The following is a 72,089-nucleotide window of genomic DNA, read 5'->3' as shown; positions in this document are numbered from 1 at the left end:
TCTTGCCTATTTATGGAAAAATCACATTGATTAACTCTTTGGTCCTATCACAGTTTACTTAACTACTAAAGTGACTGCCTACTCCAGATTACTCGTTTTTTAAATCATATGAGCAAAAAATATGTAATTTTATTTGGAAAGTTAAGCCAGACAAAATTAAATGTGCCTATTTATATAATGAATATGAGTTTGGGGGCTAAAACTATTAAGTATTAAAGCTTTGAACCTCTCACCAAACGCTTCACTCATACATAAGTTATACTTAAACCCAAAATGGTTCTCCAATAGATTATTTATAAAGGGTCATCCTTTGTTCAAATATTGCCAGTTTGCACTGTTCTGTGAAGGGAGCAGTATGAGATCTTCAGTTTCTTGGCAATTTCTTGCATGGAATAGCCTTCATTTCTCAGAACAAGAATAGACTAACGAGTTTCAGAAGAAAGGTCTTTGTTTCTGGCCATTTTGAGCCTGTAATCAAACCCACAAATGCTGATGCTCCAGAAACTCAACTAGTCTAAAGAAGGCCCACAACCAGTTTTATTGCTTCTTTAATCAGGATGACAGTTTTCAGCTGTGCTAACATAATTGCAAAAGGGTTTTCTCATGATCAATTAGCCATTTAAAATGATAAACTTGGATTAGCTAACACAACGTGCCATTGGAACACAGAAGTGATGGTTGCCTATGTAGATATTTCATAGAAGAATTAGCCGTTTCCAGCTACAATAGTCATTTACTACAACAATAATGTCAACACTGTATTTCTGATGAATTTGATGTTATTTTCATGCACAGTAAAATTCCTTTTTTTCAAAAACAAGGACATTTCTAAGTGACCCCAAACTTTTGAACGGTGCAGGTGGAGCAGGTACTTACTCCTATGTAAACTGTACTGAACAAAAATATAAAGGAAACCATTTTGAAGATTTTACAGAGTTGCAGTTCATTTAAGGAAATCAGTCAATTGAAATAAATTCATTAGGCCTTAATCTATGGATTTCACATGACTGGGGATACAGATATTTATCTGTTGGTCACAGATACCTTATATAAAAAAAGTAGGGGCATGGATGAATGGCATGACAATGGGCCTCAGTCTGCGGTTGTGATGCCAGTTGGACGTACTGCCAAATTCTCTAAAACAACGCTGGTAGAGAAATTAACATTCAATTCTTTGGCAACAGCCCTGGTGGACATTCCTGCAGTTAGCATGCCAATTGCACACTCCCTCAAAGCTTGAGTCATCTGTGGCATTGTGTTGTGTGACAAAAATGCACATTCGAGTAACCTTTTATTGTCACCAGCACAAAGTGCACCTGCGTAATGATCATCTTGTTTAATCAGCTTCTTCATATGCCACACTTGTCAGGTGGATGGATTATCTTGGCAAAGGAGAAATGCTCACTAATATAAATGTACACAAATTTGTGCACAACATTTTAGAGAAATATGTTTTTTTGTGCCTATTATTTCAGCTCATGAGACATGTGACCAAAACCTTACATGTTGCGTTTATATTTTATTCAGTGTAGTTCAAACCAGTTCAAATGTAAATGTCAAGTACACTTGTTTAGAGATGAGATATGTTCATGTATGTTCATATCTGAAGGACATGTTGTATTATGCTGGCAGTGAAATAATCATTTTACTATAAAACACACACAGACACACACACAGAGACCTTCTCCTCCTCTCTCTCCCAGAGTGGGCCAGCTATGGCCTGGGTCTTCAGTGAGAGCTGAGGGAGACACACTGCACCTCCTCAATCTCACCTCTGAACTGAATGGTCTCTCTGGTGAGAAGCACACAAATACACACACACACACACACACACACACACACACACACACACACACACACACACACACACACACACACACACACACACACACACACACAATGTTCATGCTGCTTGCAACCTGTTAAGACGTTGGTTTTGGGAGCGAGACAACAGTGGTACGAATCTCACCAGTTACCCCGCAGATATTAGATTAGATTAGTTTATTAGTCACATGCACAGGGTCGCAGATGTAATTGCAGGGTATAGTGAAATTCTTCTGCTCTGAGCGCCGGCCTGGACAATTCCAATCCTCGGGGGCCTGATTGGTGTCAGACGTTTCCCCCATCCCTAGCAAACACACCTGATTTAAACTAATTGCAGTTTTAACTGAAGATCATGATTAGTTGATTATTGGAGTCAGGTGTGCTAGCTGGGGCAAAAGTGTCACACCAATCAGGCCCCCGAGGACTAGAGTTGCCCAGGCCTGCACTAAGCAGTGTCTGCTCCCCTCCAATGGACACCACCCCCCAATGGACATTTATCATTGATACAGTTGTAAATAATAGATTTGGACGTTTTGGATGTGAAATTCATCTTGAATTACAACTCTGAGCACAGAATAAATCACTCAGTAATAAAATGCTCAGTGGGTATGTGTGATGTCTCTGTCACGGTTGTCGTCTGGAATGGAGGACCAAAACGCAGCAGGAATGTGGATGCTCATCTTGTATATTTATTTAACCTGTTTGGGGGCAGTATTGAGAATTTTGGAAAAAATATGTGCCCATTTTTAACTGCCTCCTACACCAACTCAGAAGCTAGAATATGCATATTATTGTTCAGGTTTGGATAGAAAACACTCTAAAGTTTCTAAAACTGTTTGAATGGTGTCTGTGAGTATAACAGAACTCCTATGGCAGGCAAAAACCTGACAAGGTTTCATGCAGGAAGTGGCCTGTTTGACAAGGAGTCGTGCGTCTTGCATCTGTTTATTGAAGAGTAAGGATCTTAGCTGTAACGTGACAATTCCCAGGGCTCCAATAGGCTCTCAGGACCCGGGAAAATCATGAAGGTTGACAAGGCAGCCTCAGGCTGAAACAGATTATCACCTTATCCAAGTGTCCCATTAGGTGACAATGGAATGAGGCGCGTGCGCGATTAGCCCCCGTGGAGTATTTTAATTCGGCTGTTTAGTTTATTGCAGATTCCCGGTCGGAATATTATCGCTTTCTACGAGATAAATGGCATAAAAATTGGTTTTAAACAGCGGTTGACATGCTTCGAAGTACGGTAATGGAATATTTAGACATTTTTTGTCACGCCATGCGCCATGCGCACGACCGTGGATTACCATTCGTATAGTGTCTAGAACGCACGAACAAAACGACGCTATTTGGATATAACTATGGATTATTTGGGACCAAACCTACATTTGTTATTGAAGTAGAAGTCCTGGGCGTGCATTCTGACGAAGAACAGGAAAGGTAAGAACATTTTTCTTATAGGAAATGTTATTATGGTGAAGGCTAATCTTGCCGGGTGTCTAAATAGCTAGCCGTGATGGCTGGGCTATGTACTTAGAATATTGCAAAATGTGCTTCATCCGAAAAGCTATTTTAAAATCGGACATATCGAGTGCATAGAGGAGTAATGTATCTATAATTCTTAAAATAATTGTTATGCTTTTTGTGAACGTTTATCGTGAGTAATTTAGCAAACTGTTAGTAAATTCCCCGGAAGTTTGCGGGGGTATGCTTTTTCTGAACGTCACATGCTAATGTAAAAAGCTGTTTTTTGATATAAATATGAACTTGATTGAACAGACATGCATGTATTGTATAACATAATGTCCTAGGTGTGTCATCTGATGAAGATCATAAAAGGTTAGTGCTGCATTTAGCTGTGGTTTGGGTTTTGGTGACATTATATGCTAGCTTGAAAAATGGGTGTCTGATTATTTCTGGCTGGGCACTCTCCTGACATCATCTAATGTTTTGCTTTCGTTGTAAAGCCTTTGTGAAATCGTGTGGTTAGATAAACGAGAGTCTTGTCTTTAAATAGCTGTAAAATAGTCATATGTTTGAGAAATTGAAGTAATAGTATTTCAAACGATTCAAAAATCGCGCCACTGGATTAGACTGGCTGTTACGTAGGTGGGACGAATTCGTCCCGCCTAGCCCATAGAGGTTAAATAACAAGAACACCAAAAAAAATACAAAACGAACTCACGAACAACGAAACAGTCTTCTCAGGCACACTCAGCAAAACAAGAAACAATCTCCCACAAACACTAAACCAAACACATACCCATATATAGGACTCTCAATCAGAGGCAACGAGAAAGCACCTGCCTCCAATTGAGAGTCCAACCCCCCATTAACCTAAACATAGAAATACAACCAACTAGACTAAACATAATAATATATAAACAAGGAACAGTGCCCAAAACCCCCGGAATACATAAATCAAATACCCTTCTACAAAAACACCAACCCGAATCACATAAAACAAATACCCTCTGTCACGTCCTGACCAAACTACAATAACAAATAACCCTTATACTGGTCAGGACGTGACAGTACCCCCCCTAAATGTGCAGACCCCGGATGCACCTCATAAACAAACAAAACCCAAAACAATAACAAAAAAATCCCTCTAAACTAAAGGGAGGGAAGGGAGGGTGGCTGCCGTCACCGACGGCACTTGTGCTACACCCCCCCTCCCCAACCCACCTATACAGGTGGTGGTTCAGGCTCCGGCCTACTGCCCTCCAGAATGCAGACAGACTTAATCCGTTTCAGGCCGTAGGCAGACTCCCCTCGTTCCAGATCGTAGGCAGACCTCTTCCATTCCACACTGTCGGCAGACTCATTTGAAACACAGTTACTTATATTTAGTTCTGGATCATTAATAGACTTACTCAGTTCCGGGTTGCTGCTAGACTCCTTTGGTTCCGGGTCATAGGCAGACTCACCCGGTTCTAGGTCACAGGCAGACCCCTTCGGTTCCGGGTCACAGGCAGACCCCTTCGGTTCCAGGTCACAGGCAGACCCCTTCGGTTCCGGGTCACAGGCAGACCCCCTCGGTTCCGGGTCACAGGCAGACCCCCTCGGTTCCGGGTCACAGGCAGGGCCACTGTGGCAGATCCGGGCAGACGGGCCGCTCTGGCTGATCCGGGCAGACGGGCCGCTCTGGCTGATCCGGGCAGACGGGCCGCTCTGGCTGATCCGGGCAGACGGGCGGCTCTGGCTGATCCGGGCAGACGGGCGGCTCTGGCTGATCCGGGCAGACGGGCGGCTCTGGCGACTCCTGACTGGCGGGCGGCTCTGGCGACTCCTGACTGGCGGGCGGCTCTGGCGACTCCTGACTGGCGGGCGGCTCTGGCGACTCCAGACTGGGGGGCGGCTCTGGCGACTCCTGACTGGCGGGCGGCTGCATAGCGCAGTTCGCCCTGTACTAGCACCCCGCTCGGCTCTGGCGACTCCTGACTGGCGGGCGGCTCTGGCGACTCCTGACTGGCGGGCGGCTCTGGCGACTCCTGACTGGCGGGCGGCTCTGGCGACTCCTGACTGGGGGCGGCTCTGGCGACTCCTGACTGCAGGCGCCCCCAAGTCAGGAGTCGCCAGAGCCGAGCGGGGTGCTAGTACAGGGCGAACTGCGCTATGCAGCCGCCCGCCAGTCAGGAGTCGCCAGAGCCGCCCGCCAGTCAGGAGTCGCCAGAGCACGAGCGGGGTGCTAGTACAGGTCGAACTGCGCTATGCAGGGGCCTGATGGTTGCCGTGCGTAGAGCGGGCGTAGGGTAGCCTGGTCCTAGGAGGCGCACCGGTGAACAGACACGCTGCGCAGGCATCCTCATACCAGGCTGGATGCCCACTCTAGCACGGCATATGCGAGGGGCTGGAATAACTCGCACTGGACTGTGCGTGTGTATGGGCGAGATTGTGCGCACTTCAGCAAAACACGGCGCCCTCCACTCCATACGGTCCTCCATATAAACACGGGGAGCTGGCTTAGGGCTCACCCTTGGCCCAGCCAAACTACCCGTGTGCCCCCCCAAATTTTTTTATTGGGGGTGCCTCTCGTGCTTCAACGCCAGTCGTGTTCCTCGGTAGCGTTCCCGGTCTTCGCTCCATTTTCTCCATGGGCCCTCCCCGGCCATAATCTGTTCCCATGTCCATTTCTCCCGTTGGTCCAACTTAAATTCCCCTTGCTCCTCAAAGTCCACCTGTTGCTCCTTCCTCCGCTGCTTGGTCCGTTTGTGGTTGGAGATTCTGTCACGGTTGTCGTCTGGAATGGAGGACCAAAACGCAGCAGGAATGTGGATGCTCATCTTGTATATTTATTTAAATAACAAGAACACCAAAAAAACAACAAAACAAAACGAAACGAACTCACGAACAACGAAACAGTCTTGTCAGGCACACTCAGCAAAACAAGAAACAATCTCCCACAAACACTAAACCAAACACATACCCATATATAGGACTCTCAATCAGAGGCAACGAGAAAGCACCTGCCTCCAATTGAGAGTCCAACCCCCCATTAACCTAAACATAGAAATACAACCAACTAGACTAAACATAGAAATACATAAACAAGGAACAGTGCCCAAAAACCCCGGAATACATAAATCAAATACCCTTCTACAAAAACACCACCCCGAACCACATAAAACAAATACCCTCTGTCACGTCCTGACCAAACTACAATAACAAATAAACCTTATACTGGGCAGGACGTGACAGTCTCTGAGTAAATGGCTGTGATGTTTCAGAGAAACTCACTTCTGTGCTTCTCTCTCATACGACCACTTCCTCTGTTCTCCCTCCTCCTCAGACTAACGACATGTGAAACTGATCTCTGACTCTAAAGTTCCACTCCACTCTATCCATTTCTTTCTCTATCAGTCAGTCATGTCCAAGGTCATCATGGAAATTCTCCTGTCCTGGGACCTAGTGTCATCATGCTGTTCCTTGTCTGTCTGTCTGTCTGTCTGTCTGTCTGTCTGTCTGTCTGTCTGTCTGTCTGTCTGTCTGTCTGTCTGTCTGTCTGTCTGTCTGTCTGTCTGTCTTAAAAGGATCTAAACATTGAGCATTGTCTTTGTTGTTTTCTCTCCCATAGAGTCAGCAGGTGACTCAACAAAATATCAGAAAAATACATCAGCTTCTTTCGACGAAATTGTTACTTTGGTTTGCAATAACTCAGAGACGGATGCATCATACATCTGGAAGAAGGACACAGTTCTCATTTTCTCTCATAGTGACACACTGAATAAAACTGAAAGAAGATTCACCTTTGACAGGATCAGTGTTGATCCACCTACAAAGCTGACTATCTTTAATGTAGAGTTACATGACACAGGGAGCTACAGCTGTCAAATAACAGATGATCAAAGTGGTGTACGGACAATGGAGTGGAATTTGACCATCACTAATAACCTCACAGGTAATGGAAGTAATGTTCTGTTTATATTGTAACATGTGGAGAAGAAACTGTATTCTGTAATGCTAGATATAACATGCACATTTCTGAAGTTGAATTTTGACATGAACAAAAATGTCAATTATTGTGAAAATTATTGCAAACAATCAATACTGAATGTTATAATATTATTAATTGGTTATCTCCCCTTTTTTTTACTATATTGTTGTAAAGCAAAGGAATACAACACTTGTTTTAGACTTTTGAGACTTTCCTGAAAATCCCAATTGTTTCTGTCTTAACACAGATCATGCTGAACATGGCCTACGGAGGTTATTGCTCTTTACAATTCCATCTGCTATTGGAGGAGTGGTTCTCTGCATTAACATCTGCTGTATGGTCTGGCTGTGTAGGTGAGTAGCTCAGAGTAGTGTACCTAAGAGCTCAGTTCAATCACATCTGCATTGCCTAAAGCACTGTGGTCTCGTGTTTGTAGTTGATTAGGAGGTTTAGTTTCAATCATATGCCTAATTTGTGTTACCTTATTTCTGCAGGAAACGAATACCGGAACAGTCAAGTCATTGTGATAAGCACAGAGAGGTAAGTAGCTTAATTCAGACGGGTTGGGTTAAATGAGGAAGACACATTTCAGTTGAATGCATTCAGTTGTGGAACTAACTGACTAGGTATCCCCTTTCCCTTTCCATTCAGCACTTGATCATTACTAAACGGAGCAGCTGTTTGACTTGTATTTGTCCCACCAGGAGGATGCCTTTTCCCGTTTTCTAAAACTCATTATGTTCTGTACATTTGTTTCTTTCACACACTAAAAAGTTTACGCTGCATCCTGCTTAGGTTTATGTTGTCTTGAAAATGTGCAGAATGTAAAGGGTTTCAGAAAACGTTATCCTGGGGTTGGGGCGAACAGAGGTTGCGCAGCCTCTGCGTTTTGTAAAAGGCCAGAATACAAATACGGAGTTTTATGCCCCCGTCACGCCCCTCTGGAAGTTCTTTCTCAAAACTATAGGGTTGTCACTAGTTAAAACAGCAACAAAGTCATAATGTAATTTTAAACCGAACCTCAACCCTAACCTTAACCATATTGCTGACCTTATGCTTAACGCTACGCTTAAATTAAGACCAAAAAGCACATTTTGTGGCTGTGTAACTAGTGGAAACAAAACTTAGGATACAAATCACGTTCTGCCCATGCGCTATTTTACACAAACATTCAAGTTGCTCTCCTTACTCTACGCTTTAGTCTACTCACCCTCTTCTAAACCATCGACCAATTTTGATCATGATGATTTAGCCTGTTTCTGAACAGCTGAAATAAAAAAACTTGGTTGCAATTCCAAAAACATATACATTGACTGTACAAAACATTAGAAATATGACAGACTGACCAGTTGAATCCAGGTGAAAGCTATGATCCATTGTTGGTGTCACTTGTTAACCTGTTGGGGCTAGGGGGCAGTATTTGCACGGCCGGATAAAAAACGTACCCGATTTAAACTGGTTACTACTCTTGCCCATAAATGATAATATGCATATAATTAGTAGATTTGGATAGAAAACACTCTAAAGTTTCTAAAACTGTTTGAATGATGTCTGTGAGTATAAGAGAACTCATATGGCAGGCCAAAACCTGAGAAGATTCCATACAGGAAGTGCCCTGTCTGACAATTTGTTCTCCTTCTAGGGCATCTCTTTCAAAAATACAGCATCTCTGCTGTAACGTGACATTTTCTAAGGTTTCCATTGGCTCTCAGAAGGCGCCAGAAAGTGGAATGACGTCTCTCCAGTCTCTGGGCGAAAAACAACAGGAGATTATGTTACTGCTCAGGCTGAGAACAGTGACACTGGAGATGCGCATTCATGTGAATTCTCCATGTTTTTCTTTCTCTCTTTGCACGAATACAACGTCGCCGGGTTGGAATATTATTGCTATTTTACGAGAAAAATCGCATAAAAATTGATTTTAAACAGCGTTTGACATGCTTCGAAGTATGGTAATGGAATATTTTGAAATGTTTTGTCACGAAATGCGCTCGCACGTCACCCTTCGGATAGTTACCTGAACGCATGAACAAAACGGAGCTATTTCAATATAACTATTACATTTACATTTAATGGATTATTTCGAACCAAAACAACATTTGTTGTTGAAGTAGAAGTCCTGGGAGTGCATTCTGACGAAGAACAGCAAAGGTAATGCAATTTTTCTTATAGTAAATCTGAGTTTGGTGAGGGCCAAACTTGGTGGGTGTCAAATTAGCTAGCCGTGATGGCCGGGCTATCTACTCAGAATATTGCAAAATGTGCTTTCGCCGAAAAGCTACTTTAAAATCTGACACCGCGATTGCATAAAGGAGTTCTGTATCTATAATTCTTAAAATAATTGTTATGTATTTTGTGAACGTTAATCATGAGTAATTAAGTAAATTCACCGGAAGTTTGTGGTGGGTATGCTAGGTCTGAGCATCACATGCTAATGTAAAAAGCTGGTTTTTAGATATAAATATGAACTTGATTGAACAAAACATGCATGTATTGTATAACATAATGTCCTAGGAGTGTCATCTGATGAAGATCATCAAAGGTTAGTGCTGCATTTAGCTGTGGTTTTGGTTTTTGTGACATATAGGCTTGCTTTGAAAATGGCTGTGTGATTATTTTTGGCAGGGTACTCTCCTGACATAATCTAATGTTTTGCTTTCGCTGTAAAGCCTTTTTGAAATCGGACAATGTGGTTAGATTAACGAGAGTCTTGTGTTTAAAATGGTGTAAAATAGTCATATGTTTGGGAAATTGAAGTTATAGCATTTATGAGGTATTTGTATTTCGTGCCACGCGAAAGCGTCCCACCTTGCCCAGGGAGGTTAAATCAACTTCAGTCAGTATATATGAAGGGGAGGAGACAGGTTAAAGAAGGATTTTTAATAAGCCTTGAGAAAAATGTTACATTGATTGTTCACAGTTGAAGCCAGAAGTTTACATACACCTTAGTCAAATACATTTAAACTCAGTTTCACAATTCCTGACATTTAATCCTCGTAAAATTTCCCTGTCTTTGGTCAGTTAGGATCACCACTTTATTTTAAGAATGTGAAATGTCAGAATAATAGTAGAGAGAATTATTTCTTTCTTTCATCACATTCCCAGTGGGTCAGAAGTTTACATACACTCAATTCGTATTTGGTAGTATTGCCTTTAAATTGTTTAACTTGGGTCAAACGTTTCAGGTAGCCTTCCACAAGCTTTCCACAATAAGTTGGGTGAATTTTGGCCCATTCCTCCTGACAGAGCTGGCGTAACTAAGTCAGGTTTGAAGGCCTCCTTGCTCGCACACACTTTTTCAGTGCTGCCCAGAAATGTTCTATAGGATTGAGGTCAGGGCTTTGTGATGGCCATTCCAATTCCTTGACTTTGTTGTCCTTAAGCCATTTTGCCACAACTTTGAAAGTATGCTTGGGGTCATTGTTCATTAGGAAGACCCATTGCGACCAAGCTTTAACTTCCTGACTGATGTTGCTTCAATATATCCACATAATGTTCCCATCCTCATGATGCCATCTATTTTGTGAAGTACAGCAGTCTCTCCTGCAGAAAAGCACCCCCACAACATTATGCTGCCACCCCTGTGCTTCACAGTTGGGATGGTAGTCTTTGGCTTGCAAGCCTCCCCCTTTTTCCTCCAAACACAATGATGGACATTATGGCTAAACAGTTCTATTTTTGTTTCATCACACCAGAGGACATTTCTCCAAAAAGTACGATTTTTTTCCCCATATGCAGTTGCAAACAGTAGTGTGGTGGGTATGATGGTTTTGGAGCAGTGGCTTCTTCCTTGCTGAGCGGCCTTTCAGGTTATGTCGATATATGACATCAATTCTTCTAGGTACACTTTCACACAGGTTTTGAAGGAACTCGGCAGATAGGTTGGCCCAAACATTTTTATTTTATTTATTTATTTATTTCACCTTTATTTAACCAGGTAGGCAAGTTGAGAACAAGTTCTCATTTACAATTGCGACCTGGCCAAGATAAAGCAAAGCAGTTCGACAACATACAAAAACACAGAGTTACACATGGAGTAAAACAACATACAATCAATGATGCAGTAGAAAAAAAAATTAAATAAGACTATATACAATGTGAGGAAATGATGTGAGATAAGGGAGGTAAAGGCAAAAAATGCCATGGTGGCAAAGTAAATAAAGTATAGCAAGAAAAAAACACTGGAATGGTAGATTTGTAGTTTGAGGAAAGTTCAAAGTTAAAATATAAATAATATGGTGCAAAGGAGCAAAATAAATAAAATAAATAAATACAGTTGGTTGAAGAGGTAGTAGTTTGGGCTAAATTATAGATGGGCTATGTACAGGTGCAGTGATCTGTGATCTGCTCTGACAGCTGGTGCTTAAAGCTAGTGAGGGAGATAAGTGTTTCCAGTTTCAGAGATTTTTGTAGTTCGTTCCAGTCATTGGCAGCAGAGAACTGGAAGGAGAGACGACCAAAGGAGGAGTTGGCTTTAGGGGTGACCAGAGAGATATACCTGCTGGAGCGCGTGCTACAGGTGGGTGCTGCTATGGTGACCAGTGAGCGGAGATAAGGGGGGACTTTACCTAGCAGGGTCTTGTAGATGACCTGGAGCCAATGTGTTTGGCGACGATTATGAAGCGAAGGCCAGCCAACGAGAGCGTACAGGTCGCAGTGGTGGGTAGTATATGGGGCTTTGGTGACAAAACGGATGGCACTGTGATAGACTGCATCCAGCTTGTTGAGTAGGGTATTGGAGGCTATTTTGTAAATGACATCGCCGAAGTCGAGGATTGGTAGGATGGTCAGTTTTACGAGGGTATGTTTGGCAGCATGAGTGAAGGATGCTTTGTTGCGAAATAGGAAGCCAATTTGAGATTTCACTTTGGATTGGAGATGATTGATGTGAGTCTGGAAGGAGAGTTTACAGTCTAACCAGACACCTAGGTATTTGTAGTTGTCCACAAATTCTAAGTTAGAACCGTCCAGAGAAGTGATGCTGGACAGGCGGGCAGGTGCAGGCAGCGATCGGTTGAAGAGCATGCATTTAGTTTTACTTGTGTTTAGGAGCAGTTGGAGACCACGGAAGGAGAGTTGAATGGCATTGAAGATCGTCTGGAGGGTTGTTAACACAGTGTCATCTTGGAGATGTGACCACAGTTTTTCTGTTGATTTAGGCAGACTCTGTTGCTTCTCTCTCTTCATATAATCCCAGACAGACTCGATGATGTTGAGATCAGGGCTCTTTGGGGGCTAAAGCATCACTTCCAGGACTTAATGACTTTCGTTGTATATTTTGGGTTGTTGTCATGCTGCAGAAAACATTTGGGGCCAGTCAGATGCCTCCCTGATGGTACTGCATGACTGATAAGTATCTGTCTGTACTTCTCTGCATTGAGGAGACAATCAATTCTGACCAAATCCCCAACCATATTTGCATAATGCAGCCCCAAACTTGCAAGGAAACTCCACCATGCTTCACTGTTGCCTGCAGACACTAATTTGTGTACCGCTCTCCAGCCCTTCGGCAAACAAACTGCCTTCTGCTACAGCCAAATATTTCAAATTTTAACTCATCAGTCCAGAGCACCTGTTGCCATTTTTCTGCACCCCAGTTCCTGTGTTTTCGTGCATAGTTGAGTCACATGGCCTTGTTACACTGTCAGAGTTATGTCTTTTTTGCCGCAAGTCTTCCATGAAGGCCACTTCTGACCAGACTTCTCCGGACAGTAGGTGGGTGTACCAGGGTCCCACTGTTTTCTGCCAATTCTGAGCTGATGCCACTGCTGGACATCTTCCAGTTGTGAAGGGAAGTAAGCATGATGTCTTTTTCATCGGCTGCAGTAAGTTTCTTTGGCCGACCACTGCGTCTACAGTCCTCAACGTTGCCCATTTCTTTGTGCTTCTTCAACAGAGCTTGGACAGCACATCTGGAAACCCCTGTCTGCCTTGACATTTCTGCCTTGGATAGAACTTTCTGATGCAGTATAACTACCTTGTATCTTATTTCTGTGCTCAGTCTTGCCATGGTGTACGACTTTTGACAGTAAACTGTCTTCAGCAACCTCACCTTGTTCCTCACCCAGTTTTATTCCTCCTACACAGCTTTTTCTGGTTCACTTAATGATTGTGTTTCAACCTACATATTTAATTGATGATCATTAGCACCTGTTTGGTATAATTTTTTAATCATACACCTGACTATATGCCTACAAATCCCTGACTTTGTGCAAGTGTACCTAGAATAATTGATGCTGTTTTAAAGGCAAAGGGTGGTCAAACCAAATATGGATTTGATTTAGATTTTTCTTCTGTTCACACACTTTGCATTTAGTTTATTGATAAATATAATCTATTAACATGTCTATTTTTGAAAGCATTCTTACTTTAAAGCATTTTTTCACACCTGACTAAAATTTTTGCACAGTACTGTATGTCATTTAAAATGAGTTTATTCTGTTTTTGCTAGCAATATTCATAAACATTTTGAAATAAATATTTACACTGACCCTCTGCATACCCAGTGGTCCCCCTGCTGTGGCACCCCTATGTAGTTTCTATGGAGCCCACTAGAGGTCCCTATCTCACAGGTTAGGATCCTCTATTCTAGGACCTAGGGTCCATTTCAGCAGTTTTAAGTAGCTTCCGCTCCCATCCTTCTGCTTTGGTCTATGAACATAAGACTGATGAATGCAATATGCCTAATGGGAATGTTATTTCACCTGTCCTACAGTATTGTCTCATATCAGTGCAGATTAATGGAAGGAAGTTCAGATTAATTCTCATAAGTACCCCTGTACTTATGAGCAGACACATCATTATTCCCTACCTCCTTATGGGGATGCAGTTGCAGTGGCTATTAAAACCTGTTGAGGACAGACGTTCCGCTAGCGGAACGCCTCACCAATATCCAATGGTAGAGCGTGGCGCAAAATACAAAAAACCTTGTACACCATTTGAAAGATAAGACTCTCGTTAATCCAACTACATTGTCCGAATTCAAAAAGGCTTTACAGCGAAAGCAAAACATTACATTATGTTAGGAGAGTACCCAGTCAAAAATAATCAAAAAGCCATTTTAAAAGCAAGCATATATGTCACATAAACCCGAACCACAGCTAAATGCAGCACTAACCTTTAATGATCTTCATCAGATGACACTCCTAGGACATTATGTTATACAATACATGCATGTTTTGTTCAATCAAGTTCATATTTATCCTGTTTAGGATAGGGGGCAGTATTTTCACGGCCGGATAAAAAACGTACCCGATTTAATCTGGTTATTACTCCTGCCCAGAAACTATAATATGCATATAATTATTTGCTTTGGATAGAAAACACCCTAAACTAGAATATGCATATAATTATTGGCTTTGGATAGAAAACACCCTAAAGTTTCTAAAACTGTTTGAATGGTGTCTGTTAGTATAACAGAACTCATATGGCAGGCAAAAACCTGAGAAGATTCCTTACAGGAAGTGCCCTCTCTGACAAGATCTTGTTCTTCTTGTCTCTGTTTATTGAAGACTGAGGATCTTTGCTGTAACGTGACACTTCCTACGGCTCCCATAGGCTCTCAGAGCCCGGGAAAAAGCTGAATGATATCGAGGCAGCCCCAGGCTGAAACACATTATCGCGTTTGGATAGTGGCCGGTCAGAGTACTCTGAGACTCAGGCTCGTGCACGAGGGCACGAGATGTTTTTATTTTCTCTCTCTTTGTACGTATACACACAGATTCCCCGTCGGAATATTATCGCTTTTTTACGAGAAAAATGGCATAAAAATTGATTTTAAACAGCGGTTGACATGCTGCGAAGTACGGTAATGGAATATTTAGACATTTTTTGTCACGAAATGCGCCATGCTCGTCACCCTTATTTACCCTTTCGGATAGTGTCTTGAATGCACGAACAAAACGCCACTATTTGGATATAACAATGGATTATTTAGGACCAAACCAACATTTGTTATTGAAGTAGAAGTCCTGGGAGTGCATTCTGACGAAGAACAGCAAAGGTAATAACATTTTTCTTATAGTAAATCTGACTTTGGTGAGTGCTAAACTTGCTGGGTGTCTAAATAGCTAGCCCTGTGATACCGGGCTATCTACTGAGAATATTGCAAAATGTGCTTTCACCGAAAAGCTATTTTAAAATTGGACATATCGAGTGCATAGAGGAGTTCTGTATCTATAATTCTTAAAATAATTGTTATGTTTTTTGTGAACGTTTATCGTGAGTAATTTAGTAAATTCACCGGCAGTGTTCGGTGGGAATGCTAGTCACATGCTAGTCACATGCTAATGTAAAAAGCTGGTTTTTGATATAAATATGAACTTGATTGAACAAAACATGCATGTATTGTATAACATAATGTCCTAGGGTTGTCATCTGATGAAGATCATCAAAGGTTAGTGCTGCATTTAGCTGTGGTTTGGGTTTATGTGACATTATATGCTAGCTTGAAAAATGGGTGTCTGATTATTTCTGGCTGGGTACTCTGCTGACATAATCTAATGTTTTGCTTTCGTTGTACAGCCTTTTTGAAATCGGACAGTGTGGTTAGATTAACGAGAGTCTTGTCTTTAAAATGGTGAAAATAGTCATATGTTTGAAAAATTGAAGTTTTTGCATTTTTGAGGTATTTGAATATCGCGCCACGGGATTACACTGGCTGTTGAGTAGGTCGGACACAAGCGTCCCACCTAGCCCAGAGAGGTTAAGTGTTTCCTTTATTTTGGCAGTTACCGGTGTGCCTACAGTCGGGATGGCCGCAGTTTGGGAAGCATGTGCACCAAATATACAGCTTGTTGCATTGTGGGCATAGACATATAATACATTGAAGGGTTTTAGAACCTCTTACCCTGGCAATTTGACTGTTAAACTCATGGGTACACCAGCAATGGCTGCCAGTCTTGACTTGATGGGGAACACTAGGCCTATGATTTCTTAATCTGGCCCTGAGTGTGTGTAGTTGTGGGAACGGTTGCAGTTGTCAGCATCACTGTGGTGACCTTGTTCAGAGCCTGCAAAGTTAGTGGCTTACTCTTTAGACATGCAAACTTGATTACTAATTAAGTCTACAACTGTAATTATGTACGCAGAAAGTCGGGAATCAAGTTCAGGGAGTGAATACATTTTATAAATAAAATAACAAAACAAGAAACACGAACAGTGCACCGATGTAGAACAAGAACAAAGACGACTGGGGAAGAAACCAAAGGGAGTGACATATAAAGGGCAGGTAATCAAGGAGGTGACGGAGTCCAGATGAATGTCATTATGCGCCTAACGCTGGTGACAGGTATGCGCCCTAACGAGCAGCCCGGTGACCTAGAGGTCAGAGAGGAAGCACACGTGACAACAACTTAATTCACATTACCTAAACTCAGCAGAACAGTGTTGTGCTTGTGCTGCAGAAATATAAAACACACACAAAAATGAACCTAAAATTAGATTAGCCTTCTTGAGAATGAATACTCAAGACTGTCCTGAAATAACATTCTTCTCTCCCTGTTAGTTTTCCCTGCTCTTAGCATACTGTGTATTGAGCAGGTATAACCTCGTACAACCATCCGGAAGGCTTGTGAGGTTACATTCTGTTTCGGTGCACAGCGGTAATCAGTCTGGTAATTGCGAGACTAAGAGATAGAACCCTGGCAGTAAAAATGGTAGGTCAATGTAATGTTACTGAAATTACAAATTGCAGGAGTACTTACTTACTTAGTCCTCTTTGTCCCGGGTAGGATATAAGGCTGCAAGAAACTTCTGCCACTGGATTCTGTCTTTGGCCACAGTTAGCGCCCTGTCACATGAGAGACCCATCTCTTCCAGATCAGCTCACCACTGTCCGTCGCCATGTTGGTTAACCTCTTCTTGCCCTTCTTTCTAAAGCCAATAATTTTATTTGGTCTTCCTGTGTATGCATTCTTGATGTTACTCCAAGTGGTTTCAACTGTGCCCTGGTCTTCTTCCTCTGCATTGGCTAATGGACTGAAGCGATTTCCTAGCTCAAAGCTTTGTTTATGTCAGGATATGTGAGCTTGTTGATGTCAAAGACTTTCTGCCCTTGTTGTATGGTGTGTGTGGATCGCAGCGTCAGCCTCACCTGGGCTATTAGCAGGTAGTGGTCGCTGTTGCCCCACGGTGGACCGTGACATACACAGAGACCTTTGCCATTTCTTGTTGATAATGATGTGGTTGATGGTGTGACCATCTGGGGATCTCCATGTTATCTTATGGATGTGTTTTGTGAGGGAAGAGTGGGCCACCAATCACACAGCTGTTATTAAGGCAGAAGTCGACAAGCCTTTCACCGTTGTTATTGATGGTACCACAGCCATGTTACCACAGCCTGTTCACAGTCTGTATTATCGGTTCCAACCTTGGCATTCAAACCTCCCGTTATCATGATCACATCATATTGTGAGACCTTGGATACTGCTTGTTGTAGCTGCTCCTACCAGTCATGCTTGTCCACCTCCTCTGCCTCGTCGGTGGAGTTCATAGCATTGCAGGTTGGTGAACTTGTAGTTCATGGAGTCAAATCCTGCTTAATGATGGGTTCCCATTCCAAGAGTGATGTGGCAGTTCTACTGATAATGAGGGCTACAACACAAGAATCATCCTTTCCTGAATAGAGTATTGTTGAGCCATCGCTTGTCACCTTGGTTCCAGAACGAGTTCACTTGCTTTTTCTTTAACACAGGATGTCCATGTTATACCTGTCCATATCTCTGTAAACTGGAGCTGAGTTTGAAGGTTCAAACATGGTGGGGACTGTAGTTTTGGTCCCTAGAAAGCTCCTGATTTCCCGGGTAGGGCTTTCATCTGAAGCTGTATTAGTGCATATGGGTTGGCTGAGGTTTCCTGTTGAGTCCCTTGTTGTAGTTTTCAAAGTTGTTGCAGTTTCTGTAACAATGTGTTTTTACTGGGTGGGTTGGTAGGCCCACACCATACCCCCAACCAGGAGGGCCAGGTGCTGTGTTTAGTCTGGCCTCTCACCTGGAACCTGCCAGGCATGGTTGAACCTGCCTGGGGCCAAAATCCCACCGGTATAGCTTTCAGGATCACTGAAACAGCACTCAGGGAAGAGCTTTTACATGTAATTACCTTTTGCTGTGTAATGGTTTGCCACAGGCATCTGTAGGTCTTCGTTGGTCAGGTGTGGCATTTCATTAGCCTGGGGCCAACTGAAACCAATGTTGAACCGAAGGAATTCCCCAGTCTGCTCCCAGTCTCTTTATGTTGCATCTCTTGATAATGTCATTCACTTTTGTCGTTTTCTTAGGTGCAGCAGGAATGCAGTGAGGAGGTGATTTATGAAAACTGTCTAGCTACAGACACTGCACAACACTGTCAACATGGACCCACAACACTGAGAGAAAAGGAGGGAGATTAAACAGGAGGAGAACAGAGAGCGTGACTGAGGGGTGGAGGTGTGGGTAAGAAAATGTATAGCATTTCTATTTCAGACATTGACCGCCTGATAACAGCGCTGAGGTGATGGAAAAAATGTATATGGATGTAATTTGTACCAGAGCATGAGAGACAGATACATCTCTGTACTATATAGTCAAAAGGTGGTGCTCAGGGGTTTAGGACTGGTAAGACTGTTGTGGGCTAGGATTTACATAGAAGATGGAAAGCTAAGGCTTGTTTACTGAAAAATAACGAGCCCATGGGATTTTATCTATGGATCAAATGCAATATATCTCAGGAAGTCACACGTTGTTTCTATATAGCAGTGGAGTCCATGCTTTATTTTTCTATTCAGAAGAACATTGAAATAATGTATCCTCCCAGTTGATATGTGTCCAGACCCTGAAATAGACATAAAGCAACAAGAAGGCCTGGTTGGAACTAGATCTACATAATAACAGCAACAACAAAAACATTTAAATCTTGTCTATTATGAATAACAATATGACTGAAGGACAACTACTGTAATGTGTACACATATAGAGAAACATGCACACTGCAGCATGACAACTTAAGGCCACTGGTCACACCATGATGGGAGAAAGACAGTGGTATAGCGAGGCCTGGGAAAGAGTTGGTGCAGGTGTCAAACTGTTAAATAAACATTATTTGGGAATACATGTGCGAATAGAAAATCGTAAAATTTCCTGCACTTGGTAAATAAAAGCAAATTGTTGTCATTATTTACATTAATCATAGCAGTACAGCTGCTCTTGCATTGTCTCTCCTTCATGTACTAAGAAAGTAGCGAGCAGAGGGACACAGTTGATTATTTCACAGCAATAAAGCCATGTGAGGTTGAGGCACTGCCATCATCTGCTGTGCCGTTTCCATAGGGATCATGTCACAGGCCTTTCCATCACAGCCACTACTCCATATTAGATTGCATGAGGTCAATTCTCTGAGTAACAGCATATTAATCAAGTTAGGAACCTGGCCGGAGGCTTAGCATTCAGTTCAGAATATGGTGTAGAGGGCAGAGGCTTAGCAACTAGCATTCAGTTCTGAATATGGTGTAGAGGGCGGAGGTTTGTAAACAGTGACTTCTTTGAGAGAAAGAAGACAGCTTCAGTGTGTGTTCTCTAATATCTTTTTCTTGTGATAGAGAACTAGCAAAATGACTGTCACCCCTCTGTCACTAGTTACATATCCCATATCTGGGCAGGAGTAGTAACCAGATTAAATCGGGTACGTTTTTTATCCGGACGTGAAAATACTGCCCCCTATCCCAAAGAAGTTAAGAAGTTTTTAACATCATCCTTAGCTCTGGCATCTTCCCCAATATTGGAACCAAGGACTGATCACCACAATCCACAAAAGTGGACCACAATAACTACCGTGGGATATGCGTCAACATCAAACCTGGGAAAATCCTCTGCAACATCATTAACAGCAGGCTAGTTCATTTCCTCAGGAAAAACAATATACTGAGGAAATGTCAAATTGGCTTTTTACCAAATTATCGTACGACAATTAGGTAAAATGTCTACTGTTTGCTGATGATCTGGTGCTTCTGTCACCAACCAAGGAGGGCCGACAGCAGCACCTAGATCTTCTGCACAGATTCTGTCAGACCTGGGCTATGACAGTAAATCTCAGTAAGACAAAAATAATCTCAGTGTACAACATAAAACACCAAATAATGCATGCAGAGCAGAATTAGGCCGACACCCGCTAATTATTGAAATCCAGAAAAGAGCCGTCAAATTCTACAACCGCCTAAAAGGAAGCGATTCCCAAACCTTCCATAACAAAGCCATCACCTACAGAGAGATGAACCTGGAGAAGAGTCCCCTAAGCAAGCTGGTCCTGAGGCTCTGTTCACAAACACAAACATGCCCCACAGAGACCCAGGACAGCAACACAATTAGACCCAATCAAATCATGAGAAAACAAAAAGATAATTACTTGACACATTGGAAAGAACTAACAAAAAAACAGAGCAAACTAGAATGCTATTTGGCCCTAAACAGAGAGTACACACTGACCCAAACTTAATGAAAGCTTTGACTATGTACAGACTCAGTGAGCATTGCCTTGCTACTGAGAAAGACCGCCATAGGCAGACCTGGCTCTCAAGAGAAGACAGGCTATGTGCACACTGCCCACAAAATGAGTTGGAAAATAAGCTGCACTTCCTAACCTCCTGCCAAATCTATGACCATATTAGAGACACATATTTGGCATTGTTTAAAGTGACAAGTGATACATTTATTACATCCAATTTTTCATTATTAAAGTGACTAGAGATTTGAGTCAGTATGTTGGCAGCAGCCACTCAATGTTAGTGATGGCTGTTTAACAGTCTGATGGCCTTGAGACAGAAGCTGTTTTTCAGTCTCTCGGCCCCAGCTTTGATGCACCTGTACTGACCTCGCCTTCTGGTGAACAGGCAGTGGCTCGGGTGGTTTTTGTCCTTGATGATATTTTGTCCTTCTTGTGACATCGGGTGGTGTAGGTGTCTTGGAGGGCAGGTAGTTTGCCCTCGGTGATACGTTATGCGGACCTCACTACCCTCTGGAGAGCCTTACGGTTGTGGGCGGAGCAGTTGCCGTACCAGATGGTGATACAGCCCGACAGGATGCTCTCAATTGTGCATCTGTAAAAGTTTGTGAGTGCATTTGGTGACAATGCAAATTTCTTCAGCCTCCTGAGGTTGAAGAGGAGCTGTTGCGCCTTCTTCACCCGCTGTCTGTGTGGGTGGACCATTTCAGTTTGTCCGTGATGTGTACGCCATATACATACTCACTCACACACCCACACTACACTGTCACTCCCACACAAATCCCTCACACATTCAAACACTACATATGCACACATAACACACAGCATACCGACACAACATAAAACACGCATACAGTTGAAGTCGGAAGTTTACATACACTTAGTTTGGAGTCATTAACACTCGTTTTTCAACCAATCCACAAATTTCTTGTAAACCAACTATAGTTTTGGCAAGTCGGTTAGGAAATCTACTTTGTGCAAGTCACAAGTAATTTTTCCAACAATTTTTTACAGACAGATTATTTCACGTATTATTCACTGTATCACAATTCCAGTGGATCAGAAGTTTACATACACTAAGTTGAATGTGCCTTTAAACAGCTTGGAAAATTCCAGAAAATTATGTCATGTCTTTAGAAGCTTCTGATAGGCTGATTGACATCATTTGAGTCAGTTGGAGGTGGATGTATTTCAAGGCCTTCCTTCAAACTCAGTGCCTCTTTCCTTGACATCATGGAAAAATCAAAAGAAATCAGCCAAGACCTCAGAAAACAAATTGTAGACCTCCACAAGTCTGGTTCATCCTTGAGAGCAATTTCAAAACACCTGAAGGTACCACGATCATCTGTACAAACAATAGTACGCAAGTATAAACGCCATGCCACCACTCAGCCGTCATACCGCTCAGGAAGGAGACGCGTTCTGTCTCCTAGAGATGAACGTACTTTGGTGTGAAAAGTGCAAATCAATCCCAGAACAACAGCAAAGGACCTTGTGTAGATGCTGGAGGAAACAGGTACAAAAGTATCTATATCCACAATAAAACGAGTCCTATATCAACATAACCTGAAAGGCCACTCAGCAAGGACGAAGCCACTGCTCCAAAACCGCCATAAAAAAGCCAGACTATGGTTTGCAACTGCACATGAGGACAAAGATCATACTTTTTGTCCTCAGGTCTGATGAAACAAAAATAGAACTGTTTGGCCATAATGACCATCGTTATGTTTGGAGGAAAAAGGGGGAGACTTGCAAGTCGAAGAACACCATCCCAACCGTGAAGCACGGGGATGGCAGCATCATGTTGTGGGGGAGCTTGATTAAACAATTTAAAGGCAATGTTACCAAATACTAATTGAGTGTATGCAAACTTCTGACCCACTGGGAATGTGATGAAAGAAATAAAAGCTGAAACAAATAATTCTCTCTACTATTCTGACATTTCACATTCTTAAAATAAAGTGGTGATCCTAGCTGACCTAAGACAGGGAATTTTTACTACGATTAAATGTCAGGAATTGTGAAAAACTGAGTTTAAATGTATTTGGCTAAGGTGTATGTAAACTTCCTACTTCAACTGCATATACACAATCACACTCACACACCAACATACACACACACTTTCACACATCATTTTCTGCTGCTTCTCTGTTCTTTATTTTACTCTTATTATTATCTATCCTGATGCCTAGTCCCTTTACCCTGCCTTCATGTACATATCTACCTCAAATACTTTATTATTATCTATCCTGATGCCTAGTCACTTTACCTTGCCTTCATGTACATATCTACCTCAAATACCTTATTATTATCTATCCTGATGCCTAGTCCCTTTACCCTGCCTTCATGTACATATCTACCTCAAATACTTTATTATTATCTATCCTGATGCCTAGTCCCTTTACCCTGCCTTCATGTACATATCTACCTCAAATACCTTATTATTATCTATCATGATGCCTAGTCACTTTACATATCTAGTCTAGTCATGTACATATCTACCTCAACTACCTGTACCTTGTACCTCTGCACACTGATCTGGTACTGGTACTCCTTGTATATAGCTCCACATTGATCTGGTACTGGTACTCCTTGCATATAGCTCCATTCTTGTGTATTTTATTCTAGTCCTCTTGCGTTAGTTACTATTTATTGTTTATTTTATTTTACTCTGCATTGTTGGGAAAGGTTCGTAAGCAAGCATTTCACTGTAAAAACTACACCAGGTGTATTTGTCGCATGTGAAAAGTACATTTTGATTGGATTTGACTTTAGAGAGACTGTGAAAGAGTGAGTGAAAGAGAGACAGCGAGGTGGTTACAGTTACTGCAGATATAGAATGTAAATTGACCTACACACAATACCCATACCAAGACAGATAAACAGTGCATTCAGAAAGTATTCAGACGCCTTCCCTTTTTACACATTTTGTTACGTTACAGCCTTATTTTACATAAGTATTCAGACCCTTTGCTTTGAGACTCGAGATTAAGCTCAGGTGCAACCTGTTTCCATTGATCGGCCTTGAGATGTTTCTATAACTTGATTGGAGTCCACCTGTGGTAAATTCAATTGACTGGACATGATTTGGAAAGGCACAATATAAGGTCCCACTGTTGACATTGCATGTCCGAGCATAAACCAAGCCATGAGGTCGAAGGAATTCTATGTGGAGATCCAAAATAGGATTGTGTCAGGCACAAATCTTGGTAAGGGTACCAAAAAATGTCTGCAGCATTGAATGTCACCACGAACACAGAGGCCTCCATCATTATTAAATGGAAGAAATTTAGAACCACCAAAACTCTTCCTATGGCTGGCAGCCCGGCCAAACTGAACATTAGAGGGAGAAGGGCCTTGATCAGGGTGGTGACCAAGAACCCGATGGTCACTCTGACAGAGCTACAGAGTTCCTCTGTGGAGATGGGAGAACCTTCCAGAAGGACAACCATCTCTGCAGCAGTCCACCAATCAGGCCTTCATGTAAGAATGACCAGACGGAAGCCACCCCTCAGTAGAAGGCACATGACAGCCAGGGGTGGAGTTTGCCAAAAGGCACTTAAAGTGCTCTCCGACCATGAGAAACAAGATTATCTGGTCTGATGAAACCAAGATTGAACTCGTTGGCCTGAATGTGAACCATCAAGGCTGGAGGAAACCTGGTACCATCCCTACAGTGAAGGATGGTGGTGGCAGCATCATGCTGTGGGGATGTTTTTCAGAGTCATGGACTGGGAGACTAGTTAGGATCGAGGGAATGCTGAAAAGATTAAGTACAGAGAGATCCTTGATGAAAACCTGCTCCAGAGCGCTCAGGACCTCAGACTGGGGCGAAGGTTCACCTTCCAACAGGACAATAACCCTAAGCACACAGCCAAGACAACGTGGGAGTGGCTTTGGGACAAGTCTCTGAGTGTCCTTGAGTGGCCCTGCAAGAGCGACGCTCCCCATCCAACCTGACATAGCTTGAGAGGATCTGCCTAGCTTGTAGCGTCATACCCAAGAAGACTCCAGGCTGTAATTGCTGAATACTGAGTAAAGGGTCTGAATACTATTGTAAATGTGATATTTCCGTTTTTTATACATTTGCAAAAAAATCTGAAAACCTGTTTTTGCTTTGTCATTATGAGGTATTGTGTGTAGATTGATGAGGGGGGAAAAACGATTTAATCCATTTTAGAATAAGGCTGTAACGTAACAAAATGTGGAAGAAGTCAAGGGGTCAGAATTCTTTCTGAATGCACTGTATGGCACCCATAACAATGACACTTCAGTCTGTGTGCAGTAGGCAGGGGTAAAACTTTAATCCACATATGAGTCAACACTAAGAATTCAGTTGTTTTTTAACCTGGTCTTCCTTTGTTTCAGTTTGATAGATTACAGTAGAGTAGCAGTACAATGAAAGCCTTGTAAAGGTCCATACCACTCTGTGCCTCAGAACTATGTTTAAGCCAAATAAAATAGTTGTTACAAGCTAGATCAAAGGCTTTCCTCTGTGGAAAGGGTTTTACATGGAAAAACGGTTCTACCTGGAACTAATAGGTGTAATTCAAAGTTTCTCTTACAGGGTCAGCCGCATAACCATGTTTGGTTCGGCTGTCTAGACAGACAGGGACTGGTTAGAATGGCTACTAGGCTACAGCTAGTGAAGTCAGTGAGACTCTATACGTAAATTTGTAGTCTATGACAGTGATAGTGGAATATACATTTACGGTGGATGTCTATAGTGTAGGACAGTGGTAGTAGACAGTGGTGTAAAGTACTAATGTAGAAATACTTTAAAGTACTGCTTTAAAGTATCTGTACTTTACTTGTTTTATGTTTGCCAACTTTTATGTTTTTTTTACTTCACTGTATACCTAAAGAAAAGAATGTACTTTTTACTCCGTACATTTTCCCTGACACCCACAAGTACTCGTTACCTTTTCGTTACACACTTATTAAGAGAAAATCCCTGGTCACCCGTACTGCATCTGGTCTGGCAGACTCACTAAACCCAAATGCTTTGTTTGTAAATTATGTTGGAGTGTGCCTCTGGCTATCCATCAATAAAAATAAAACATTTTTAAATTGTGCCATCTCATTGCTTAATGTAAGGAATTTGAAATGGCTTATACTTTTATTTAAGTACATTTTAGCAATTCCATTTACTTTTGATACTAAGTAAATGTATATTTAAAAACACATACTTTTAGACTTTTACTCAAGTAGTATTTTACTTGAGTCATTTTTTATTACGGTATCTTTACTTTTGCTCAAGTATGACAATTGGGTAGTTTTTCCCTCACTGGTAGTAGAATATACTTACAGAGGATATTTATAGTGTAGGAGAGTGGTAATATAATATACTTACAGTGGATGTTTATGTTTATGTTGTAGCTCCTTTCTGTTGCCAGGGCAGACTGGTTGACCACACACTGGACCTGCTGCTGATTGGCTGCTCTGGTTGGTACCCTAAGCATGTGGCTGAGTACTGTGATGTTTCCGTTGGGGTACTGGGTGGAGTTAGTCACTGTTCTCAACAAACTGCCCAATGTCTTCCACTTCACATCTGCCTGTGGCTTGGCACCAGCAGCCACGCAGATTGCCAAGACAACCTCATTCTCCCCAATGACAGGAGGAACACACTCACTACTGGAGGAACTATGACCAGAAAACATGATACATGTGGAACTATACATGAAAGAACTACCAAAACGCACAGCCTGTCACATGAAACTTATCCAAATGCTCATGTTACATGACCAACAAACTTTAAATATACCCTTTTCACGTTATCTATCTGGTCAATTGCAATATACACCATTAGAAGCTACTCATTTACTGTATTGGAGGTTTGGGCAAATCTAGTTTTAACAGGATTTAGCTCACCATGATGAGAGGTACTTGCACCTGAGGTATTATGTTTCACACACATCACAAAATATGTTTTTCTACTTCACCAGTTCCACTGAAAAGCATTCACAGCACAGTGATTACGTCGTTAAGAAATGCTGGATATAGTGATGTATTCGGTATAGTATATTCCAACGTCTGTTCCACCATTAGGGAAACTATTGATGCCTGTACTTTCCTGGTTACAGCTTGAGTAAAAGGATACACTCTTAGAAATGAGGGTGTTAAGTACAACCAAATAGGGTTTTTCGGTTTGTCCCTATTCCTCTTTGGTGCTGGGTAGAACCCTTTGCAGAGGGTTCTACCTAGAACCCTCTATGTATGGTTCTTCCATAGAATTAGGAATTAGAATAGGATCTCTATGGGTACTTCATAAATCCCAGTGTAAATGGATCTGCCTAGAACCCTCTATAAATAATAATGTATCTTTTTAAATGTTTTATTGTCACATACACCAGATAGGTGCCTTGTGCTCAGCCCTCTATTGTCCCTCTTATCACTCTGACATAAATGCAAGTTAATTGAAAATCTAATCAAACACTTCATGAGACCCCATGAGCTCAAGTTGTGCAACATTTCTATAGGCTATGTAATTGGGAGTTTTGATGGCCTCTATTAAAAAGAGGAGGTTCCCATCAGCTTTCTATAGGCTAGACCAACTATATTTATCAACTTTCTTAACATTAAGCACATTGCTTCACTTTACAACAGGAGTATAGCCTACATGGCTGGCATGAAAATGAACAACCACAGGAAACGCTTCCTCCATTCGCTGATAATTGCGTCCATGACATGTTTTTTTTATTTTCATGCCCATGTTCCGAGACAGGTGCATGATAATGGTCCATTCTAAATCAAAACTAATTTCACACATATATTGTTTAGTGTATGTAAAGACGACACTAAATTAAGAATAGTCTGATGGGTGACAACATTAGCCTATCACTTGTGAATGATGCCCAGGTTGTGCAGTAAGGCAAGATATAGCGTTCCTTTTTTTTGCGACTTTTTCAAATGATAGTCACACACCTCCTGTAGCCTAGCCTATAGACCTATATGTTTTGAAAAGGTTTGTATCACAACTAAAGTGGCCAAATAAATTCTTAAAATTAAGCACATTAACCTGTCAAGGTATAGGGGGCAGTATTTTTCGATTTTGGATGAAAAGCGTGCCCAGAGTAAACTGCCTAATACTCGGGCCCAGAGTCAAATATTTGCATATTAGGAGTAGATATGGATAGAAAACACTCTGTAGTTTCTAAAACTGTTTGAATGATGTCTGTGAGTATAACAGAACTCATATGGCAGGCAAAAACCTGAGAAACATCCAACTAGGAAGTGGGAAATCTGATGCTTGTAGTCTTTTCAAGTCATTGCCTATCTAACACACAGTGACTTAGGGTTCATTTTGCACTTCCTAAGGCTTCCACTAGATGTCAACAGTCTTTAGAACCTTCTTTCAGCCTTTTGCAGTGAACAGAGAGCGAACAAGAAGGCCGGGAAGTTGGTGACTCAGAAAATGACATGAGTTTAGTGGCGCGCATTCACATGATGAGGTAGCTGTGTTCCATAACGTTTTTCAAGACATTGGAATCGTCCGGTTGGAATATTATTGAAGTTTTATGTTAAAAAGGCCCTAAAGATTGATGCTATACAACGTTTCACATGTTTCAACGAATGTAAATATAACTTTTTTTGACTTTTCATTGTGAAATTTTCGGCGCGCTTCCTACATTTATAGTAGCTTACTGAACGCGTAAACAACAAGGAGGTATTTGGACATAAATTATGGACTTTATCGAACAAAACAACATTTCTTGCGGACCTGGGAATCCTGGAAGTGCCTTCTGATGAAGATCATCAAAGATAAGTGAATATTTATAATGCTATTTATGATTTTATATGACTCCAAAATGGCGGGTATCTGTATTGCCTGATGTATTTTTCTGAACGCCGTACTCAGATTATTGCAGTGTGCTTTCCCCGTGAAGCTTTTTTGAAATCTGTCACAGCGGTTGCATTCAGGAGATGCTTATCTATAATTCTTTGAATAACAGTTTAATATTTTATCAACGTTTATGATGAGTATTTTTGTAAATTGTTGTACTGATTCACCGGCAGTTTTAGAGGAAAAATATTTTCTGAACATCACGTGCCAATGTAAAATGTGGTTTTTGGATATAAATATGAACTTTATCGAACAAAACATACATGTATTGTGTAACATTGAGTCCTAGGAGTGTCATCTGATGAAGATCGTCAAAGGTTAGTGCTTAATTTTAGCTGTATTTATGGTTTTTGTGACGCCTCTCCTGCTTGGAAAATGGCTGTGTGGTTTTTCTTGTGTTGCCACTGTCCTAACATAATCTAACTTTATGCTTTTGCCGTAAAGCCTTTTTGAAATCGGACAATGTGGTTGGATTAAGGAGAGGTCTATCTTTAAAATGGTGTAAAATAGTTGTATGTTTGAGAACTTTGAATTATGACATTTTGTTGTTTTGAATTTGGCACTGATTTTTCACTGGCTGTTGAATAGTGTGAACCGTGGGTGGGACGGTAGCGTCCCACGTAGCCCTGAGAAGTTAATCCACTTTATAACCGGTGTAGAGCCAAACTGGCATATTCAGGCTGTGCGTGAGTTTCAAGATTGGGGAAGATCATTTTCACAACAAAAACGCATCTTTATAAGATGGCACTGAAGAAGATGGCAGACGTTTTACGTGCCCCCAGCTGACTGTTTTTTTGTTTGAAACGTATTTTTTTACTTATTTTGTTTATAATGTTGTACCGTCTCTTATAACCGAAAATAACTTCTAGACATCAGGACTGTGATTACTCACCACGGACTAGCAGAATCCTCTTTTTCCTTTTACAACTCTGACGAGCCCGACGCAAAGGATACGCTGCTTCCTCGGGAACAGGCCCCGATCCCCGGGATCTGCGTGAAGAGGAGGCGGGGAAAGAGGGGCCGAAGGTACGGCTGCCTTCTGAGAATTCGTAGGCGATCAAATAAACTCCCACTTCCCTCCATTCTGCCAGTAAACGTGCAATCTTTGGACAATAAAATTGTCGAGTTACGCGGAAGATTAAACTACCAACGGGACATTAAAAATGGTAAAATCTTGTGCTTCACGGAGTTGTGGCTGAACGTGGACAACATGATGTACAGGAAGGATAGAACAGCGACGTCTGGTAAGATAAGGGGTGGAGGTCTATGCATTTCTGTAAACAACAGTTGGTGCACGATACCTAAGGAAGTCTCGAGCTATTGCTCATCTGAGGTAGAGTATCTCATGATAAGCTTTAGACCACACTACCTACCGAGAGAGTTTTCATAGGTATTCTTGGTAGTTGTCTACATACCACCACAGTCAGAGGCTGGCACTAAGACAGCATTGAATAAGCTGTATTCCACCAAAAGAAAAAAAGAAAATGCTCCCCCAGAGGTGGCGCTCCTAGTAGCCGGAGACTATAATGGAGGGAAACTTAAATCTGTTTAACTTCTTTGTGATAGGGGGCAGTATTTTCACGTCCGGATGAAAAGCATGCCTAGAGTAAACTGCCTGCTACTCAGGCCCAGAAGCTAGGATATGGATGTTATTAGTAGATTTGGATAGAAAACACTCTGAAGTTTCTAAAACAGTTTGAAGGATGTTGGTGAGTATAACAGAACTCATATGGCAGGCGAAAACCTGAGAAAAATCCAACCGGGAAATCTGAGGTTTGGAGTTTTTCAAGTGATGGCCTATACAATATACAGTGTAAATGGCGTCAGATTGCACTTCCTAAGGCTTCCACTAGATGTCAACAGTCTTTAGAATGTTGTTTCAGGCTTCTATTGTGAAAGGGGAGCGAATAAGACCAGTCACAGTAGATTGCTCAGCTGAAAGCCTTTAGTTGTTGATCGTGCGTGGCCGTGAGCGCGAGCTCCGTTCCCTTTCCTTTCTAAAGAGAACGGAATTGTCCTGTTGGAATATTATTGAAGATTAATGATAAAAACATCCTAAAGATTGATTATATACATCGTTTGACATGTTTCTACGAACTGTAATTGAACTTTTTTAACTTTTCGTCTGGACTTAGTGCCTGCGCCTTGTGCATTTGGAATAGTGAACTAAACGTGCGAACAAAAATGAGGTATTTGGACATAAAAATGAACTTTATCGAACAAAACAAACATTTCTTGTGGATCTGGGATTCCTGGGAGTGCATTCCGATGAAGATCATCAAAGGTAAGTGAATATTTATAATGCTATTTCTGACTTTTGTTGACTCCACAACATGGAGGGTATCTGTATGGCTTGTTTTGGTGGCTGAGCGCTGTACTCAGATTATTGCATTGTGTGCTTTCGCCGTAAAGCTTTTTTGAAATCTGACACAACGGTTGCATAAAGTAGAAGTGTCTTTAATCCTATGTGTAACACTTGCATCTTTCATCAAAGTTTATGATGAGTATTTCTGTACATTTATGTGGCTCTCTGCAAAATCACCGGATGTTTGGAGGCAAAACATAACATAACGCGCCAATGTAAACTGAGACTTTTGGATATAAATATGAATTTTATCGAACAAAACATACATGAATTGTGTAACATGAAGTCCTATGAGTGCCATCTGATGAAGATCATCAAAGGTTAGTTATTAATTGTATCTCTATTTCTGCTTTTTGTGACTCCTCTCTTTGGCTGGAAAATGGCTGTATGTTATTTTGTGACTACGCGCTGACCTAACATAATCGCATGGTATGCTTTCGCAGTAAAGCCTTTTTGAAATCGGACACTGTGGGTGGATTAACAAGAAGTTTATCTTTAAAATGGTGTATAATATTTGTTTGAGGAATTTTAATGATGAGATTTCTGTTGTTTGAATTTGGTGCCCTGCAATTTCACAAATCCCAGAGAGGGTAACCAAATTTCTATCATAATGTTAAATGTGCAACCAGAGGGAAAAGAACTCTGGACCACCTATTCGCCACACACAGAGACGCATACAAAGTTCTCCCTTACCCTCAGTTTGGCAAATCTGACCATAATTCTATATTCCTGATTCCTGCTTACAAGCAAAAATTAAAGCAGGAAGCACCATTGACAAGATCAATAAAAAAGTGGTCAGATGAAGCAGATGCTAAGCTACAGTACTGTTTTGCTAGCACAGACTGAAAAATGTTCTGGAATTCTTTGGATGGTACACCACATCAGACATTGGCTTCATCAATAAGTGCATCGATGACATCGTCCTCACAGTGACCGTACGTACATACCCCAACCAGAAGCCATGGATTACAGGCAGCATCCGCACTGAGCTAAAGGCTAGAGCTGATGCTTTCAAGGAGCGGGACTCTAACCCGGAAGATTATAAGAAATCCCGCTGTGCCCTCTGACTAACCATCAAACAGGCAAAGCTTCAATGCTAAGATCGAATTGTATTACATCGGCTCTGACGCTCGTTGGATGTGGCAGGGTTTACAAACAATTACAGACTACAAAGGCAAGCACAGCCAAGAGCTGCCCAGTGACACGAGCCTACCAGACGAGCTAAACTGCTACTATGCTCGCTTCGAGGCAAATAACACTGAAACATGCATGAGAGCACCAGCTGTTTCGGAAGACTGTGTGATCACACTCACTCACATCGGCTGCGGAGAGCAAGACCTTTAAACAGGTCAACATTCACAAGGCCTCAGGGCCAGACGGATTACCAGGATGTGTACTGCGAGCATGCGCTGACCAACTGGCAAGTGTCTTCACTGACATTTTCAACCTCTTCCTGTCCGAGTCTAATACCAACTTGTTTTAAGCAGACCACCATAGACCCTGTGCCCAAGAACACTAAGGTAACCTGCCTAAATGACTACCGACCCACAGCGCTCATGTCTGTAGCCATGAAGTGCTTCGAAAGGCTGGTCATGGCTCACATCAACACCATCATCCCAGAAACTCTAGACCCACTCCAATTTGCATACTGCCCCATCAGATCCACAGATGCAATTTCCAATGCACTCCACACTACCCTTTCCCACCTGGACAAAAGGAACACCTATGTGTGAATGCTATTCATTGACTACAGCTCAGCATTCAACACCATAGTGCCCTCAAAGCTCATCAATAAGGTAAGGACCCTGGGACTAAACACATCCCTCTGCAACTGGATCCTGTTCTTCCTGATGGGTCGCCCCCCAAATGTTAAGGGTAGGTAACAACACATACGCCACACTGATCCTCAACACAGGGGCCCCTCAGGGGTGCGTGCTCAGTCCCCTTCTGTACTCCCTGTTCACTCATGACTGCACGGCCAGGCACGACTCAAACACCATCATTAAATTTGCCGATGACACAACAGTGGTAGGCCTGATCAACGACGAGACAGCCTATAGGGAGAAGGTCAGAGACCTGGCCAGGTGGAGCCAGGACAGCAACCTCTCCCTCAACATGATCAAGACAAAGGAGATTATTGTGGACTACAGGAAAAAGAGGACTGAGCACGCCCCCATTCTCATCGACGGGGCTGCAGTGGAGCAGGTTGAGAGCTTCAAGTTCTTTGGCGTCCACATCGCCAACAAACTAACATGGTCCAAGCACACCAAGACAGTCGTGAAGAGGGCACGACAAAACCTATTTCCCCTCAGGAGACTGAAAAGATTTGGCATGGGTCCTCAGATCCTCAACCGGTTCGCAGCTTCAACATCGAGAGCATCCTGACTGGTTGCTTAACTACGTGGTATGGCAACTGCTCGGCCTCCGACCGCAAGGCACTACAGAGGGTAATGTGAACTGCCCAGTATATCACTGGGGCCAAACATCCTGCCATCCAGCACCTCTATTCTAGTCGGTGTCAGAGGAAGGCCTTAAAAATGGTCAAACACTCCAGTCACCCTAGTCAAAGACTGTTCTCTCTGCTACCGCACGGCAAGTGGTACCAGAGCGCCAAGTCTAGGTCCAAGAGGCTTCTAAACAGCTTCTCCCACCAAGCCATAAGGCTATTGAACATCTAGTCAAATGGCTACCATGACAGTTTGCAGAGCCCCCCCTCACCCCCTCTTTACCCCACTGCTACTCTCTGTTGTCATCTATGCATAGTCACTTTAATAACTCTACCTACATATACATACTATAAGTTCAACAGCAGGTTGAAACAGTGTAAACGAAATGGACAGCAGATGATGATTCATTCAGAAGACCCATATACATATTAGAGCTTATGCATATGCATATGCATATTAGAGCTTATACATATGCATATTAGAGCGTATGCATATTAGAGATTATGCATATGCATATTAGAGCTTATGCATATTAGAGCTTATGCATATCAAATCAAAATCAAATGTATTTATATAGCCCTTCTTACATCAGCTGATATATCAAAGTACTGTACAGAAACCCAGCCTAAAACCCCAAACAGCAACACTGTGGCCCCATCCGATGATACCCCCGGACAGGGAAAAACAGGCAGAATATAACCCCACCCACTTTGCCAAAGCATAGCCCCCAGACCACTAGAGGGATACCTTCAACCACCAACTTACCATCCCGAGACAAGGCCGAGTATAGCCCACAAAACTCTCAGCCAAGGCACAACCCAAGGGGGGGCGCCAACCCAGACAGGAAGACCACGTCAGTGACTCAACCCACTCAAGTGACGCACCCCTCCCAGGGACGGCATGGAAGATCACCAGTAATCCAGTGACTCAGCCCCTGTAATAGAGTTAGAGGCAGAGAATCCCAGTGGAGAGAGGGGAACCAGCTCCAGAGCCTTTCCGTTCACCATCACACTCCTGGGCCAGACTACACTCAATCATAGGACCTACTGAAGAGATTAATCTCGGGTAAAGACTTAAAGGTTGAGACCGAGTCTGCATCTCTCACATGGGTAGGCAGACCATTCCATAAAAATGGAGCTCTATAGGAGAAAGCCCTGCCTCCAGCTGTTTGCTTAGAAATTCTAGGGACAATTAGGAGACCTGCATCTTGTGACCATAGCGTACGTGTAGGTATGTTCGGCAGAACCAAATCGGAAAGATAGGTAGGAGCAAGCCCATGTAATGCTTTGTAGGTTAGCAGTAAAACCTTGATATCAGCCCTTGCCTTAACAGGAAGCCAGTGTAGGGAGGCTAGCACTGGAGTAATATGATACATTTTTTGGTTCTAGTCAGGATTTTTCTGCATCATTTTTGGACAGAAAGTTTCTGATTTTTGCAATGTTACGTAGATGGAAAAAAGCTGTCCTTGAAACAGTCTTGATATGTTCTTCAAAAGAGAGATCAGTGTCCAGAGTAACACCGAGGTCCTTCACAGTTATATTTGAGACTGCTGTACAACCATCAAGATTAATTGTCAGATTCAACAGATGATCTCTTTGTGTCTTGGGACCTAGAACAAGCATCTCTGTTTTGTCCGAGTTTAAAAGTAGAACATTTGCAGCCATCCACTTCCTTATGTCTGAAACACAGGCTTCTAGCGAGGGCAATTTTGGGGCTTCACCATGTTTCATCGAAATGTACGGCTGTGTGTCATCCGCATAGCAGTGAAATTTAACATTATGTTTTTCAATGACATCCCCAAGAGGTAAAATATATAGTGAAAACAATAGTGGTCCTAAAACAGAACCCTGAGGAACACCGAAATTTACAGTTGATTTGTCAGAGGACAAACCATTCACAGAGACAAACTGATATCTTTCCGACAGATAAGATCTAAACCAGGCCAGAACTTGTCCGTGTAGACCAATTTGGGTTTCCAATCTCTCCAAAAGTATGTGGTGACCGATGGTATCAAAAGCAGCACTAAGGTCTAGGAGCATGAGGACAGATGCAGAGCCTCGGTCTGATGCCATTTAAAGGTAATTTAACACGTTCACAAGTGTGGTCTCAGTGCTAGGATGGGGTCTAAAACCAGACTGAAGCGTTTCGTATACATTGTTTGTCTTCAGGAAGGCAGTGAGTTGCTGCACAACAGCTTTTTCAAAAATTTTGGAGAGGAATGGAAGTTTCAATATTGGCCGATTAGTTTTTTATATTTTCTGGGTCAAGGTTTGGCTTTTTCAAGAGAGGCTTTATTACTGCCACTTTTAGTGAGTTTGATACACATCCGGTGGATAGAGAGCCGTTTATTATGTTCAACATAGGAGGGCCAAGCACAGGAAGCAGCTCTTTCAGTAGTTTAGTTGGAATAGGGTCCAGTATGCAGCTTGAAGGTTTAAAGGCCATGATTATTTTCATCATTGTGTCAAGAGATATAGTACTAAAACACTTTAGTGTCTCCCTTGATTCTAGGTCCTGGCAGTGTTGTGCAGACTCTGAGACAACTGAGCTTTGCAGGAATATGCAGATTTAAAGAGGGGTCCGTAATTTGCTTTCTAATGATCATGATATTTTCCTCAAAGAAGTTCATGAATTTATTACTGCTGAAGTGAAAGCCATCCTTTTTAGTTAGCTTTGCGACAGTATCAAAAATAAATTTCGGATTGTTCTTATTTTCCTCAATTAAGTTGGAAAAATAGGATGATTGAGCAGCAGTGAGGGCTCTTCGATACTGCACGGTACCGTCTTTCCAAGCTAGTCGGAAGACTTCCAGTTTGGTGTGGCGCCATTTCCGTTCCAATTTTCTGGAAGCTTGCTTCAGAGCTCGTGTATTTTCTGTATACCAGGGAGTTAGTTTCTTATGACAAATGTTTTTAGTTTTTAGGGGTGCAACTGCATTTAGGGTATTGCGCAAGGTTAAATTGTGTTCCTCAGTTAGGTGGTTAACTGATTTTTGTCCTCTGACGTCCTTGGGTAGGCAGAGGGAGTCTGGAAGGGCATCAAGGAATCTTTGGGTTGTCTGAGAATTTATAGCATGACTTTTGATGCTCCTTGGTTGGGGTCTGAACAGATTATTTGTTGCGAATGCAAACGTAATAAAATGGTGGTCCGATAGTCCAGGATTATGAGGAAAAACATTAAGATCCACAACATTTATTCCATGGGACAAAACTAGGTCCAGAGTATGACTGTGGCAGTGAGTAGGTCCAGAGACATGTTGGACAAAACCCACTGAGTCGATGATGGCTCCGAAAGCCTTTTGGAGTGTGTCTGTGGACATTTCCATGAGAATATTAAAGTCACCAAAAATTAGAATATTATCTGCTATGACTACAAGATCCGATAGGAATTCAGGGAACTCAGTGAGGAACACTGCATATGGCCCAGGAGGCCTGTAAACAGTAGCTATAAAAAGTGATTGAGTAGGCTGCATAGATTTCATGACTAGAAGCTCAAAAGACGACAACGTCTTTTTTTTTGTTGGTAAATTGAAATTTGCTATTGTAAATGTTATTAACACCTCTGCTTTTCTGGGATGCACGGGGGATATGGTCACTAGTGTAACCAGGAGGTGAGGCCTCATTTAACACAGTAAATTCATCAGGCATAAGCCGTGTTTCAGTCAGGCCAATCACATCAAGATTATGATCAGTGATTAGTTCATTGACTACAAGTGCCTTTGAAGTGAGGGATCTAACATTAAGTAGTCCTATTTGAGATGTGAGGTATCATGATCTCTTTCAATAATGGCAGGAATGGAGGAGGTCTTTATTCTAGTGAGATTGCTAAGGAGAACACCGCCATGTTTAGTTTTGCCCAACCTAGGTCGACGCACAGACACGGTCTCAATGGGGATAGCTGAGCTGACTCCACTAAGCTGGCAGGCTGGCTAACAGCCGGCTGCCTGGCCTGCACCCTATTTCATTGTGGAGCTAGGAGAGTTAGAGCCCTGTCTATGTTCGTAGATAAGATGAGAGCACCCCTCCAGCCATCACAAATCAAAATCAAATCAAATGTATTTATATAGCCCTTCTTACATCAGCTGATATATCAAAGTGCTTTATAGAAACCCAGCCTAAAACCCCAAACAGCAAGCAATGCAGGTGTAGAAGCACGGTGGCTAGGAAAAACTCCCTAGAAAGGCCAGAATCTAGGACGAAACCTAGAAAGGAACCAGGCTATGATGGGTGGCCAGTCCTCTTCTGGCTGTGCCGGGTAGAGATTATAACAGAACATGGCCAAGATGTTCAAATGTTCATAAATGACCAGCATGGTCAAATAATTGTAATCACAGTGAACAGGTCAGGGTTCCATAGCCACAGTCAGAACAGTTGAAACTGGAGCAGCAGCATGGCCAGGTGGACTGGGGACAACAAGGAGTCATCATGCCAGGTAGTCCTGAGGCATGGTCCTAGGGCTCAGGTCCTCCGAGAGAGAGAGAGAAAGAAAGAGAGAAAGAGAGAATTAGAGAGAGCATACTTAAATTCACACAGGATACCGGATAAGACAGGAGAAATACTCCAGATACAACAAACTGACCCCAGACCCCCGACACAAACTACTACAGCATAAATACTGGAGGCTGAGACAGGAGGGGTCAGGAGACACAAAGCCCTGACCTCAATCCCATAGAACATTTGTGGGCAGAACTGCAAAAGCATGTGTGAGCAAGGAGGCTGTCACGGTTTTCGTCGGTAATGGAGGACCAAAACGCAGCAGGTATGTGTAAGCTCATCTTGACGTTTATTAACTTCCCAAAATAACAAAACAAGTGAACGAACGATATACAGCCAGTCTGGCAAGGCACAAGGCTAAACACAGCACAATCTCCCACAAACACACAGACAAACACACCCAACTAATATAGGACTTCCAATCAAAGGCAACACCACACAGCTGCCTTCAATTGGAAGTCCACCCTAATTAACTCTACATAGAAACACACTTACTAGACTACACATAGAAATACATAAACATAGACCATAAACCAAAAACCCGGAAATACTAAATCAAACACCCTTTTACCAAAACACCACCCCGGACCACATAAAACAAATACCCTCTGCCACGTCCTGACCAAACTACAATAACAATTAACCCTTATACTGGCCAGGACGTGACAGATGCCTACAAACCTGACTCAGTTACACCAGCTCTGTCAGGAGGAATGGGCCAAAAGGCAATGCTACCAAATACTAATTGAGTGTATGTAAACTTCTGACCCACTGGGAATGTGATGAAATAAATAAAAGCTGAAATAAATCATTCTCTCTACTATTATTCTGACATTTCACATTCTTAAAATAAAGTGGTGATCCTAACTGACCTAAGACAGGGAAATGTTTACTAGGATTAAATGTCGGGAATTTTGAAAAACTGAGTTTAAATGTACTGTGCTAAGGTGTATGTAAACTTCCGACTTAAACTGTATATATAGTGTCTTAACAAAGTGTTAGGCCACCACGACCTGCCAGGTCAGCTTCAATGTGCCTTTGCATCGATTCTAAGAGTGGACAGAGTAACAGTTCTCAGAGTAACAGCATATTAATCAATTTAGGATCTTGGCCAGAGGCTTAGCTAGTAGCATTCAGTCCAGAATCTGGTGTAGAGGGCGGAGGCTTATAAACAGTTACTTATTTGAGAGAAAGAGCTTCAATGTCCGTTATCTGATATCTCTTTGTCTTGATAGTTCTTTTTACAGTTTTTTGTTTTCATCAATCTCTCTGTATCACCCCTCTGTCACTGGTTACACATCCCAAAGGGAAACTCCCCATCTCCGGGGAACAGAGTAATGTGAGGGAGTCATGTTTTTGCTGTGTATGCACTGTACTGTTGAATTGTATGTGCTTTTTTGTATTTACTGCTGGCCTTCTGGCCAGGTCTCCCTTTTCTGGCCCCAACGGAACTTCCTGGTTAAATAAAGGTTAAATAAAATATTATAAAAATAGCAATTCTTTACATACTGCACATAACACGTAAACATATAATAATAATAATATAATAATAATAATAATAATAATGATAATAATACAATAATACTATAATAATCTGTAGACTCAGACTCAAACTTCTGAATGATTTTTAACAGTTTACAATATGTTCAAAAGCACTGAAACTAAAGAGTAGTTGAAAATATATTCTCAGGAAGGAAACAACTTCTAACTGTCTAACAGACATTCTAATTTCATTCTTTATCTCTGATGCAAGTTTGGTGATTGCAACAAACTGTGGTTTTCCCTGACTTCTTCTTTCTTCTTCTCCTTTTTTGAGTGGTCAAACAGCTACTGTTCACTGCAGTGCCTGGTCACTAGAGGTATTGGATTATTTTTAATTTCACTGAAGAACGAAATGCATGTCCCACTCAGTATAGTATAGGTTTAATTAGCATCCAACCAATCAGTATGTGTGAATGAAACCAACACAAAGAAATGTACACTAGTAATGTAAAGAGGGCAACGTCATGACAGTACACACACACTAACCACTGCCACTACCACCCCTAAACCCACAGACATGTCTCTTCTTGTTGATTAAAAGGCAGAAGTGCACACTAGGTTAATCTTTAGGAATGCTTCAACTTGATAAGAATTAACGTATTTTGGAAGATTTTGTTGGGAGGAAGTTGAGGCTAAAACAGTTCATGGATCTGGAGGGAATTCATCTGCCTTGAACCCCATGTGGTCTATAAGAGCCACTCCCATATCATCAATCAAGCAGACAGAACAGAGCCACAACGACCAGGAAACAGCTTGTCCCTGTGTGTTCCTAGTTCCAAGGTTGAAATACAAGGACTTTACAGTGCACAAAGCAAGGCCTTGTGAAAATTGTGTGTACATTTTGAACAAGACATGACATAACAGTCTCTTTCTAACCTGCATTCTAACAATTAACTTAGTGAAAATATCTGCATTGTAACTACTATTGTAGTGAAAAGACCTGCATTCTAACTACTAATGTAGTGAAAAGACCTGCATTCTAACTAATAATGTAGGGAAAAGACCTGCTTTCTAACTACTAACTACCTACATTAACTACTGGTGGACAAAATGCCATGCTACACTAATGCTAGGCTAAAACAACAAATAATACAGGGTTCATCAGGGATAGGGTTAATGCATGGATCATAAGGCAGCTGTTAGTGTAGCTTCTGTCCCCAGTGGATCACTAGCCATGGGTGGCAGGTAGCCTAGTGGATTGAGCATTGGACTAGTAACTGAAAGGCTGTAAAATCAAATCCCAGAGCTGACAAGATAAAAATCTGTTGTTTTGCCCCTGAATAAGGCAGTTAACCCACTGTTCCTAGGCTGTCATTGAAAATAAGAATTTGTTCTTAACTGACTTGCCTAGTTAGGTTTCATGGCTCCTCATATAACTGCTCCCTGTACCAAGACTACATATGGCTGCATACTATGAAGGAATTCATTTTAGAGCAGCTGCAAGTACCACCATCAGCCAGGGTTTGGCTAGTCATTACTGACAATATTCTCCATTTGTACATGTTATTTAGATTATACCTGGCCTCCCATTAGTTGGCTTCAACATGCACCATTCATATATACATACATACAGGAGAGTTGTTGTTCCCGCTGAAGCAACAATGCCCCTCCACCACGGCAAGGCGGAGTCCATGAGAGGGGAACAACAAACTGAAACGAGGACCAACTGTTTATAGCTGTTTAAAGCTGTGATGGAGGAGAGGCCTAGCTGAGGTTTCTAATGTCAAAGAGAATACTGCATAGGGTCCCTGTTCATTAGGCTCCCAAGTGGCACAGTGGTCTCTCAGTGCTAGAGAGATCACTACAGACAACCTGGTTTGAATCCAGACAGTATCACAACTGGCTGTGATTGGGAGTCCCATAGGGCGTCGCAGAATTGGCCCAGTGTTGTCCAAGTTTGGCCGGTGTAGGCCGTCATTGTAAATAAGAATTTGTTTTTATGTGACTTGCCTAGTTAAATACAGGTTAAATAAATGTTTTTTTTTTAAGTTGGAGAATGTGCCTGTTCTTTGCAAATGGCTGTAGCGTTGGAGAATGTGCAGACTGGAATTCTTCCCCCACATAGTGCATGTCTGCGATTCTTCTGGCACCTGTTCTCAGCCTGTCCGGTGATTTCTTTAAAATAGCAAAATAATCATACCTCATGAATAGACAATACCTCAAACAAGATATAAATAATATTAAAAATACAAAACAATAATAAAAATAATGTGTGTTCCTTACATCACGTTCCTTCTCCCTTATTCGCCTTCCTGGTTTGGAGTGTTAGAACCCAGACGTCTCAGGTTCATCTTCCTCAACCTTGTCATCAGACATTATAACAGCATTATTACATAGCAAAAAGTGGCTGATGAGATAAGTTAATCACACAACAATGGTGGATTTTAACATGGTCACATACCTGATGTGGTGCCTGGAACTGGTGATTGGCTATGATTGGACTCCTGGAATATCGTGAAAAAAAAAATATGATCTGAATTTGATCCAAATAAATATATGATCATCAAATGAAAATGATTTTTTTTTCATAATGGAAAATTCTGTTCATAACATTACAGTAGTTGATATTACCAAGGAAACTGTCCGTATTTGCACCGGTACCCTATGAGTGCAGCCGCAGCAACAATCAGACAGAGAATGACAATGAATAGAACCCAACAGACAGCAGAGGTCTCTGTGAAGAGAGAGATACAATTAATATAAGAAACAGTCTTCAATTACAATGACATGTAATCTTGTTGCCCTAGCAAACATAATGGCTCTGATGCAAACAATTTCCTGCAGAAAGCGAAGAGATAATACTACAGTCGTGGCAAAAAGTTTGAGAATGACACAAATATTAATTTTCACACAGTATGCTGCCTCAGTTAGTATGATGGCAATTTGCATATACTCCAGAATGTTATGAAGAGTGATCAGATGAATTGCAATTAATAGTGAAGTCCCTCTTTGCCATGCAAATGAACTGAATCCCCCCAAAAAACACTGCATTTCAGCCCTGCCACAAAAGGACCAGCTGACATCATGTCAGTGATTATCTCGTTAACACAGGAGATCACTCTGTCATGCTGATTGAGTTTGAATAACAGACTGGAAGCTTCAAAAGGAGGGTGGTGTTTGGAATCATTGTTCTTCCTCTGTCAACCATGGTTGCCTGCAAGGAAACACGTGCCGTCATCATTGCTTTGCACAAAAAGGGCTTCACAGGCAAGGATATTGCTGCCAGTAAGATTGCACCTAAATCAACCATTTATCGGATCATCAAGAACTTCAAGGAGAGTGGTTCAAACGTTGTGAAGAAGGCTTCAGGGTGCCCAAGAAAGTCCAGCAAGGGCCAGGACTGTCTCCTAAAGATGATTCAGCTGCGGGATTGGGGCACCAGCAGTACAGAGCTTGCTCAGGAATGGCAGCAGGCAGGTGTGAGCACATCTGCACGCTCAGTGAGGCAAATACTTTTGGAGGATGGCCTGGTGTCAAGAAGAGCAGCAAAGAAGCCACTTCTCTCCAGGAAAAACATCAGGGACAGACTGATTTTCTGCAAAAGGTACTGGGATTGGACTGCTGAGGACTGGGGTAAAGTAATTTTCTCTGATGAATCCCCTTCCTGATTGTTTGGGACATCCGGAAAAATGCTTGTCCGGAGAAGACAAGGTGAGCGCTACCATCAGTCCAGTGTCATGCCAACAGTAAAGCATTCTGAGACCATTCATGTGTGGGGTTGCTTCTCAGCCAAGGGAGTGGGCTCCCTCACAATTTTGCCTAAGAACACAGCCATGAATAAAGAATGGTACCAACACATCCTCCGAGAGCAACTTCTCCCAACCATCCAGGAACAGTTTGGTGACAAACAATGCCTTTTCCAGCATGATGGAGCTCCTTCCCATAAGGCAAAAGTGATAACTAAGTGGCTCGGGGACCAAAACATCGATATTTTGGGTCCATGGCCAGGAAACTCCCCAGACCTTAATCCCATTGAGAACTTGTGGTCAATCCTCAAGAGGCAGATGGACAAACAAAACCCCCAAAATTCTGACAAACTCCAAGCATTGCTTATGCAAGAATGGGCTGCCATCGGTCAGGATGTGGCTCAGAAGTTAATTGACAGCATGTCAGGGCGGATTGCAGAGGTCTTGAAAAAGAAGGGTCAACACTGCAAATATTGCATCAACTTCATGTAATTATCAATAAAAGCATTTGACACTTATTAAATGCTTGTAATTATACTTCAGTATTCCATAGTAACATCTGACAAAAATATCTAAAGACACTGAAGTAGCAAACTTTGTGGAAATTAATATTTGTGTCATTCTCAAAACTTTTGGCCACGACTGTAAGCTAAACGACATGTACATATGCAGTAAGAGGTAAGTGTGTATCATGACCATCTTAATTAGTGGTTATACAGTAACTTCCAATAGAAATGGTAATGAGGCCATAAGTCTGATATTAACACATGCAGTGAAAGAGAAGTGAGCATCTTGCTCAACTTTCTTATCCATGCTACATCACATTTCTCAACCTCATGTGTTTTATGTGTATACCAGGAATGCCTGTATTGTTATCAGACAAATTTCCCCATGGGACAATAAAGTATTCAATAAATCAGGCAATCAATCAATTATAAGCAACTTGTGTGTGTGTGTGTGTGTGTGTGTGTGTGTGTGTGTGTGTGTGTGTGTGTGTGTGTGTGTGTGTGTGTGTGTGTGTGTGTGTGTGTGTGTGTGTGTGTGTGTGTGTGTGTGTGTGTGTGTGTGTGTGTGTGTCTCAGGTGCATCTCACCAGAGGATATGTGTACATAGAGGGAGCCAGTTGCTCGTCCGTAGGGGTTGGAGGTCTCACAGACATAGAAACCATTCATCTCAGAGCTGAGACTGAGGAAGTGCAGTATGTCTCCCTCTGCTTTCACTGAAGACCCAGGCCATGGCTGGACCACTCTGAGGGGGAGAGAGAGAGAGGAGGAGAGGGGCTGAGTGTATGTGTGTGACTGTGTGTGTGTGTGTGTGTGTGTGTTAAAGACAAAGGCATGATTTGACTGCCAGCATAATTCAACAACTGTCCTTAAGCTAATTTAGATATCATGTCTTAACAAGTGCAGATAACATTTACATTTAAACTGAATTGAACTAGTTTACATAGGAGTGAGTACCTGCTCCAGGTGTAGTTGGGTTGTGGGTTACCATCTGCTACACATAGTAAGACTGTGGTTTTAGAGGCCTCACTAAGTGTGATGTTCACTGACTGAGGTGGATCTATGAGAGAGAGAGAGAGAGAGAGAGAGAGAGAGAGAGAGAGAGAGAGAGAGAGAGAGAGAGAGAGAGAGAGTCAGCCTACAGGGAAGAAGTCAAAAACTTAGCAGTGTGGTGACCAAGGAGCTGTTTGTGGACTATAGGAGAAAGAGGGGAGAGCACTTCCATCCACATCGATGGGGCTGTTGTGGAGTGGGTCGAGACCTTTAAGTTCTTTGGCGTCCACATCTGTAAGTACTTAACATGGTCCACACTCACCCGCACAATCCTGAAGAGAATGGGCCCTCAGATACTCAAAAAATTATACAGCTGCATCATCGAGAACATCCTGACTGACTGCATCATCGCTTGGTATGGTAATTCACCTGCCCTTGACCGCAAAGCGCTACAAAGGGTGGTTCAGACAGCCCAGTATATCACAGGGGCCAAGCTCCCTGCCATCCAGGATCTCTATAGCAAATGGTCCCAGAGGAAGACCCGAAAAATTGCCAAAGAGTCCAGCCACCCAAACCATAGACTGTTCACTCTGCTACGGTCCGGTAAACGGTACCAGAGCATCGGCTCTCGGACCAACAGGCTCAGAAACAGCTTCTACTCACAAGCCATAAGGCTGCTAATTAATCAATTATGGTACCTAAACTATCAGCACTGACTCTATCTTGCACTGACTGTACACTTTATATATACACTGACCTGATACATACTGACCCTACGCATACTCACTAGACTATATATGCACACCATATACACACACACACACACACACACACACACACACACACACACACACACACACACACACACACACACACACATACTGACACAACACAAACACACAAATACAGACAGACACTCACACACCAACATACACACACACTTTTACACATAATTTGCTGCTGCTACTCTGTTCTTTATTTTACTCTTATTATTATTACTATCCTGATGCCTAGTCCCTTTACCCTGCCTTCATGTACATATCTACCTCAAATACTTTATTATTATCTATCCTGATGCCTAGTCACTTTACCCTGCCTTCATGTACATATCTACCTCAAATACTTTATTATTATCTATCCTGATGCCTAGTCACTTTACCCTGCCTTCATGTACATATCTACCTCAAATACCTTATTATTATCTATCCTGATGCCTAGTCAATTTACCCTGCCTTCATGTACATATCTACCTCAAATACCTTATTATTATCTATCCTGATGCCTAGTCACTTTACCCTGCCTTCATGTACATATCTACCTCTAATACCTTATTATTATCTATCCTGATGCCTAGTCACTTTACCCTGCCTTCATGTACATATCTACCTCTAATACCTTATTATTATCTATCCTGATGCCTAGTCAATTTACCCTGCCTTCATGTACATATCTACCTCAAATACCTTATTATTATCTATCCTGATGTCTAGTCACTTTACCCTGCCTTCATGTACATATCTACCTCAACTACCTGTACCTTGTACCTCTGCACACTGATCTGGTACTGGTACTCCTTGTATATAGCTCCACATTGATCTGGTACTGGTACTCCTTGCATATAGCTCCATTCTTGTGTATTTTATTTTAGTCCTCTTGTGTTAGTTACTATTTTTTTTTTTTTAACTGCATCGTTGGGAAAGGATTTTAAGCAAGCAATGCACTGTAAAGTCTACACCAGTTGTATTCGGCGTATGTGACAAGCAACATGTTATTTTTTTTAATTTGAGAGACAGAGAAAGAGAAACAGAGAGGTGGTTACAGTTACTGTAGGTATAGAATGTAAATAGACCTACACTCACACACCAATACCAAGACAGCTATATTACAACTATAACAATGACAGGAGTGGAACTTTAATCCACATATTTTTTTTATTTTAATTGAACTTTTGTTTAACGAGGCAAGTCAGTTAAGAACAAATTCTTACTTACAATTATGGCCTAGGAACAGTGGGTTAACTGCCTTGTTCAGGGGCAGAACGACAGATCTTTACCATGTCAGCTCAGGGATTCAATCTAGCAACCTTTCAGTTACTGGCCCAAAGCTCAGATGAGGCAAAGCCTTGTCTTCCTTCATTTCAGTTTGATTACTTGCAGTAGAGAAGCAGTACAATGAAAGCCTTGTAGAGGTCCATACCACTCTGTTCCTCAGAACTATGTTTAAGCTAAAGAAAATAACAGTTGTTACAGGCTAGATCAAAGGCTTTCCTCGGTTGAAAGGGTTTTACATGGAACCCAAAAGGTTTCGACCTGGAACCAAAAAGGGTTCTACCTGGAACTGATAGGGGGTTATTCAAAGGGTTCTCCTATTGGGACAGATAAAAAAAATGTTGGTTCTAGGATAGAACCTTATTTTCTAAGAGTGTGTAGACCAGGGGTGTCAAACTAATTTTAGCTCAGGGGCCACATGGAGGAAAATCTATTCCCAAGTGGGCCTGACCGGTAAAATCATGGTATATATAACTTAAAAACAAAAACTTCAGATTGTTTTCTTTGTTTTAATACGATCAACATAAAACTGGAGCCTGAGGACAGTGTGTCCACAATAGTACAAGCACAACATCACTATTAATCATAAAACACCTCAAGTTTATTTGAAAATTCTAAAGAAAAAGAACACACAAACACACAATGCCTCAGTGATTCACAGAAGTATATCACAGATCACAGAACTATATCAGGGTCTCTCATGCAGCACTTTAAGTGGGGTTGCATAGTTTATTTGACTCCTGATACCTGGCATCTTTTAGCTTTCACCAGCGCATCAATAACAGGCGTCACATCCTGAGTGGCAGCCAACTTCAGGATGCGATTCAAGTGCTTGTGCGTGAGCCTTGAGCGCAGCTTTGTTTTATTTATGCTCATTACAGAGAAAACTTGCTCACAAAGATATGTGGTTCCAAACATGCACAACAGTTTTGCAGCGAGGGCTGTCAAGTTGGGGTAACCTGGCAAGAGATTCTGATAAAATGTGTCCAAGCCAGCTGTGGCAAATTTGCCCTTCATATCCGAGTCACACTGCAAGTCTATTATTTCATGTTGGATGCTGACGGGCAGATCAGAGGGATTCACGGTGAATGGCGAGCAAAAAACGTTGAAGTCTTTCTCCAGTTCACCAAAAATCTGAAAGCGTTGCTCAAACTCCCGTAACAGTCCCGTTATTTTATCTTTGAACCGCTTCATGTCTGCCACATGTTGGGTCGCGCACACATTTTTCAGACAGGGGAAGTGAGCTGCATCACCACCGGCGAGTTGCGTCTCCCACAATGACAGCTTCAACTTGAAAGAACGTATGCTGTCATAATACTGGGTGATGACTTTGTTGCGCCCTTGCAGCTGTTTGTTCAAGTTATTCAGGTGCTCTGTAACATCCACCATAAATGCAAGGTCCTGCATCCATTCTGCGGAATGAAATTCTAACACTGGTTTGCCCTTTTCTTCCATGAACTGTTCAATTTCTTCTCTTAAATCAAAGAAACGCCTAGGCACAGCACCTCGGCTTAACCATCTTACCTCAGTGTGGTATGGCAGGCCATAGATGTGGTCTTTCTCTCTGAGAAGGCTGTCAAACTGACGGTGATTCAGGCTTCTGGATCGGATGAAATTAACAGTTTGGATGACCACCTTCATGACGTTATCCATCTTTAATGACTTGCAACACAAAGCCTCCTGGTGCAAAATACAGTGAAAAGTCCAAAAATCACGTCCTCCATTTGCAGATTGCACTTTCTCACTGAACATTGTCACAACGCCTGCTTTTTTCCTGATCATTGAGGGCGCACCATCTGTAGCCAGGCTGACAGCGCGGGACCAGTCCACTCCGACCCTGTCCAGCGCGCCGACGAGTGCGGTGAAAATATCAGCTGCTGTCGTTGTATCTGTCATCTGCACCAACTCCACGAACTCCTCGGTGACGGTCAATGTGTCATCAACTCCGCGGATGAAAATGGCCAGTTGTGCAACATCTGTAATGTCCGTGCTTTCATCAATTGCAACTGAAAACCCAATAAATGACTTTACTTTTTGCTTCAACTGGCTGTCCAAATCCACTGAAAGATCGGAAATCCTGTCTGCAACTGTGTTTCTTGTCAGGCTGATATTTGCAAAAGCCTGGCGCTTTTCAGGGCACACAATCTCCGCTGCCTTCATCATGCATGTTTTTACAAATTCACCCTCACTAAATGGTTTTGAAGCCACTGCGATTTCATTAGCAATGAGGTAGCTAGCTTTCACTGCAGCGTCACTGATGTCTCGGCTGTGAGTAAACACAGACTGCTGTTTCTTCAGACCCGCCAACAGTTCATTCACCTTCTCCGCTGTCCTTGAAAGTGACCATTTTTCTTGGAACACTCTGCACTCTGCGTCCACTTTTCTCTTTTTTGACAGAGACATATTGGGGCAATGAGGGTGCCAAAGCACATAATGTTAAAAGTAGAAGCCGTAATAAATATCGCGGGCAAAACAAAGTAGCTCATCCGGACTGGCTGCACTTGCTTGACCTACTTGCTCTGCTCCGGTATTAACAGTTTGCTTGCTTAACACAATTGCTATTGCGCCTTCCAGTGGACGCAATTGGAACAGCAGTTTCTTTTATTGAAAAATTGCAGCTCATTTTTATACTTTACAAAATCATCTCGCGGGCCGGATTAAACCCCTTTGCGGGCCTGATCCAGCCCGCGGGCCGGACGTTTGACACCCCTGGTATAGACAGACATGGACTGGTTAGAGGGGCTACTAGGCAACAGTCAGTGAAGACAGTGACACTCTATACATACAGTGGATGTCTATGGTCTATGACAGTGATAGTGGAGTATACATTTACAGTGGATGCCAATAGTGTAGGACAGTGGTAGTAGAATATATTTACAGTGTCTGTCTATAGGGTAGGGCAGTAGTAGTGGAGTATATACTTACAGTGGATGTCTAAGTTGTAGTTGTAGCTCCTTTCTGTTGCCAGGGCAGACTGGTTGACCACACACTGGACCTGCTGCTGATTGGCTGCTCTGGTTGGCACCCCGAGCAGGTGGCTGAGTACTGTGGTGGTTCCGTTGGCGTGCTGGGTGGAGTTAGTCACTGTTCTCAACAAACTGCCCAATGTACCTGTCTTCCACTTTACATCTGCCTGTGGCTTGGCACCAGCAGCCACACAGGTTGCCAAGACAACCTCATTCTCCCCAATGACAGGAGTAACATCAACTGTCACATTCACCACTGGAGGAACTATGACCAGAACACAAACCAACAGAGAATAGAAAACATGAACAAGTCACTCATTGTAAATTTCAGACTATACATGGAAAAACTACCAAAACAGACCTCACATCACGTGAAATGCTCATGTTATATGTCCAACAAACTTTAAATAAACCATATTAAATAAACCATATCATATCATTTATTTGTTCCATTGCAACATACATCATTCGTAGCTACACATCTACTGAATTGGAGGTTTGGTCAAATCAAGTTTTAACAGGTTTTAGCTCACCCTGATGAGAGGTACTTGCACCTGAGGTATTATGTTTCACACACATCACAAAATCTGTTTTTCAGCTTCACCAGTTCCACTGAAAAGCATCCACAGCCCAGTGATTATGCCGTTAAGGAATGCTGGATATAGTGGTGTATTCTGTATATTCCAACATCTGTTCCACCATTAGGAACACTATTGGTGCCTGTACTCTCCTGGTTACAGCTTGAGTAACAGGATACACTCTCACAAAGGAAGTTGCTAAGTACAACCAAATAGGGTTATTTAATTTGTCCCTATACGGGATCCCTTTTTTGTTCTACCTAGAACCCTCTACGTAGGGTTCATCCATAGAATTAGGAATTAGAATTGGATCTCTATGGGTTCTTCATCCCCCTTTAAATGGTTCTGCCTGGAACCCTCTATAAATAATATAATCTATTTTAAAATGTTTTATTGCAGTGAAATGTGTTGTTTTACAGGGTCAGACATAGTAGTACAGCACAGCTGGAGAAAATTAGGGTTAAGTGTCTTCCTCAGCCAGAATGAAGATATCCAACAGTTGGAACTTTTAATCGCCTTCAATATGCATTTTAGAAAGACTGCCAGGTTAGGGAAGTATGATAAAATATCTACCTAAATAATTTAATCTGGAACAATTATCTCAGTAACGGATGCAATAAGTCTAACTATTAAAAGATCGGAAAAATTTCGAAAAATATTGTTATTTTTTTACGTGTAGCATAAGGTTAATCAACTAATCAATTCACATACAAAAACACAGATATTGAAACAAACAAATCTACCTGCAATAGATGCATGCTGGGAAATATTATAATAATGGGCATGGTTATGGGTGTTTAGGCTTCTCCAAACTCTGATGCTGCTGATGGTCATTAGTAACCTACCAATCTTGCTTACTGCTTGGTACTCTGCACACTACTGTCCCTCTAATCCCTCTGACATCATTGCAAAGGTAATTGAAAATCTAATCAAACACATTTCTGTAGGCTATGCAGTTGCATGAGAAAACAGAGTTTTGATGGACTCTATTAAAAAGGGGAGGGAGTATCCCATCAGCTTTCTATAGGCTAGACCAGTGGTGTAAAGTGCTTAAGTAATAATACTTTTAAGTACTACTTAAGTCGTTTTTGGGGGTATCTGTACTTTACTATTATTATTTTTGACAACTATTACTTTTACTCAACTACCTTCCTAAAGAAAATAATGTACATTTTACTCCATACATTTTCCCTGGCAGCTAAAGGTACTCCTTACATTTAAAATGCTAAAGCAGGACAGAATTATGGCACCTATCAATATAACGCTTTGTCATCCCTACTGCCTATGATCTGGCAGACTCACGAAATGCAACTACTGTGTTTGTAAATTATGTCTGAGTGTGCACCTGTCTGTCCCTAATTAAAAATAATAATAAGATCGTGCCTTCTGGTTTGCAAAGTATAAGGAATATGATGTATAGCACTTACTTTTACTTTGTACTTTTACTCAAGTATGACAATTGAGTACTTTTTATACCACTGTACTTAAGTATATTTAACTTATAACCTATACTTATTTGAACCTTTATTTAACCAGGCAAGTCAGTTAAGAACAAATTCTTATTTACAATGATGGCCTATCCCGGCCAAACCCAGACAACGCTGGGCTAATTGTGCACCTCCCTATGGGACTCCCAATCACAGCCGGATGTGATGTAGCCTGGATTCGAATCAGGTACTGCAGTGACGCCTCTTGCACTGAGATGCAGTGTCTTAGATCACTGCGCCACTTGGGAGCCCAAAATTATGTGTGCTTATTATATACAGTGGGGGAAAAAAGTATTTGATCCCCTGCTGATTTTGTATGTTTGCCCACTTACAAAGAAATTATCAGTCTATAATTTTAATAGTAGGTTTATTTGAACAGAGAGACATAATAACAACAAAAAAATCCAGAAAAACGCATGTCAAAAATGTTATAAAATGATTTGCATTTTAATGAGGGAAATAAGTATTTGACCCCTCTGCAAAACATGACTTAGTACTTGGTGGCAAAACCCTTGTTGGCAAGCACAGAGGTCAGACGTTTCTTGTATTTGGCCACCAGGTTTGCACACATCTCAGGAGGGATTTTGTCCCACTCTTCTTTGCAGATCTTCTCCAAGTCATTAAGGTTTCGAGGCTGACGTTTGGCAACTCAAACCTTCAGCTCCCTCCACAGATTTTCTATGGGATTAAGGTCTGGAGACTGGCTAGGCCACTCCAGGACCTTAATGTGCTTCTTCTTGAGCCACTCCTTTGTTGTTTTGGGTCATTGTCATGCTGGAATACCCATCCACGACCCATTTTCAATGCCCTGGCTGAGGGAAGGAGGTTCTCACCCAAGATTTGACGGTACATGGCCCCGTCCATCGTCCCTTTGATGCAGTGAAGTTGTCCTGTCCCCTTAGCAGAAAAACACCCCCAAAGCATAATGTTTCCACCTCCATGTTTGACGGTGGAGATGGTGTTCTTGGGGTCATAGGCAGCATTCCTCCTCCTCCAAACACGGCGAGTTGAGTTGACGTCAAAGAGCTCCATTTTGGTCTCATCTGACCACAACACTTACACCAGTTGTCCTCTGAGTCATTCAGATGTTCATTGGCAGACTTCAGACGGGCCTGTATATGTATTCTTCAGCAGGGGGACCTTGCGGGCACTGCAGGATTTCAGTCCTTTACGGCGTAGTGTGTTACCAATTGTTTTCTTGGTGACTATGGTCCCAGCTGCCTTGAGATCATTGACAAGATCCTCCCGTGTAGTTCTGGGCTGATTCCTCACCATTCTCATGATCATTGCAACCCCACGAGGTTAGATCTTGCATGGAGCCCCAGGCCGAGGGATATTGACAGATCTTTTGTGTTTCTTCCATTTGTGAATAATCGCACCAAATGTTGTCACCTTCTCACCAAGCTGCTTGGCGATGGTCTTGTAGCCCATTCCAGCCTTGTGTAGATCTACAATCTTGTCCCTGACATCCTTGGAGAGCTTTTTGGTCTTGGCCATGGTGGAGAGTTTGGAATCTGATGGATTGATTGCTTCTGTGGACAGGTGTCTTTTTTACAGGTAACAAGCTGCGGTTAGGAGCACTCCCTTTAAGAGTGTGCTCCTAATCTCGGCTCGTTACCTGTATAAAAGACACCTGGAAGCCAGAAATCATTCTGATTGAGAGGGGGTCAAATACTTATTTCCCTCATTAAAATGCAAATCAATTTATGACATTTTTGACATGCGTTTTTCTGGATATTTTTGTTGTTATTCTGTCTCTCACTGTTCAAATAAACCTACCATTAAAATTATAGACTGATCATTTCTTTGTCAGTGGGCAAACGTACAAGATCAGCAGGGGATCAAATACTTTTTCCCCCCACTGTACGTATTACGGACACAGTATCTTTTACATTATTTATTTTGTGTTCAACTGTCTCTGTCTCTTAAAACCATCTATATTTGATTTCTATTTGCCATATATTTCAACTGTTCTGTGATGTTCCACAAAGGTTCTGAACCTTTCTATTCTCATTGTTTCTACAGATTATACATTGAAAATACAATGTTTGCTGAAAGTATTATTATATTATTGATCGATTGACTATGACTTTTCAGATCACCCAGTAGTGCAATCTGCAGAGTTAGCTCCAGGTAAATATTGCAATTCTTCAGTCATTTCTGGACCTGTGACCAAAAACAAGCTACATATGGACAGTATCAAAACAAATGATCTAATGATTCTGTCTCTTCGCAGCAAAATCTGCAGAGCTGGGAAGGTTGTATCCCCCATATAAATAGCATTATTTTGGTTGCAAAAATGTTGTATAATAATTTAAATGTAACAATTCAAAGTTTTGAATCGGTGTCATTTTGCATATCTGTTCATAAACCATGTGCCATTTACAGTATACAGTGACTTAGGGTTCATTTTGCACTTCCTAAAGCTTCCACTAGATGTCAACAGTCTTTAGGACCTTGTTTGAGGATTCTATGGTGAATTTGAAGGGAATAACAGCCCAAGGAAGTAGGTGTTCCATTATAAGGCATGGGTTCAGTCACGCACAGAGACTTGGGAGCGAGCTGAATTCATATTAATTCCTAAAGAGAACGGATAGGTCCGGTTGGAATTTTATTGAAGATATATGTTATTAAAAACAACTTAAAGATTGATTCTATACATCGTTTGACATGTTTCTACAAACTGTAGTTTAACTTTTTTGACTTTTCGTCTGGACTAAGTAAGCACGCACGTTGTGGATTTGGATAGTGAACCTAACGCGCGAACAAAATGGATGTATTTGGAGATAAAGATAAACTTTATCGAACATTTATTGTGGAGCTGGGATTCCTGGGAGTGCATTCTGATGAAGATAATCAAAGGTAAGTGAATATTTATAATGTAATGTCTTAGTTTAATTGACTCCAAGATGGCGGGTTTCTGTTTGCTTGTTGTTGGTGTCTTCTGGGATGTACTCAGATTATTGCAAATTGTGCTTTCGCCGTGAACCTTTTTTGAAATCTGACAAAGTGGTTGCATTTAGGAGAAGTGTATCTATAATTCTGTGCATAACACTTGTATATTGATCAAAGTTTATGATGAGTATTTCTGTGATATGTGTGCTCATTGTGCTCATTCACCGGAGGTTTGGAGGGAAAACATTTCTGAACATTACACGCCAATGTAAAATGGGGTTTTTGGATATAAATATGAACTTTATTGAGCAAAACATACATGTATTGTGTAACATGAAGTCCTATGAGTTCCATCTGATGAAGATCATCAAAGGTTAGTGCTTAATTTTAGCTGTATTTCTGTTTTTTGTGACGTCTCTCCTTGCACGGAAAATGGCTGTGTGGCTTTTCTTGTTTAGGTGGTGTCCTAACATAATCTAATGTTTTGCTTTTGCCGTAAAGCCTTTTTGAAATCGGACAATGTGGTTCGATTAACCTGTTAGGGCTAGGGGGCAGCATTGACACGGCTGGATAAAAAACATACCCGATTTAATCTGGTTACCACTCCTACTCAGTAACTAGAATATGCATATACTTATTACATATGGATAGAAAACACCCTAAATTTTCTAAAACTGTTTGAATGGTGTCTGTGAGTATAACAGAACTCAAATGGCAGGTCAAAACCTGAGAGATTCCTTTACAGGAAGTGGCCTGTCTGACCATTTCTGGAACTTCTTTGCCATCTCTATCATTTACTAAGGATCTCTGCTCTAACGTGACACTTCCCACGTCGTCCATAGGCTCTCAGAGCCCGGGAAAAAAGAGAATGTCGTCATTCCAGCCCCAGGCTGAAACACATTATCGCCTTTCTCAAGTGGCCCATCAAGAGACACTAGCTTATGCGCGTGACCCCGACCGCCCCCGCCTTTGGGATTTTTTCCTCTGTTTGCCGAAAAGGAGATTCCCTGTCGGAATTTTATCGCTTTTCTACGAGAAAAATGACGTAAAAATTGATTTTAAACAGCGGTTGACATGCTTCGACGTACGGCAATTGAATACTTTGAATTTTATTGTCAGGAATTGCGCCAAGGCGCGACACTTCTTTACTATTTCGGATAGTGTCTGGAACGCATACGAACAAAACGCCGCTATTCGGATATAACGATGGATTATTTTGGACCAAACCAACATTTGTTATTGAAGTAGACGTCCTGGGTGTGCATTCTGACGAAGACAACAAAAGGTAATGACATTTTTATAATAGTAAATATGATTATGGTGAGTGCTAAACTTGCCGGGTGTCTAAATAGCGAGCCCGTGATGCCTGGGTTATGTACTTAGAATATTGCAAAATGTGCTTTCACCAAAAGCTATTTTAAAATCGGACATATCGAGTGCATAGAGGAGGTCTGTATCTATAATTCTTAAAATAATTGTTATGCTTTTTGTGAACGTTTATCGTGAGTAATTTAGTAAAATGTTAGCGAATTCCCCGTAAGTTTGCGGGGGTATGCTAGTTCTGAACGTCACATGCTAATGTAAAAAAGCTGGTTTTTGATATAAATATGAACTTGATTGAACAAAACATGCATGTATTGTATAACATAATGTCCTAGGGTTGTCATCTGATGAAGATCATCAAAGGTGAGTGCTGCATTTAGCTGTCTTCTGGGTTTTGGTGACATTATATGCTGGCTTGAAAAATGGGTGTCTGATTATTTCTGGCTTGGTACTCTGCTGACATAATCTAATGTTTTGCTTTCGTTGTAAAGCCTTTTTGAAATCGGACAGTGTGGTTAGATTAACGAGAGTCTTATCTTTAAATGGCTGTAAAATAGTCATATGTTTGAGAAATTGAAGTAATATGATTTTGAAGATTTTGAAAATCGCGCCACAGGATGGCAGTGGCTGTTACGTAGGTGGGACGAATTCGTCCCGCCGGTCCCATAGAGGTTATGGAGAATCTTATCTTTAAAATGGTGTATAATACTTGTATGTGTGAGAAGTCTTAATTATGAGATTTTTGCTGTTTTGAATTTGGCACTCTGATTTTTCACTGGCTGTTGTCAAATCGATCCCGCTAACGGGATCCGCCTGTTAAGGGGTCACTAAGAGGTTTAAATGAAACTGGTATACTTTTTTATTTATCATACATTTCTTTCACCAATTATGGTCTTTAATGCAGGGCAGACAGACAAGTTCCTTACTTTTTCCCCCTTCCACTTTACTCTTAAATTTTTGCGGTATTTCTGAAATGATTTGGTTGTAATTTTGGGTAGAGCGGACATTTCCACATGTTTTTGTTAGCTGCATGTCCTGCCTATGATATCATTTGCAAAGATTACCTTATTTATTTATTTTTTCAAAAAGTATGTATTTTTTAATCAATTAGTGTATTTGAGTTTAACCACAATATTTGTTGCATTATTTGTTCTGTTGTTTTTGTACCCTTTACATAGATTGTTTTAATATGAAATTTGTAGAGTTTATTTTAAGGTTAGGGATAGTGCCACTTTTTAGGATGTCAATATAAATGTATTCATGCTTGTTTGTCATTTAATCATTATGTGTGTTATTGTTTTTACCATTGAGGACCACTTTGGAAACAAGCGTTTTAATTAATACTATATTCTGTTATCCAAAATCATTTCAATTCAATACATTTTGAATGTTCAACAGAACAGGAAAATTGTGAAATTCACTCACTTATCAAGAGAACACATGATCATCCCTACTGCCTATGTTCTGGCGGACTCACTAAACACAAATGCATCTTTTATAAATAATGTCTTAGTGTTGGAGTGTGCCCGTGTGTCACGCCCTGGCCATAGAGAGGGTTTTATTCTCTATTTAGGTTAGGCCAGGGTGTGACTAGGGTGGGCATTCTATGTTCCTTTTTCTATGTTCTTTATTTTCTATGTTTTGGCCGGGTATGGTTCTCAATCAGGGACAGCTGTCTATCGTTGTCTCTGATTGGGAACCATACTTAGGTAGCCCTTTTCCCTCCTTGTGTGGTGGGAAGTTGACTTTGTTTATGGCACATAGCCTTTAGCTTCACGGTTTGTTGGGTAGTGTTTATTGTTTTGTTCGGCATCTTTTCTAATAAAAATAATATGTACGCTCACCATGCTGCACCTTGGTCCTCTCCTTTCAACCGACGTGACACATTGGCTATCCTTACATTTTTAAAGCAATAACATTGTGCAGTCTGATTTGCTTAATATAAGAAATTTGAAATGATTTATATTGTAAGTTTTACTTTTGATACTTAAGTGTATTTTAGCAATTACATTTACTTTGATAATTAAGTATATTTAAAATCAAATACTTTTAGAGTTTTACTCAAGTAGTATTTTACTTGGTAACTTTCACTTTTACTTGAGTAACTTTCTATTAAGGTATCTACACTTTTATTCAAGTATGACACGTTGGTAGTTTTCCCACCACTGATGATTTGAAAAAGTTGCAAAAAAAGTTAAGCTGTGTCTTGCCTTACTGCACAACATGGGCTTCATTCCTAAGTGATAATACATAATTCACACGTGATAGGCTATTATTGTCACCTATCAGACTATTCTTAATTTAGTGTCGTCTTTTCATATACTAAATAATATATGTGGGAAATTAGTTTTTATTTAGAATGGACCATTATCATGCACCTGTCATGGAACAGGGAGAGGTTGAGGGTAGAGGAAGGACAGGAGTAAAAACAAACAAAATAGAACAATTGTGAAATTGACTGTGTCTATAAAATGTATATAGTATTCACTAGTTTACTCCAATTATGGGAGGGTTGATAGGATTAGAAAGTAACAAAGTAAAATATATTTTAAAAAATGGGATCTGTATTTATATACGTGTGTATGTATGTGTATATATATATATATATTTGCAAAGAATATATGGGGGATTGGAAGTGATGCAGACAATTACATTGATGGAAGTTAGAATCTATCTGCAACATTAAAGCTGATCTACCCCTTAAAATAAAAGTACTATGAGTTGTCAGGGAAAATGTGTGGAGTAAAAAGTATCATATTTTCTTCAGGAATGTAGTGAAGTAAAAGTTGTCAAAAATATAAATAGTAAAGGAGAACCCGTTGGACACCTTTTTTTCTAAGCGCAGAGATGAGGGTTCTGTAGATGAGGGCTCTGCTCTTGCTTCACTTGAATTATGAAACTACCAACTTCTTACCTTTCTAGTATTGATTATCACATTCAGTCTTTCCACACTGTCAATCATAGAAACAGTGATGCAAAGAGTGAAGGAAGAGTTCTTACCAAGCACAGTCAGGGGTATCTCTGTAGTGTATGCTCCACTGGGGTAAACACTGAAGATACATGTGAAGGTGCCTTCATCAAACAGTCTGACAGCTGTTATTCGAATAGATCCAAGGTTTTCCAATGGGTTCCCAATAAATTGGACTCTACCTACCAATCCATTCTGTGCAATAACCTTAGTATCCCCATTGGGATAAATCAGCATAAAATTATGGTTCTGTGTTTCTTCCCAAGTACTTTTCTGCCATGTTATCTGTTCGAGATCCTCAGTTGTCTCTATCAGTCTGCAGGATAAATCCACATCCTCCCCCTGTACCACAGTCCTGTGTCCTCCAATCACCCGTGTACCTGAAGAGAAAACATAAGCCAAAAAAACTGTCCAAAAGATACCTGTAGAATAGATGTTTATGAACTCTAATAAACAGAGATGTTACCTAAACACACAGATAAGGCCATTATTAGTATTTAGCTGTGCTTATGAACTATGATATCCTATTGATGGTGAAATGTGGCTATTGTAAAAACAAATGAGCCAATTGCTCAATATTTTACCCTAAGCCAAATTGGGCAGCCATAGTCAGAGGAGATGGCTAAAGCACATACTGATCTGGGTCCAGTCTCGGCTGAAACTACTTAGTGAATATGTTATTAGAATAATAAGCCAAAAGCCCTGACTCTATTCTTACACTTAATCAAGACTAAGATATTCAATACATTCCCAGATACTTGTGCATGCTCAGCATGTCTCAAAACAAAGGACAAGGACTACAGCTGAATGGTGGGATTGTGTGTTTGGTGGGTGTTATTGTCTTGCCTTGTGTCAGTAAGAAAAAAGAGACAAAAACATGAGCTCAATAGTATGGCATTTTATGACATCAATTGGAAACCTACTTTCTGTATCCCTCTGGATCATGAGTAGAATAACACAGCACAGATTCCGTAACATGCTTTGCTCTTCTCATTGCTATGGTCAGAGGGGAAATGTAATTATGGAATTATATAACATTTTAAAATTGGTGATTTGTAAAAATGAGGACCTATTCATTGTTTATGTAAGACAGTTATGTAGGCTAAACTCTATGTAAAATAATGTTGTGTGCAATAAAATGTATTCAAGCAATGGTCTCCAATCATCACTCTTTGATGGAGACTATGCACATCTTGCAATGTAGCCCAAACCTTTTCACAAAAATAAACAACCAGTCCTACATTGGTCAGTAATAATGGAACAAAACAGATGCTTCTGTAAATTTAATAGACCACTAACCTTTGATGAATGGAAGTTCCTCTGCTGTAATAGCTGAGACATTTGTTTTTGACGTTTGTGCTGACAGAAAAATGTCCTCCTGCTGTAGGAAAACGCTAATTCAGTAAGCCACAGCAGCTATAGCACAATGGGGTGTTTCATGGATGAGACAGTCTCCACCCCACTCGCAGACTCCGGGCTTTTCATAGGCTGTGTGCTTCCTCTTTGAAAGCCTCTACCACCTTATACTGGTTATGAAACATACAATTAGCCCTCATTACAAAAAAACAAGAATGATGGGACAAAATTATGTATTTTCTTTAAGAAAAACAAAGTTAAAAACAGCAACAGGCCAGAATCTGTATGACTTGGGACCCCCCTCTCTGATGATGCACTATATACACTACCGTTCAAAAGTTTGGGGTCACTTAGAAATGTCCTTGTTCTCCATGAAAACACACATGAAATGAGTTGCAACATGAATAGGAAATATAGTCAAGACATTGGCAAGATTAGAAATAATGATTTTTCATTGAAATAATAATTGTGTCCTTCAAACTTTGCTTTTGTCAAAGAATCCTCCATTTGAAGCAATTGCAGCATTGCAGACCTTTGTCATTCTAGTTGTCAATTTGTTGAGGTAATCTGAAGAGATTTCACCCATGCTTCCTCCACCATGCTTGTCAGATGGCGTCAAGCTCTCCTCAAGCATCTTTTCATTTGGTCTGCGTCTCACGAATGTTCTTCTTTGTGATCCGAACACCTCAAACTTAGATTTGTCTGTCCATAACACTTTTTTCCAATCTTCCACTGTCCAGTGTCTGTGTTCTTTTCCCATCTTAATCTTTTCTTTTTTAGCCAGTCTGAGATATGGCTTTTTCTTTGTTTTGCAGGTAACATTATTGCAAAAGGGTTTTCTAATGATCAATTAGCCTTTTAAAATGATAAACTTGCATTAGCTAACACAACGTGCCATTGGAACACTGGAGTGATGGTTGTTGATAATGGGCCTCTGTACGCCTATGCAGATATTCCATACAAAAACCAGCCGTTTCCAGCTACAATAGTCATTTACAACATTAACAATGTCTACACTGTATTTCTGATCAATTTTATGTTATTTAATTATTTTAAGTGACCTCAATCTTTTGAACAGTAGTGTACATATTACCTCAATTACCTTGACTAACCTGTGGCCCCGAAAATTGACTCTGTACCCGTAACCCTGTATATAGCCTCTCTACTGATATTTTACTGCTGCTCTTTAATTATTTGTTATTTTCATTTTTTACTTATCTATTTATTACTCTGAACTTTTTTTTACTGGATTGTTGGTAAAGGACTTGTAAGTAAGCATTTCACTGTAAGGTGAAATTTGATTTGATTTATTTCAGAAATAGAGCCCAGGAGTCAAAAAAAAGTATTTAATTTCAGGTAAACAATCATGTTGTCACGTCCTGACCAGTATTAGGGGTTATTTGTATTGTAGTTTGGTCAGGACGTGGCAGGGGGTATCTGTTTTATGTGGTTCGGGGTGGATGGTTGTTTAGAAGGGTGTTTGATTTATTATTTCCGGGTTTTGGGCTATGTTATATGTTTTGTATTTCTATGTTCATTCTAGTATTAGTATTTCTTTGTTTAGGTCATTGGGTGTTGGACTCTCAATTGGAGGCAGGTGTTTCCTAGTTGCCTCTGATAGAGAGTCCTATATATAGGTATGTGTTTGTGTTGGTAGTTTGTAGGAGATTGTGCTAGGTATAGCCTTAATGCTTTACTGGCCTGTTATTCGTCATTGTGTTTTGTGTACGTGTTTATTTTGGTTTTTCCTTCTTTGCCAATTAAATAAAGGAAGATGAGTGCACATAACCCCGCTGCGTTTTGGTCCGACAATGATTTTTCTTTATCATCTGACGAAGAAGAATGTGACACGTTCATTTTCAATTGTTTGGGAACATTTCCCCAATCCCCCCCCATCAAACACCCCAAGTCAAACATTTCAATACATTTTACAATTACATTTATTGTACCAGCCGTTATAAGCCTACTTTCCACAGTAGTGCTTCAGGGTGTGGTATTTGCAATAAGCAAGGAACTGCACACAAGGCTGTGTTACATGACTCACACCTGTACTTGGTCATCTTCCTTTGTTTCTGTCATCGGGTAGATGTTAGACAGACCTTGCAATGCCTCCTTGTGCTTTTTTCTTGCAGGGTGGTCTGAGGGACATCACTTGGAAAGTGGTGTCCAGTGAGGTGTAGAGGATTGTCAGAGGCAGTAGACGGACAACGAGAAGTGTGGTGTGGTTTATCCTGTACTTCTGGTATAAGATCACCTGTCCTGTGACCTGCCGTTGAACAATGTGGCCGTTGAAGAGACCTACAATATGTCTCTTAGCTGGAAAAATTGCTTCTTGTACCATTTAAAGGACTTTCTGGCACCCTCAACAAAACTGTTCTGCATGTCCACTTTGTCAACTGCTCCCATCTTCTTGTTGTACTTCAAGACACAGTCTGGCTTTATTTTCCTACCTCCGGTGACATAGTCCAGTTTTCCTGTGTCCTACATTTTGGAGGTAAACACAGTGGACAGAACAAGAACATTGCGCTTGTCATGACATTTCACTGCCATTATCTTCCCGTTCATTTGGAACTCCACCTCCCCCTTGCAATTTTGTTTTTAATATTGTCATTCTCTTCCTGTTGGATCTCACTGTGCCACAGGCCCCTGTGTTCTCCCCCTGTGTTCTCCCTACTGTAGCAGTGTCTTCCCTGTGGCTCAGTTGGTAGAGCATGGTGTTTGCAACGCCAGCATGGTGTGTGCAACGCCAGGGTTGTGGGTTCGATTCACATGGGGGGACAGTACAACAAAAAAAAAAATCCATGAAATGAAATGTATGCATTCACTACTGTAAGTCGTTCTGGATAAGGACGTCTGCTAAATGACTAAAATGTAAAATGTAAAAATGTTATGCTCCACTGGGGATAACTTGTTATGGATAGGGGGCAGTATTTTCACAGCCGGATAAAAAACGTACCCGATTTAATCTGGTTACTACTCCTGCCCAGAAACTAGAATATGCATATAATTATTAGCTTTGGATAGAAAACACTCCAAAGTTTCTAAAACTGTTTGAATGGTGTCTGTGAGTATAACAGAACTCAAATGGCAGGCCAAAACCTGAGAAGATTCTGTACAGGAAGGACCCTGTCTGACCATTTCTTGGCCTTCTTTGTCGACTCTATACAAAACAAAGGATCTCTGCTGTAACGTGACACTTTCTAAGGCTCCCATAGGCTCTCAGAAGGCGCCAGAACGTTGAATGATGACTCTGCAGTTACTGGCTGAAAAACAGTAGCGCATTTGGTAAGTGGTCGATCTGAGAACAATGAGACGGGCGTGCGCATGCACGTGAAGAGTCCATTTTACTTTTTCAGTCTTTGAACGAAAACAACGACTCCCGGTTGGAATATTATCGCTATTTTACGAGAAAAATCGCATTAAAATTGATTTTAAACAGCGTTTGACATGCTTCGAAGTACGGTAATGGAATATTTTGAAATGTTTTGTCACGATACGCGTCCGCATGTCACCCTTCGGATAGTGTCTTGAACGCACGAACAAAACGCCGCTATTTGGATATAACTATGGATTATTTGGAACCAAACCAACATTTGTTGTTGAAGTAGAAGTCCTGGGAGTGCATTCTGACGAAGAACAGCAAAGGTAATCCAATTTTTCTTATAGTAAATCTGAGTTTGGTGAGTACCAAACTTGGTGGGTGTCAAATTAGCTAGCCCGTGATGGCGAGCTATCTACTCAGAATATTGCAAAATGTGCTTTCACCGAAAAGCTATTTTAAAATCGGACACCGCGATTGCATAAAGGAGTTCTGTATCTATAATTCTTAAAAGAATTGTTCTGTTTTTTGTGAACGTTTATCGTGAGTAATTTAGTAAATTCACCGGAAGTGTTCGGTGGGAATGCTAGTTCTGAACGTCACATGCTAATGTAAAAAAGCTGGTTTTTGATATAAATATGAACTTGATTGAACAAAACATGCATGTATTGTATAACATAATGTCCTAGGAGTGTCATCTGATGAAGATCATCAAAGGTTAGTGCTGCATTTAGCTGTGGTTTTGTTTTTTGTGACATTATATGCTAGCTTGAAAAATGGGTGTCTGATTATTTCTGGCTGGGTACTCTGCTGACATAATCTAATGTTTTGCTTTCGTTGTAAAGCCTTTTTGAAATCGGACAGTGTGGTTTGATAAAGGAGAGTCTTGTTTTTAAAATGGTGTAAAATAGTCATATGTTTGAAAAATGGAAGTTTTCGGATTTTTGAGGAGTTTGTATTTCGCGCCACGCCCTATCATTGGATATTGGAGTGGTGTTCCGCTAGCGGAACGTCTAGATGTAAGAGGATAACATTGAAGATACATGTGAAGGTGCCTTCATCCAACAGTCTGACAGCTGTTATTCGAATTGATCCAAGTTTTCCTGATGAGTTCCCAATAAACTGGACTCCATTTGGTGCAATGAAGTCAGTAACCCCATTTGGATAAATATGCATCAAATTATATTTTTTTCATCCTGAGTACTTTTCAGCCATGTTATCTGTTTAAGCTCCTGTGTTGTCTCTATCAGTTTGAAGGATAAGTCCACATCCTCCCCCTATACCACAGTCCTGCATTCACCAATCACCTGTGTACACGAAGAGAAAACAAAAGCCAAAAAAAACTGTCCAAAAGAGACCTGTAGAATAGATGTTTATGAACTCTAATAAACAGAGATGTTACATAAACACACAGATAAGACCATTATTAGTATTTAGCTGTGCTTATGAACTATGATATCCTATTGATGCTGAAATGTGGTTGGGCAGCCACAATCAGAGGAGATGGCTAAAGCACATACTGATCTGGGTCCAGTCTCGGCTGAAACTACTTAGTGAATATGTTATTAGAATAATAAGCCAAAAGCCCTGACTCTATTCTTACACTTAATCAAGACTAAGATATTCAATACATTCCCAGATACTTGTGCATGCTCAGCATGTCTCAAAACTACTGAGTTAAAAACATAGTAAACACACTGAGCTGATGTGTGTGCCTTATTGTACCCTAAAAGGACAAGGACTACAGTTGAATGGTGGGATTGTGTGTTTGGTGGGTGTTATTGTCTTGCCTTGTGTCAATAAGAAAAAAGAGACAAAAACATGAGGTCAATAGTATGGCATTTTATGACATCAATTGGAAACCTACTTTCTGGATCCCTCTGGATCATGAGTAGAATCACACAGCACAGATTCCGTAAAATGCTTTGCTCTTCTCATTACTACAGTCATATGGGAACGGTAATTATGTAATTATACTACATTTTGAGATTGCCATTTTATAATAATGAGGACCTATTAATAGTTTATGTAAAACAGTTATGGAGGCTAAGCTATATGTAAAATAATGCATATTATGCACATCTTGCAATGTAGCCCAAACCTTTTCACAATAGGCCAGATTCTGTATGACTTGCTACCCCTCTCTCTAATAATACACTATATATACAAAAGTATGTGACACCCCTTCAAATTAGTGGGTTCAGCTATTTCAGCAACTTAGCCCAAACCTTTTCACAAAAATCAACAAACAGGCTTATATTGGTCAGTAATAATGGAACAAAACAGATGCATCTGTAATTTAATAGACCACTAACCTTTGATGAATGTAAGTTTCTCTGCAGAAATAGTCGAGACATTTGTTTTTTGACGTTTGTGCTGACAGAAAAATGTCCTCCTACAATTAAACAGGACATAAAGCAAAATATCAACAGTTAGTAAATAATATTTAAATTAATAGTTAATTATATATATTTCAAAATATAGTCTGTATTATTAAATTCTCATTACCGAAACAGAAGTTCTCTCTACCGCAACTGGCCTTAAATTGCAGCGATAAGTGAGAATAGTGTTGTGGAGGATGAGGAACCTTAGCATGTTTTGCTAACAATAGAGAAGACATGATGACTAAGCACATTTGAAGTAATCTGAAGAGATTTCACCCCATGCTTCCTGAAGCACCTCCCGCAAGTTGGATTGGCTTGATGGGCACTTCTACGTACCATACGGTCAAGCTGCTCTCACAACAGCTCAATAGGGTTGAGATCCGGTGACCGTGCTGGCCACTCCATTATAGACAGAATATCAGCTGACTGCTTCTTCCCTAAATAGTTATTGCATAGTTTGGAACTGTGCTTTGGGTCATTGTCCTGTTGTAGGAGGAAGTTTGCTCCAATTAAGCGCCGTCCACAAGTTATGGCATGGCGTTACAAAATGGAGTGATAGCCTTCCTTCAAGATCCCTTTTACCCTGTACATCTACATATCTAAATGTGTAGATGAGATTGACAATACACAGTATTTCTACACACTCATAGTTTTTACCAAGCACAGTCAGAGATATCTCCGGTTAGTTGAGGTAGTATGTACATTTAGGTAGAGTTATTAAAATGACTTTGCATAGATGACAACAGAGAGTGGCAGTGGTGTTGACGGGGGGAGGGGGGGGACCAATAGTCTGGGTAGCCATTTGACTAGATGTTCAGGAGTATTATGGCTTGGGGGTAGAAGCTGTTTAGAAGCCTCTTGGACCTAGACTTGGCGCTCCGGTACCTCTTTCCGTGCGGTAGCAGAGAGAACAGTCTATGACTAGGGTGGCTGGAATCTTTGACAATTTTTAGGGCCTTCCTCTGACACCGCCTGGTGTAGAGGTCCTGGATGGGAGGCAGCTTAGCCCCAGTGATGTACTGGGCCGTACGCACTACCCTCTGTAGTGCCTTGTGGTCAGAGGCCGAGCAGTTGCCATACCAGGCAGTGATGCAACCCGTCAGGATGCTCTCGATGTTGCAGCTGTAGAACCTTTTGAGGATCTGAGGACCCATGCCAAATCTTTTCAGTCTCCTGAGGGGGGAATAGGCTTTCTGGTGCCCTCTTCACAACTCTCTTGATGTGTTTGGAGCATTCTAGTTTGTTGGTGATGTGGACACCAAAGAACTTGAAGCTCTCAACCTGCTCCACTGCAGCCCCGTCGATGAGAATGGGGGTGTGCTCGGTCCTCCTTTTCCTGTAGTCTACAATCATCTCCTTTGTCTTGATCATGTTGAGGGATAGGTTGTTATTCTGGCACCACCAGGTCAGGTCTCTGACCTCCTCCCTATAGGCTGTCTCGTTGTTGTCGGTTATCAGGCCTACCACTGTTGTGTCATCTGCAAACTTAATGATGGTGTTGGAGTCATGCCTGGCCACGCAGTCATAGGTGAACATGGAGTACAGGAGGGGACTGAGCATGCACCCCTGAGGGGCTACTATTTAATGAAGCTGCCAGTTGCAAATCATGTGTTAAAGTGTGTGTAAGTATAATAGTGTGTGTGTCCGTGTGTATTTATGTGTTTGTGTTGTGTCAGTATGCATTTGTGTTATGTGTGTGTGTGTGTTTGTGTGCGTATATAGTGTTTGACTGTGTGAGGGATTTGTGTGGGAGTCACAGTGTAGTGTGTGAGTGATTGTGTATATGGTGCGAATATAAAGTCTAGTTGTGTGGATAGGGTCAGTGCAAGATGGAGACAGTGCTGATAGTTTAGGTACCATAATTGATTATTTAGCAGCCTTATGGCTTGTGGGTAGAAGCTGTTTCTGAGCCTGTTGGTCCTAGAGCCGATGCTCTGTTACCGTTTACCGGACGGTAGCAGAGTGAACAGTCTATGGTTTGGGTGGCTGGACTCTTTGGCAATTTTTTGGGCCTTCTTCTGGCACCACTTGATATAGAGATGGCAAGGAGCTCGGTCCCTGTGATGTACAGTACTGTGCTGTCCGCACCATCCTTTGCAGTGCTTTGTGGTCAAGAGCGGTGCAATTGCCATACCAAGCGGTGATGCAGTCAGTCAAGATGTTCTAGAGAGTGCAGCTGTATACTTCTTTGAGGATCTGAGGGCCCGTTCTCTTCAGGACTGTGCGAGTGTGGACCATGTTACTTCCTTACTAATGTGGACGCCAAAGAACCGAAAGGTTACGACCTGCTCCACAACAGCCCCGTCGATGTGGATGGAAGTTTGCTCTCCCCTCCTTCTTCAATAGTCTACAAACAGCTCCTTGATTTTATTGACGTTGAGGGAGAGGTTGTACTGACTTCCTCCCTATAGGCTGACTCTCTCTCTCTCTCTCTCTCTCTCTCTCTCTCTCTCTCTCTCTCATAGATCCATCTCAGACAGTGAGCATCACCCTTAGTGAGGCCTCTAAAGCCACAGTCTTCCTATGTGTATCAGATGGTAACCCACAACCCAACTACACCTGGAGCAGGTACTCACTCCTATGTAAACTAGTTCAAACCAGTTTAAGACATGAGATCTAAATAAGCTTGAAGCTTCAGAATTTTCATATCTAAAGGACAGTTGTTGAATTATGCTGGCAGTCAAATGATGCCTTTGTCTTTCACACACACACACACACACACACACACACACACACACACACACACACACACACACACACACACACACACACACACACACACACACACACACACACACACACAGCCCCTCCCCTCCTCTCTCTCTCTCCCCAGAGTGGTCCAGCCATGGCCTGGGTCTTCAGTGAGAGCAGAGGGAGACAAACTGCACCTCCTCAGTCTCAGCTCTGAGCTGAATGGTCTCTATGTCTGTGAGGCCTCCAATCCCTACGGACGAGCAACTGGCTCCCTCTATGGTCACACATCCTCTGGTGAGAAGCACCTTAGACACACACACATGCATACATACATACACACACACTATTCATACTGGTTGCTTATACTTCTTTATAAATTGCTTATAGTTGTTAAGCAATTTATTTATTTATTGGATCGTTGATTGATTGCCTGATTGATTGAAAACTGTATTGACCCATAGGTAAATGTGTCTGGGAACAATACAGCCATTCCTGGTATACACATAAAACACATATATTAAGTTTTGAGAAATGTGATGTAGCATGGATTACAAAGTTGAGCCAGATGCTCACTTATCTTTCACTGCATGTGTTAGTATCAGACTTATGGCCTCATTCCCCTTGCTACAGAAAGTTACTGTATAACCACTAACTAAGATGGTCATGGTACACACTTATTTCTTACTGCTTATGTACATGTCTTATAACCTAGTATTATCTCTTTGTTTTCTGCAGGAACGTGTTTGCATCAGCGCCATGATGGCTGCTGGGCAACAAAATGATATGTAATTGTAAATACAGACTGTTTCTTATTAACTGTATCCCCTCTCCTCACAGAGACCTCTGCTGCCTGTTGGGTTCTACTGGTCATTCTCTGTCTGATTGTTGCTGCTGCACTTGTATGGTACCGTTGCAAATACAGACAATTTCCTTGGTAATATCAACTACTGTAATATTATGAACAGAATTTTGCATTATGTAAAAACTTTTTTTTTCATGAGATGATCATATATTGATTTGGCTCAAATTAATATGATATTGTTTTCTGGACGATATCCCAGGAATTCAATCATGGCCAATCATCAGTTCCAGGCACCACCACAGGTATGTGACTATGTGTAACGATGTGCGTTGAGAGTCACGAAGCAAGTTCAAGGAGTGAGTGTTTTCATAAATAAACGCAACATAAAACAAAACAACAAACACGAACAACGCACAGACTTAACACTGAAACAGAAACAATAACGCCTGGGGAAGTAACCAAAGGGAGTGACATATATATAGGGAAAGTTATCAGGGAGGTGATGGAGTCCAGGTGAGTCTGATAATGAGCAGGTGCTCATAACGATGGTGACAGGTGTGCGCCATAACGAGTAGCCTGGTGACCGAGAGGCCAGAGAGGGAGCACACGTGACACTATGTTAAATTCCATTGTTGTGTGATTAACTTATCACATCAGCCACTTTTTGCAATGTAATAATACTGTTATAATGTCTGATGACAAGGTTGAGGAAGATGAACCTGGGACGTCTGGGTTCTAACACTCCAAACCAGGATGGAGGAAGTATCATGATGTAAGGAACACACATTATGATTGAAAAATATATATATATATATATATATATATATATATATATATATATATATATATATATATACACATATATATATGTACACACACTACCGTTCAAAAGTTTGGGGTCACTTAGAAATGTCCTTGTTTCCTTTCCTTATCCTTAATTCCTCAGAACAAGAATAGACTGACGAGTTTCAGAAGAAAGTGCTTTGTTTCTGTCCATTTTGAGCCTGTAATCGAACCCACAAATGCTGATGCTCCAGTGACTCAACTAGTCTAAAGAAGGCCAGTTTTATTGCTTTTTTAATCAGAACAACAGTTTTCAGCTGTGCTAACATAATTGCAAAAGGGTTTTCTAATGATTAATTGGCCTTTTAAAATGATAAACTTGGATTAGCTAACACAACGTGCCATTTGACACAGGAGTGATGGTTGCTGATAATGGGCCTCTGTATGCCTATGTAGATATTCCATAAAAAATCTGCCGTTTCCAGCTACATTAGTCATTTGCAACATTAACAATGTCTACACTGTATTTCTGATCAATTTGATGTTATTTTAATGGACAAAAAAATTGCTTTTCTCTCAAAAACAAGGACATTTCTAAGTGACCCCAAACTTTTGAACAGCAGTGTATATTATAAAAAATATATTTTGTGTGAGCTATTGTCTATTCATGAGGTACAGTCATGTGAAAAAGTAAGTACACCCCCTAGAAAGTTGTAATTTGTTTTACATATTTGGACAGATTGATATGTAATCTTCACTTCAACACTATTGACAGATAAAGGTAACCTAATTTAACAAATGACACTGAAAGATTATACTTTGCAATCATTTATTCATCAAAAATCAACAGAAATGCAATTCCATAGTGCGGAAAAAATATGTACACACCTAACTTCAATAGCTTGTGTTGCCCTCTTTGGCTGAAATAACTTCATGTAGACGTTTCTTGTAACTGTCTATCAGTCTCTTACATAGACTGGTGGACATTTTTGCCCACTCTTCCTTACAGTACTGCTTCAACTGTGTCATGTTCGAGGGCTTTCTTGCATGCATGACCCACTTCAAGTCCCCCCACACCATTTCGATAGGATTGAGATCTGGGCTTTCACTTGGTCATTCCATAACCCTCCATTTCTTTTTCTTGAGCCATTCTGTTGTAGCTTTGCTTTTGTGTTTTGGATCATTGTCATGTTGCAAGATCCATGCTAGGTTCAGCTTCAGCTTTTTGACAGATGGCATCACATTCTCCTCAAGAATTCTCTGGTACAAGATAGAATTCATGGTTGACTCAATGATGGCAAGTTGGCCAGGCCCTGAGGCAGCCCCAAGCCATAATGCCACCGCCTCTATGCTTTACTGTTGGTAGAGGTTCTTCTGTTCAAAGGCAGTGTTTAGTTTTCGCCAAACATGTCGTCTGGCATTGCGACCAAACAACTCCACCTTTGACTCATCTGTCCAGAGCACATTGTTCCAGTAGTTTTGGTCTTTACCCAGGTGTTGACCCTCCTAAGTTTGTCTTTAATGATTTCCTAATCATTTGCACCTGTTTTGGTGTACCTGATTCTAATTTTAGCCATTTTATTTGAATGTAAAGTTAGGGGTGAACACATTTTTTCCGCATGAGGAAAAGGCATTTTTGTTTATTTTAATTGCATAACTGTAATGGGTGTCGTAATGATCAGACCAAAACGCAGCGGGAATATGTATACTCATCTTCTTTTTTAATGGCAGAAAGAAGGGAAAACCGAAAACAAACACGTATACAAAAATAACGACGATAACGGAACAGTCCTGTCAGGTGCACAAACACTAAACAAGGAGACAACTACACACAAATCCCATAGGAAAAACACCCCTCTTAAATAAGACCTTCTATTAGAAGC

At 41.3% G+C, this 72,089-nt stretch overlaps 1 protein-coding gene and 1 long non-coding RNA gene across 4 annotated transcripts; both read right to left on the bottom strand.

Annotated features, from left to right (window-relative positions):
- Positions 1 to 39,786: 39,786 nt before the first annotated feature.
- Positions 39,787 to 60,413, bottom strand: LOC106586644 (nectin-3). 3 transcript variants are annotated; one of them, XR_006761974.1, is made up of 11 exons: positions 60,168 to 60,413; positions 59,792 to 59,864; positions 58,901 to 59,248; positions 49,577 to 49,882; positions 44,568 to 44,670; positions 44,201 to 44,355; positions 41,993 to 42,095; positions 41,823 to 41,865; positions 41,645 to 41,722; positions 40,426 to 41,536; positions 39,787 to 40,393 (listed from the first exon to the last, which is right to left on the bottom strand). XR_006761974.1 is itself a non-coding variant. In XM_045707602.1 (10 exons), exons 2-9 carry the CDS (start codon positions 59,844 to 59,846, stop codon positions 41,687 to 41,689), a joined length of 1,149 nt encoding a protein of 382 aa, XP_045563558.1. In that variant the 5' UTR covers positions 59,847 to 59,864; positions 60,168 to 60,413; the 3' UTR covers positions 39,787 to 41,536; positions 41,645 to 41,686. The 3 variants fall into 3 exon arrangements, 2 of the variants coding, with proteins under 2 accessions (XP_045563558.1, XP_045563559.1); XM_045707602.1 differs by having other exon boundaries at positions 39,787 to 41,536; XM_045707603.1 differs by lacking the exon at positions 59,792 to 59,864 and having other exon boundaries at positions 39,787 to 41,536; positions 60,168 to 60,354.
- A 4,842-nt stretch (positions 60,414 to 65,255) lies between these two features.
- On the bottom strand, positions 65,256 to 66,330 carry LOC123730520 (uncharacterized). Its single transcript, XR_006761975.1, has 2 exons — positions 66,052 to 66,330; positions 65,256 to 65,938 (listed from the first exon to the last, which is right to left on the bottom strand). It is a non-coding gene; the product is annotated as an uncharacterized lncRNA (long non-coding RNA).
- Positions 66,331 to 72,089: the final 5,759 nt, after the last annotated feature.

This window comes from Salmo salar, chromosome ssa25 (genome assembly GCF_905237065.1).
Source record: "Salmo salar chromosome ssa25, Ssal_v3.1, whole genome shotgun sequence".
Classification (NCBI taxonomy): domain Eukaryota; kingdom Metazoa; phylum Chordata; class Actinopteri; order Salmoniformes; family Salmonidae; genus Salmo; species Salmo salar.
This window is presented reverse-complemented; position numbering and strand designations above follow the sequence as displayed.

What these genes read in the sequence shown, in the direction of transcription:
- LOC106586644 (XM_045707602.1), bottom strand. Translation starts at nt 59,846, where the DNA reads ATGTTACGGAATCTGTGCTGTGTTATTCTACTCATGATCCAGAGGGAT. An exon ending in GATCCAGAGGGATACAGAAA is followed by an intron (nt 59,249 to 59,791) that starts GTAGGTTTCCAA and finishes TTTTCTCTTCAG; the next exon opens with GTACACGGGTGATTGGAGGA. An exon ending in AGTTCCAGGCACCACATCAG is followed by an intron (nt 41,723 to 41,822) that starts GTATGTGACCAT and finishes TCTGATGACAAG; the next exon opens with GTTGAGGAAGATGAACCTGA.